The following is a 63164-nucleotide window of genomic DNA, read 5'->3' on the forward strand; positions in this document are numbered from 1 at the left end:
TACAAATATTTACACATGTTAAGTTTGCTGAAAATAAACGCAGTTGACAGTGAGAGGACGTTTCTTTTTTTGCTGAGTTTATATCTTTAGTGGACAACATTAAGTTTCCCCCTGCATCTCGATGGGTCATGGCTAGAAGGGTCCAGCCATGTCAATGATCGGCAGCGGAGCAATAGCTACATAAACAAAAATCCTGCACATGCGCAGAAATCTCCGTAACAATAGCCACGGCAAGTCAGGTTCCAGAACATCCGGAACCGCAGCCCTTCTGTTCTAAAGATAGACATGGTTTTAAAAAGTTAGTGGTAATATTTCATTCAGCACAGGAATTTGTAGGCCGCTCAACTTATCCCATACCCGGGGTAAGATGTGCTGAGACCACTTTTTTGGGACGAGCTATGTTTTCAAAACCACGTTTACATAAATTCTGATATTTTCCAAGGATACACGAAATCCTGAAATATATGTAGATCATTTTGTTAGAAATAATACTATATTTCCTTTGATGGAGTGAAGCTCAACTTACCACACTGTCGCCTACAGGATACATATGGTATACACCATCCAACGAAATGCTTACTGGCAGGTTCCTTCTCGAAAATGCAACAATAAGAAATAATAAAAGCTAAGAATAGGAACATAAAGTAAATAGCACAATAGAATAAACAAATTAATTTATAGTCCAATATTAACACGTGTTTTAGGGGGCAACTGTTTATATTGTGCAGCATTTAGCAATCATAATAAGAGCGTATATCAGTATGCGTGAGTGCATGTGTGCTGAGGTGCAGAGAGCCAATGCAGGTGGTCAGTCCAGTTCAAGTGTTCAGCAGTTTGATGGCTTGTAGATAGAAACTGCCTCTGAGCCTGTTGGCATCAGACCTCATACTCCCATACCGTGTGCCCGACGGTACAGGAGTGAACGGCTCGTGGTTGGGGCGTGTTTTGCGCTGTGCCTAAGAACAGCTCTTAGCCCCGGTATATTGGCCATGTACCACACCCCCTCGGGCCTTATTGCTTAATTCGACCATAGGAGTTGAGTATGTATAAAAATCATACTAGATTTTATGAGTGAAATCAGCTGTCTCTTTCAAGCTGTTGTTGAACCATCCCAGACTAGTTAGTTTACATTACTCATCTGGTAACTTCAGGTCACCAACCTAAAGCAAGCCACTGTATTGGTCAACATTTGTGATTACCATTCTCATTCCCTGTGTGTTGACCTAGTCTTTGATAGAAAATTCATCATCTGAAGGTCAAACAGTATGTGGCAGAGAGTAGATATTTACACTCACATATAGTGTAAAACATGCAGCAAGCTGCTTGCTATCCCATCTATCTTTCCATCCCATTATTGAGCAAGTCGAATTGATTCCCCGTGTGTGTTAAAACATCACCACTAGATGGAAGCATTGCCCTAAATGAAAACATTCCAATCCTATTTCTGGGGAGTTTACGTTTGCATTTTTGTCATTTAGCAGACAATTATCCAGAGCGACATACAAGCTAGGTAAAACAACCACATATCACAGTCCTAGTAAGTGAAACCTTTATACAGTTTGTCAGCTGTTCCAGTCAGGATCATGCATTGATACATCATTTGTATGAATAGCTACTGTACCTGTCCTAATAAAAATGAATTGGTAACACTAAAATAATTCAAATCTAATCAAATAAGAAATATTTTAATTACAAACATTCCATATAAATACAAAATATATCTATCTGTCATCTTAACTTCACAAGTTTCAGAGAAATGGATAAATCAATGTCACTTGTATCCGATTGCCATTTTCGAGTAGGATTTTTTAAAGCCTTTGAACCGTTGACATGTCAAATCAAATCCTTGCATTCAAATGTTAAAAGTTGCACCTGAGTGCTGCCATAAGTAGACACCGCTAACTCTTTCTTTCACCAACGTGTGGTCACATGGATACTTGAGGGAGGCTGCACACTTGTATGGCCTACACCTCTTCTCCCTCGCAGCCTCGCTCAATAAGGGGCGGTAACTTTTGTTTATCCTTATCACTCTATAAATACAGTAAGGATCACCAGTCCACTCCAATCCAGAACTGGCAAGCCCACTGACTGAACACTCAAGGGACATATCCTGCTCTGTGAATAACTAATTCAAAAGTTTTTGGAGCCTCTATGATGTCTTTTTACGCAGATCCATTTAAAACGTCTAGTGCCCTTGCAATGGACTTCAAGGAGCTGGGAGGCGAGGACAACTGCGAAGGAGATACAGAGGGAAACGCTGAGGATTTGAACAATGTGAAAGTACTTACCGAAAAACTAAAGTTACAAACCCGCAGACCGTCCTACTTTGAATGGCAGGAGCGCTTGCAGAGCCGACCGTGGAAGGAGAACCCAAATGGTTTAGATAATAGTCAAGAGACTGCAGAGAAATATGTGTTTTTGCCTGAAATTATGCGGGATGAGAACTCAGATCTAACCATCCGCAACATCTGTGGCTTCGATACCATTGATGATGCGTTGGATTTTCTTAGAAAAGAGCTGGTTAGTGCACTTATTTTAATACAGACATTGTCTCTTTTTGTCTCCAACTCTGACTCAGTTATTTTTACTTGGACATGTTAGAAATTAATAAGGCTGCAATATTTCTGCATAACGTGCTAGATATTTAGAATCAGATATACAATGAAAATATTCAAGTCGATTTGAATCGGACACAATGCGACTATTTGGCAAACATAATTACCAGGTAGGTAGTTTCAGTGGTTTGGTTTGGCTGGTTTGTGCGTCCTCATGACGCAGGTGTGCCATAGTGCAGAGTCTATGTGCCAGCCACCAGTGTCATGTGATGGAGACATCTATGGAAAATAAACCTGTTTTCAGGTTGAGCTCTGATTGAATGCCTGTCTGATTACAGCATGACTTTGTGCTATCTTTGCATCCAAAACAATGCAAACACACTAAAACAACCGGGACCTTGTGTTCATTTCGGAGATGAAAAATCCTAAAATAGAAATGCAATTTTTTTACACAGCTCATGTGTTGGTGTCTTTACATATCAATGCTGAAAACCTAGGGATTGAGCGCTTGAATTGATATTGATTGCTAATCTCTTCCCTCTCTCTTTCCCTTCCTCGTCATACTCAGAGGGAGATGCGGTTTCAGGACAACCGTCTGGCCCGGCAGCTGATCCGCCTGCGTGTGGAGATCCACCGGCTGAAGGTGGAGCAGGTGTGTCACCGCCACAAGGAGATGCTGGACGACGCCACCTACGAGCTGGAGGAGTGTGGCGAGGAGTCTGACCTGCTCTGTGACATCCCCATGAAGGCTGCCTTCGCCCTCTCCACCCCCCTCAAACACCTTGGCCTCACCAAGATGAACATCAACTCCCGACGCTTCTCCCTCTGTTAAAACATATACCACCCTGCGAGGCTTGACTTACTGTATTAACGCCTCTGTCTAATCTATGCAGGGTAATCAGGGGTTTTCCACTGCACAGGTTTCTGTTATGACATGAGAGGGAAGAAGAATGGCTGGCAGAGCAGGCAGACTGTAATTAGCCAAGTGGGAGGAAATGGAAATGACTCCTCTGATCCGTGCCCTAGCCCTGACATGAGAGAGACACAGGCCTCCATAGTAGAGCCCTGTAGGCGCACGGCATACACCCATAGCAAAGCTGCACCTTTCCAACGCACCTCAGGGAAGGTGCGGACTGGTAGGTCAGAGTAGATGGACAGGGAAGATAGTGATGAGGTGTGGCTCTGGAATGGATATGGTTTGAGTTTGGATTGTCATGGTGTCCGATCAATTGCACTGTATTCAGATAATTAGTTATGATGACCCACTGACATATAGAATAGGCCTGACTGCCATGGTGGTACCGTAACAGATGTCTCTTGAGCGTTGCACAGGGGAATTGTCTTTCTTCAGACAAATGAGTCACAGCGCTAACACTCATGGTCACAGACAAATGGTCACAGCGCTAACACTCATTAACACGAGTCCCATACTTTAATCACAACCCAGGAGGAAGTATGCATCTCTTCATACAGACACCTTAACATTAGTCACACCACCAGGGACATTTGACAGCCTAGTGGGAAGCATTTCTCTCCCCTCTGCATTGGCAGAGTCCCAGTCCACACTCCTCAGGAAGCTGTAGGTCACATTCCAGCATTCTGTCACCTCTTCTTCTGAGACCAGAAATAGCAAGGACCTCCATGGGGTCATGGCTTCAGTGATAGGACATTATTCCAGGCGATGCCTTATGTAGTACTCCATGCTTTTTATTTTCCTTTAGATGATCCAGATATTGTAGACAGACCACAGCCCAATGTGCTGTCATTGTGTTTTACAATAGATTATAGGCTTGGCCAACTGCAATGTTGTCCAAGTAAAAAACTGTATCAAAGTTTTAGATGTATTTAAAGATATTGTTCTCAGGAAGAAAGAGGAGAAACTGAAAGTATTTGGGGGGGGAAATTTGAGGGAGTGAATGTTGAACAGGATTTGGTGGGTGTTACTCGATGTTACAAAATGTTTGCTGAATATACACAAAGCAAAATGTAGATTTGTAAGTGCTTTTTAATGATTACGTACTGAGTTCTACTCTGCTAATGCAGGAATATCTCAAGGCCATCCATTTAATGTATGAGGGAAATGAATAGAGGCAGACTAGAGCAGTTTTCAAGATGCTTGTTTTTCAATGGATTTGTTTAAATGCACAAAAAATTGCAACAAACTTGAAAATACACTTGAGAAAAGAAAATTGTTGTCTGTCTGTCCATTAAGGTAGGCCGTCGTTGTAAATAAGAATTTGTTCTTAACTGACTTACCTAGTTAAAGGTAAAAAAAAGTTAGAACAGGGTAAATGACCTGAGTCATTACGTGAGACCTCACTGAGTGCTCAGTCAGCTATAACCTTTCACATCCTGAAATACCTTCAGTTTCCTCTTTCAACTACAGCAGGCATTTGTCTCTTAAAAATTATGTGGTGTAAGCTGATCAGAAAACCTCCTAAGGCAGGGTTCCCCAACTGGTTGTTTTGTTTGCGCCCCCAAGTTTTCTGAGCCATAAAAAAAATACCTTTTTTTCCATTGTTGCACATAAACTGTAAAAAAAACAGGAAATCAGCTCCAAGTGATTTTAATTTGGGAAATCTGTTCCCAAGTATTTCCACCTATAATAGAGAGACACGTGATCATATGCAAAGGTTTCAAATTATTACGTTTTAGTCAAATATTATATCTGTTTGTGCTTCTTGCGTTCAATTTGCAGGCTACAAATTATTTGTAATTGTGTTCCGGCCCCCCTACCTTCCTCTCAAGAAAAGATTGGCCCTCGGCTGAATCTAGTTCATGATCCCTGCCCTAAGGGGTACAGCATAAATTAATTAATTCATAAAGATGTCAAGATGTCATCAATTATTCTACAAAATGGGTAGACATGACATACTAGTTTACACTGAGACTACCTCATGAATGACGTGAGAGAGAGATAACTAGGCCAATTGGAAACAATGTAATTAATTATAGGATATACAGTGCATTTGCAAAGTATTCAGACCCCTTCCCTTTTTACACATTTTTGTTACATTACAGCCTTATTCTAAAATGGATTAAATAAAAAAAAATCCTCATCAATCTACACACAATACCCATAATGACAAAGCAAAAAGAGGTTTTTAGAATGTTTGCAAATGTATTAAAAATAAAAAACAGATACCTAATTTACACAAGTATTCAGGTGCATCCTGTTTCCATTGATCATCATTGAGGTGTTTTGAGAACTTGATTGGAGTCCACCTGGGATAAATTCAATTTATTGGACATGATTTGGAAAGGCACAAACCTGTCTATAGAATGTCACACAGTTGAAGGTGCTTGTCAGGGCAAAAACCAAGCCATGAGGTCGAAGAAATTGTCCGTAGAGCTCCGAGACTGGATTGTGTCGAGGCACAGATCTGGGGAAGTTTAGCAAAACATTTCTGAAGTATTGAAGGTCCCCAAGAACACAGTGGCCTCCATCATTCTTAAATGGAAGAAGTTTGGAACCACCAAGACTCTTCCCAGAGCTGGCTGCCAGCAAAACTGAGCAATCGGGGGAGAAGGGCCTTGATCATGGAGGTGACCAAGAACCCGATGGTCACTCTGACAGAGCTCCAGAGTTCCTCTGTGGAGATGGGAGAACCTTCCAGTAAGACAACCACCTTTGCAGCACTCCACCAATCAGGCCTTTATGGTAGAGTGGCCAGAAGGAAGCCACTCCTCAGTAAAAGGCACTTGACAGCCCGCTTGGAGTTAGCCAAAAGGCACCTAAAGGACTCTCAGACCATGAGAAACAAGATTCTCTGGTCTGATGAAATGAAGATGGAACTCTTTGGCCTGAATACCAAGCGTAACATCTGGAGAAAACCTGGCTATATGATCACACCGGTAATAGATCCGTTGTTGTATTACTTGTGAAGCACAGCTGAGTAAGCATACAAATAATTCCCTTTTTATTTTTATTTAGCACTGAGTGGAAATAGGAAGAACGCGCATTTCATGGCTTATTAAAATGTTGAATACAAAGTGTTGTGTCACGTCCTGACCAGTACAGGGGTCATTTGTCATTGTAGTATGGTCAGGGCGTGGCAGGGGGTGTTGTTTTTGTGTGTTTTTGGGTTGGTTTATTTAGAGGGGATTTGTTCTAGTTTTAATTTTCTATGTTTGTTTTCTATGTGTGGCCGAGTATGGTTTCCAATCAGAGGCAGGTGTCTTTCGTTGTCTCTGATTGGAAGCCATACTTAGGCAGCCCTTTTTTCCTTTGGGTTTGTGGGTGGTTGTTTTCTGTATAGCCGTGTGCCTTACGGCACTGTTTGGTTGTTTGTTTATTTTGTTTGAGTGTTCACTCTAAATAAAGAAAGAAGATGAGCACTATACCCGCTGCGCCTTGGTCTGTCCCTTACGACGTGTATGACATGTTGACAGTACTGAGTAAGAACTTTAAACATTAACTCACTCATAAAAACAGCATCTCTTTGTAGTATTTGTTGACAGTCTCTCTTGTCATGGTTTTAAACTAGGGCTGTCAAAGTTAATGCATTAATAACGCGTTTAATGCTTACATTTTTAATGCTGTAAAAAAAATCACGCCATTAACACATTTTCGTAGCTTGACCCCCTGAACCATCCATACAGTGGCGATTTTAGCATGCAAATCTTGGTGGGGCAAACTGCAAAAATGGTTTTAGATGCCTTCCAGCAAAGCCACTACACAACACAACATTAAACGATACATTAATTGCACTATAACGGTGACAAACGGTGCTCACAAACTGTAAGGGCCTTCTTTTTAGCCACTGCTACACCTGGTTATCATCAAAACAGTTCATTCAGCCTCATTTACTGCCTTTAAAAAAAACATAGCTGATATGGCTGACTTGCTTAAACAAATGTGGTTTCTACTGACAATTGAGATGTACAAACTATGGCATAAGGAGACGACGAGCGGATAAGAGGCAATCAGTCAGTTTGATAAAGACATTAATGAGCATGCTAGGACGGACGCAGTCAATTTAACTATTTGTTCAGCACTTTTGAAATGTACAGCGACAGAATTCAGAACATGGGCCATTCTTACAGTAATCTCCCTGTACACCAAGTCAGAACCGTCGGATAAATAAAGGGGGAATATAAGCAGACAATGAAAGCTCTTACAATATTTGATGACATTTCTCTTAAACAGGCTATAGGCTACATGTGCACCACCAAGTCAGAACATTAGGCTAAGTTAGGAGTGGGAAAGGCACCATATTATTAGGGTGAGGCACATGGGCTACTAACAGCTTACTACACAACATACACTTAGTATTACTTTCTTAGCTACAGTATACATATCTCCCTGGCATAATACATCATTTATGCAGAAGCATACAATAAATTTTTGGACTCAACTTGTTGTGCTGTGCTTACTTGAACAGGAAGGTGGTGCGGCTGTCCTTCGTGGGCAAATCTTGTCATCAAACTTTGTCATTAAAGTCTGGCATTCTCTGGATTTATGGTGCTTTCAAGACAACTGGGAACTCTGGGGAAAAAAACGGGGTTGAATCATGATGACAGTGATCTTCAGGATCAGACTCGACTTGGAATTCCGAGTTGGATGACCATTCAAAACGTATTTTCCCAGTTGTAGCTCGTTTTTTTTCAGAGTTCCCTAGTTGTCTTGAGCTCACTGAAGTCTAATATTTCCCAGTTCCGAGTTTCCAGTTGTTTTGAACACGCCAGAATGGCAAATGTCATCAACCTTTTCTGGCCCATTATGCTGAATGTTTATCCTTTAAGTCTGGAAAAGAGACCCTTAAACCCAGACTTTAGGATGGAAAAGGATTTGCCAGTAGATTGTCGTCTTGATTCATGATGAAGACCTTAAGATTTTGAAAGTATGACGTTAACATGATCAGTTCAATCAAAGCTACAGTAGATATAACGTGACTTGACGTCATTTTATCTGTGGCCAATGACCTTGAGCCTTCTTGGATGGGCACTTCTAATGTAACTCTATGGCAGCACCCAATGGACTACCTGTAGATTTTGCGTTGACGTAGTGTTCCCATGACAGAACACTGAGCCAATCATGGTGCAACTAGAGAACATTACCAACCCCTATTTTCCGCTGGCTGACCCACCACCACGGAAAGCACTGAGCTAGGCCGAAACACCTGCATTTTGGAGCTGCTTTACTTAAGAAAGCAAAAAAGAGACCATGTTTGTATTTGGCTTTATTAACTCAATTATATATTTTTTTACATTGTTTGCAAACTGATATGTGCAGGGTTGGGTATGTTACTTTCTAAATGTAATCCGTTATAGTTACTAGTTACCTGTCCAAATTTGTAATAAGTAACATAACTTTTGGATTACCCAAACTCAGTAACATAATCTGATTACACTAAGTTACTTTTAGATTACTTTCCCCTTATTAAGAGGCATTAGAAGACAACAATGTATGTTACCAATTGAACAACATCTATTACAGGATAAATCAATGTTAAAGTTGACTTCGCTGGCCATATATGGATGTTCAATTTTACTTTATGTGTTGGTTATGTCGGCTTCTTCTAACACATTGCTTTTTTAATTTTCTTTTTTATTTCACCTTTATTTAACCAGGTAGGCCAGTTGAGAACATTTACAACTGCGACCTGACCAAGATAAAGCAAAGCAGTGCAATAAAAACAACAACACAGAGTTACACATGGGATAAACAAACATACAGTCAATAACACAATAGAAAAATCTATATACCGTGTGTGCAAATGCTTTCTACTATATATAATACGATTAAATGATATCTTTACATTAAAAACCGAAGTCTATCAGAATTCCAGTCATTCCAATAAATGTTATACCCTTGATCTTCAAGAATAGGACTTTAAAATATGGAAGTATAGATTAGCCACAACCCCAAAACTAAGGACTTTGATGTCTTGATAATATGCAGCTGTTTAAATGGCAAATCCACAGATGAAACAATAACAAAACGGTCGCCCCGCCTCTGTTTTGGTAAAAAGCTGTGGGATGGTGTCACGTTCCTCGTATTCTCCCTCATCGGAAGATATGTCGAAATCACTCGATGACCAATACGCAGCGGGTTGACTGTTCCACATCATATTTATTATAGATGGAAACGACAAAACAAAATAAACACGCAAAGGAGAAAGGTGACAGTTTCACAGGTGAAACGAAAACACAGTGCAAAATACAATTACCCACAAACACACAGACAAACACACCCTACTAATATAGGACTCCCAATCAAAGGCAACGCAACACACCTGCCTTCAATTGAGAGTCCAGCACCCAACCTACACATAGAAAACCTAACCTAGAACCTAAACCAACACTCACAACCCCACTATACCATAACCAAACATAACTCTGCCACGTCCTGACCAAATATAATACAAAAATACCTAAGTATATGGTCAGGATGTGACATTATCCCCCCCTAAAGGTGCATACACTGAATGCACCAAACCAACAGAAAAAAAACAAAAAAACAACACACAATTAACCCCCTAACTAAAGGGAGGGAAGGGAGGGTGGCTGCCGTCAACGACGGCACAGTGCTACACCCCCCCTCCCCAACCCACCTATATTGGAGGTGGCTCCAGTTCTGGCCTACTGTCCTCCAGACCGTAGACAGACCTGTTGGGCTTAGGACAGTAGGCAGACTTCTTTGGTTCTGGGCCGTGGGCCGACTCCTTCGGTCCCAGGCTGTAAGCAGACTCCTTCGGTTCTGGGTTGTAGGCAGAATCATCACAGTCATAGTTAATCAACTTTACTTTAGAATTGTGACCAGACTCACCCGGTTCTGGGTCACAGGCAGCTCCCCTCAGTCCCAGGTCGCAAGCTGTTGTCGGATACTCTGGTCCGCAAACCGGTGTCGGATCCTCTGGGCCGCACCCCGGTGTCGGATCCTCTGGGCCGCACCCCGGTGTCGGATCCTCTGGGCCGCACCCCGGTGTCGGATCCTCTGGGCCGCACCCCGGTGTCGGATCCTCTGGGCCGCACCCCGGTGTCGGATCCTCTGGGTCGCACCCCGGTGTCGGATCCTCTGGGTCGCACCCCGGTGTCGGATCCTCTGGGCCGTACACCGGTGTCGGATCCTCTGGGCCGTACACCGGTGTCCCTGGCGGTTCCGGTGAGGCGGGCCACTCTGGCGGGTCCGGCGAGGCGGGCCACTCTGGCGGGTCCGGCGAAGCGGGCCACTCTGGCGGGTCCGGCGAAGCGGGCCACTCTGGCGGGTCCAGCGAGGCGGGCCACTCTGGCGGGTCCGGCGAGGCGGGCCACTCAGGCGTCGGATCCTCTGGGCTGTACACTGGTGTGGGATACTCTGGACGGGGCCCAGTCTCCGTACTCTCGAGGCTGGACTGACGCGCTGGAAGCTTGGTGCGTGTAGCTGGTACAGGTCGTGCCAGACTGGAGGCACGCACTTCCGGGTCAGCACGAGAGGCGGGAACTGGCAAGACTGGGCCATGGAGACGCACAGGTGGTCTTGATCGCACCGCCTGCACAACCCGTCCTGGCTGGATGGAACTAGTAGCCCTGTACGAGCGGGGTGCTGGTACAGGGCGAACTGGGCTGCGCAGGGGCTCGACAGTTACCGTGCGTAGAGCGGGCGTAGGGTAGCCTGGTCCTAGGAGGCGTACTGGCGGCCAGACACGCTGCGCAGGCATCCTCCTACCAGGCTGGATGCACAACCTAGCACGGCATCTGCGCGGGGCTGGAATAGCTCGCACGGGACTGTGCAAGCGTATGGGCGAGATCGTGCGAGCTATTCCAGCCCCGCGCAGAGGTAGTCACCTGGAATGCATTTCAATTAGCAGGTGTGCCTTGTTAAAAGTTCATTTGTGGAATTTCTTGCCTTAATGCTTTTGAGCCAATCAGTTGTATTGTGACATGGTAGGGGTGGTATACAGAAGATGGCCCTATTTGGTAAAAGACCAAGTTCATACTAAGCAAACGACAGTCCATCATTACTTTAAGACACAAAGGTCAGTCAATCTGGAACATTTCAAGAACTTTGAACGTTTCTTCAAGTGCCGTCGCAAAAAACATCAAGTGCTATGATGAAACTGGCTCTCGTGAGGACTGCCACAGGAAAGGAAGACCCAGAGTTACCTCTGCTACAGAGGATGAGTTCATTAGAGTTTCTAGCCTCAGAAATTGCAGTCCAAATAAATGCTTCACAGAGTTCAAGTAACAGACACATCTCAACATCAACTGTTCAGAGGAGACTGCATGAATCAGGCTTTAATGGTTGACCTACTGCAAAGAAACCACTACTTTGAGAGACGCAGAATTGGTGAACGGATGATCTTTGCATGTGTGGTTCCCACCATGAAGCATGAAGGAGGAGGTGTGATGGTGTGGGGCTGCTTTGTTGGTGACAATGTCAGTGATTTATTTAGAATTCAAGGCACACTTAACCAGCATGGTTACCACAGCATTCTGCAGCGATACGCCATCCCATCTGGTTTGCGCTTAGTGGGACTAACATTTGTTTTCAACAGGACAATGACCCAACACACCTCCAGGCTGTGTAAGGGCTATTTGACCAAGAAGGAGAGTGTTGGAGTGCTGCATCAGATGACCTGGCCTCCCCAATCACCCGACCTCAACCCAACTGAGATGGTTTGGGATGAGTTGGACCACAGAGTGAAGGAAAAACAGCCAACAAGTGCTCAGCATGTGGGAACTCCTTCAAGACTGTTGGAAAAGCATTGCAGGTGAAGCTGGTTGAGAGAATGCCAAGAGTGTGCAAAGCTGTCATCAAGGCAGAGTGGCTACTTTGAAGAATCTAAAATAGATTTTTATTTGTTTAATACTTTTTTGGTTACTACATTTTTCCTTATGTGTTATTTCATAGTTTTGATGTCTTCACTATTATTCTACAATGTAGAAAATAGTAAAAATAAAGAAAAATCTTTGAATGAGTAGGTGTGTCCAAACTTTTGACTGGTACTGAGTATATGATTTCGAAGTTCAAAAATGGATGTAGCAACTACAGAGTTCCCCTTTAAGTCTATCAAAAGTGTGCAAGTTTGAGCATGTGTCCATTAGGCCTATGGATTTTTCTTGTATCAGCATGAATAGATTGAGCAATAAAAGCCCCACTTTTATTCCATAGGCTTGGAACCGCACTGTGCAGCTTTTGCAAGAGCACATTTTTCACTGGCTGTCCACTGGTTTCAAAAACATTGATTGATAGGCAGCTTAAACTTCTTGAATTCAACCATTATTGGGATCAAATACACATTTAGATTTGTGAACAGCCATCCAGAACAACCACAATCCGTAAGGCGCAAAGCCACATCACTCGCACAAAAAGAATTCCACGGAAACCAACAACCAGAGATGCTCTGGCCCAACAGAATACTAACATCACCATGCCAACCACAGCTGATTTGGAGTAACTGTAGAAGTTGAAGGCACTACTTTACTTTACCTCTCTTAGTGTTATAATACGATTTGTTGTGTGAAAAAGTGTGTGTGTGTGTGAGAGAGGGAGCGAGCGAGAGAGTCTGTGTATAACAAGTTTCTCACAATTAACTGAAGTGATTTTGAATGATCTTTCACTGCAGGTACTTGCCTGAACTTCTGGGAGGAGAGAAGTACATTTCCTGCTCTGTGGTGTTGCCTGCTGTCTGCCATCTCCTTCAGGTGATGGAGAGCTCCGATGATGACCCTGTCTAAATGGTAAGATTCAAGCTGACATTCACAACAGACCTGGAGAAACGCAAGTGGAGGAAACACCAACCTCACATGGCTGAAGATCAACACAGCACTCGACCCAAGGTTTAAGGACCTGAAGTGCCTTCCCAGACCTGAGAGGGGTGAGGTGTGGGCTTTGGTCAGCAACTTGCTGAAGGAAGAGAGGCCTGCACAGCAACCTGATTAACATTTACATTTTAGTCATTTAGCAGACGCTCTTATCCAGAGCGACTTACAGTAGTGAATGCATACATTTCAATTCATTTGATACATTTTTTTTCTTTTTTTTTTTCATACTGGCCCCCCGTGGGAATCAAACCCACAACCCTGGTGTTGCAAACACCATGCTCTACCAACTGAGCCACAGGGAGCAACAGAGTCAGAGCAACCAAAGAAGAAAGCTGCCGAAAGCTACAGAATATTTTTTGTGTTTCAGTCCTTACATTCCTATAACTCAATAAACTGCTTTTTTTATGGAAATATCATTATTTAGCACCAAATTTGAGCAAATAAAAACTACAGAATTTAATGCGATTAATTATTTGAATCATTTGACAGCCCTATATTAAATGTTTTGAAATCTCACAGTATCAACTTTGCTGAAGCTTTCTTTTATGCCTGCTATAGTACATTCCTGCAGACACGGTCATTTGAGCCACCCAGTTGGCCAGCGGTAGGCCTATAGCCAACAGTGCACTTGATTTGCTCTCTGGACCGTCCGGGAAGGCGATCGACTAGGAATGCCTTGGAGATCGACCAGTCAATCACGATCAACTAGGAATGCCTTGGAGATCGACCAGTCAATCACGATCAACCGGTTGGTGAACACTGCTCTTGAAAGTTGAGTGAAGTTCAATCTCTGTTGGCTGATATTTCTGCGTCTCGGGGCTACTGTACGCATGTTACTTGTCTCCACATAAACCTGATTAAACATGTTTACACTGAATCAATGACTCCTACTCTTTTGAAAACTGCTACTCTTAACTGAAAATGGACATGATGTGTCTGTATGAGGGTCTTTCTATAAACGAGGGTACCAGTGAGGATTTCCTACACTGGACAACTTGTTCCAGCTGAGGATAAGTCATTGATAATAATCTGGCCATTTTTTTCATGTCATTACATGAAAATATTGGGGGTGATCATAGCTATATTCAATCAAGTTCACGAGTTGATTTAAAACCTGTTTAACCCTTTATCATGTCTTGAAGGATTTGTCCAAAAATCGTGTGACATACAACATTACTTGTCTGTTGTCACGGCTGTCGGGAGAGAGAGTAGACCAAGGCGCAGCGGAGTTAGTGTTCATCATGATTTTAATTTAATAAAGAACACTACACAAAACAAAACGAGAAAACTGACAGCCAAACAGTCCTGTCAGGTGCAAAACACTCAACAGAAACAATTACCCACAAAACCCAAAGGAAAAACATGCTCCTTATGTGTGACTCCCAATCAGCAACAACGAACTTCAGCTGTGCCTGATTGGGAGCCACACACGGCCCAAAACAAAGAAATACAAAAAACCTAGAAAACGAACATAGAACGCCCACCCAATGTAACACCCTGGCCTAACCAAAATAAAGAACAAAAAAAAACCTCTCTATGGCCAGGGCGTTACATCTGTCCTTGCAATTATGGCAGTGTAAGTTGTCGTTTATATTATATTTTAAGCAGTCAATCAGTTAAATTACATTGAACTTGAACCTTGTAAGAATCCTGGATCTAGCTGTTGAACTGTTTTTTTGTATAGAGATCTCAGAAATGTTTTCCCCTGGCTACAGGTGGCTATATCTCTCCTGCTTACACAGGACTAGTAAAGGCCCAGTGCACTACTTTTGTGATTATTTTATTAGATATAGATTTTTAAATATTCTCATTTTTTCAGGGGGTGCTGCAGCACCCTCAGCACCCCTACTTCCCGTGGCTAAGTATGCATAATACTTTTTGAATGCACATTTGGTATCCATCTGATTACTTAAGGTGTGATATTTTCACACATCATCTGATTGAGGAATGAATTTTCCAAATGACTGTGAAGTGATGAACAGCTGTTGTGACAGCCAAAGTGCTGTAAAAAAGATGCTCACGAGGAAATGTCAAGAATATTTTGGTGTCTCATTCATTACACTGGTGAAGACAGTTGTGCCTGGATCCAGGTTAGATCTAATATCCCTAGCAAATTGATGTTGATCATATGTTGTTGTCTGCTTGATTTAGAACAGGGCCTCGTTAGATTTAACAGAGAAAGCATTATTAAGGAAATCAGTTCATGTTTCTGTGCCTAGGACTGGACACCGAGTCTAGTGTGCACAATCGTGTAGGATAGACTGTTGCGCAACACCAAATTCTATTCCTATTAATTATTCTAGATATGACGACAACACATTAGGCTACTGGATTAGGCGTATCTTGAAAATCAAATCCTCAGTTTGGTGCTTGAGAAGTCCTTGTAATTATTGTAGACAATTTATAAGTCTCCTACTCCCTTATAATAACCGTGATTTAATTTGTGATATGTTTTTGTGAGAGATGCTTCAGTTGAAGGGTATTGCGCTACTCTGTTGCGGTAAAATCATGTGCGGCTATTATGAGGAAGAAGACAACATCTGTTGGCTTCAACATGGCTTTACATACAAATACTTCCATAAAAAAATGACCTGTTTTTTGATCACTTTCTCATTATAAAAACAGCGATGGTGAGATGATTGCTAGTGTGTCACTGCGTCTGCCACATAGGCAACAGAAAAATCGCCATGTATGCATCCAATATATTTAGTCAGGCAGTGTCCACATTATTCTCACATATATTAGAATGTACTAATAATTTTAATATCAATGCATTGACAAGGCCTACATTTTTTTTAATTATTCTTAATGTGTTAATGGCCTACTTTCTTGAAACTTTTTGCATGCTTTCTTTGGGGGGGAGGGTTCTATATTAGGCCCTATGTGTACAATTATATAAATAATACAATTGTATTACATTGAGATCCTTGAACATTACAATGAAGTGCTTTATGAAGCCCCTATCCTTGAATTTGACTTGCCAATGTCTTTAAGAACCCTGTTTAAAGGATGTATAGTCCTATGCCTGTTGTTGTTAAGGTGTTCCAATTTGCATACATTCCCTTTTATTCCTCTGAGCACAAATGTGGAGCTGCATGAAAATCGTTTTTATTTTTGTTTCAAAACCATTTTGAAATGTTGATCCCAATGTCACACATCTTTATAGAAAGACCCATGAGCAGAAATCTGCTTCTCTCTTTGATAAACCGGCACACAAAGAAGACGCCAGCCACATAGGTCACCTTAGAACTTAAAAGTAAAACTACAAAACGCTGTTTCCTTAATTTGAGTGGTTTAATGTGTGTATTAATCTCTCCTGTAGCAGTCACACTTGCACCTATTTCAGTGCACTTCCTGTACATGTTTGGGCTGACTTCCTGGCAGTACATGCTATAGTGTCTAGAGCTGCAGCCTGCCACCGCAACAAAGATCTATGTGGTCCGCAACACTCCCTGCAAGAGAGGGGGATGTGACTGGAGCTTCATATTCATCACATGCTTCTACACCTTTGTCATTTGACAGTGGAACAGGGCCGTGCTGTGGTCTTCTATGGCCCACAGTCGTGCACATCACAGAGATGGTGTGTAAATAATTATTTATGGGAGATCATCTGAGGGTTTGTGTAGGTGTGTGGATGTTTGTAAGCATATCAACCAAGAAATGAATGGTGAAAATCAAAGCCGTTTTCAAATTGTTTTGTGACCAAGTAAACCAATCAACAACTGACTGTGGGTCAGTGATAAACCACACCATTGACCAAAATAACATGAAATAACATCTGTCATCCCAGACCAGAGCACAGAAAATATGATGTGACTATAAAATAAACAAAATGGCCTCGAGTGTCATTGTTGATGTCCTGAGACTAAACAAACCAAACGATTGATGGGTTTAATAGATTTTGTGCTCTCAGAGGACATTTAGAATCAAGTAAAATGTATTCTAACTCCCAGGGAATCACTCTCCATTTGAAAATTAACATGACAGCACTTTTCTGCATAGTCAATTGTGGGGGGCAATGACTCATTTGGCAATTACAACTTAATGTCGATGACACAGGTTTCCCCGTAATCAGTCTCATTGCGATACACAGATACAAAGACCTGATTCAAAATGGAGTCTATCAGCTGCCTGAGACACTACTTCACCAATCCTACCCAATTGTGACTGATGGAACATTCACACGTATTCACAAACTAGGAGAGAGGTACTGTCCTGACCCATTTACAGAGGAGCCCAACGTTCCCTGTGAAACACACAGCTGCATGGGTAGCACCTGTCAGAGCCACTGCAGAACAACCCTCAACCTTTCAACGACAGGAAGCCCTTTGGGTGGCTTTCTCTCCACTGAGGTGTGTGTACGTGCGTGCATGCGTATGTGTGTGTGTGTGTGGTGTGCGTGTTTTGAAGGTACTGCATGAGTAAGTGATGAGATCTTCACATACAAAACTCCCGGCCCGAAAACCTCACTCAACATCCTATTGTTTCTTATTTTCTCTCCAAAAGTAACGTTATATTTGTAGTTGCTGTTTTTGATAAGATTCATATTTGATGAAGACTAGGTCTCTTAGTCATGGATAAAGCTGCTCTGGCTGCAGACCAGTGACATCGCTGACACCCTGTTGAAGAGCATTATATTGGGCTGAAAGTTTAATGAGGTAGGTCTTAAACTTTCTATATAATGCATCTATATTGACGTGGTCTCCCTTTGAGAGCGTAATTTGAATCAGGATGTACAACAATGTATACAATTGTGTTTTACAGTAAATGAGCAGTCACAAATGTTTAGGCTATAGTCAATATTGAGAAGATGTTTAATGTACTGCAAAAATTACATTTAGCTTAAAAGGCAATGCAAAATACAAGGGGGTAACAGGTAATTTAGGTATAAATTGATGAAAATTAACATCTGGTTTGGTAATTGTAATTCTTGTGGTTATTATGCTTTTATTACAGTTTGACGGACAATTGTTTAAGGTTTTTGTTTGTCAGGAAGGGATCTGGTGACCAAGAAGGTCCTTGTGATTTAGTATCCACCTGTATAGCACATAATTTAGTATGCATAATATGCATTTGGAAAATGTGATGATTTCATGAGAGCAGCAACGCTCAAGAGTGCTACTATTTTCAGAGCAGTTTGACAGATGGAAGGTCATCTTGTTGATGTATAGCATTAATACAAGTTAGTCAAACCACTAAAAGGTAGCCTAAAGAGCAGTGTTTAGTGTCTACCTCTGTGTAACCCTTCTTTAACCTTCATTATAATGACCTTCAGGGTGGATCACACCACACATAGCATTTCATGTGAAAGAAACATCAATGCCTCAACAAATGCAGCACAACATAATGATAATAAAGCCAACCAACCAAAGCCTACACACTGGGCCTTGAGAGGAGGGTAGCCCCTCAGCAGCTGAATATGATTAAGAGATTAAATCAAGAGGGCATCCATTCAATGGAAAATATTGACTTTGTTTAGATGACTTTCTCTGAGAGCCTGTCAGACAAAGGCAGGAGAGATGTCACCCAAAAGCGACCCCTCTCGTCCCCCTCCATTCCGTCCCAGTGCAGGGGTGGACTGTTGCTAACGGGGTCAGGCTTTTCCGGACCCGTCAGATTTTCTCACGGATTTGTGCCCTCGGGACATGCGGCGACTCCAACTAGCCCACTGACCCTGTTACGTGAGCCAACCAATGGGATTGGAGCAGGCCTGAGAACACAGGGTCTTACTGTACTGCTGAGAGGTAGAGCGCTCCATCCGCACTGAGAGCATGGTTTAACACTGGATTAGTTTTAGTTGAAATATAATCACATTTTCTAAAAAAAAATCTGGACTATGATTCATTCCCAAATGAAAACAAATAATTATAACATGAAATGTAGGTAACTTTGTGAAATGTCTAGCAATTTGGTTTCTCAACAAAAAAGGTCACATTGAACTATATCAAAAGCAATTCTCTTCACTGTATCTGTCACCGATTTAAGTCTGTCATATCCCAGCAAGCTGCACAGCCTATGGATCAGTCCTTAGTCCCATGCAGATCCTCATCCCACTACTATGAGACGAGGCGTACATGCCAATGTGTTGGAGTATTTTAATTTGCGGTGGGGGATGTTTGAAATCCTGCTAAACTCCGCTGGTTGTTGTGTATTGATGTGAAGCTACACAGAAACAATAATGTAGGTTTACATCCTGACACAATTTCATATTTTTGTCTGGCTAAGATTATTACTTTATTTTCTCACTTCAAAGATTTAGTCATATCAGGACATCCTGAGTTGTTTTTCCAGGGCTGGGGATTTAAGGGATATTAGATGTTTACAGGATGTTAACATAAAATACATGTTCTGGGCAAAAAGTTCTGCTTATTAATGTTAATTCATTTGTTTATGTACACTCTTAATTCGATTGAATTGAGTTTACATTTCCAAGTGATTTGAGGTTGAACAGCTTTTCACTTTTTTAAGAAGGTAATATAATAAGCTACAGCTATCTAGTTCACCAACTCTCTTGGGAGCCAAGTCTAAGTGTGGGGCACTACGCAACTATTTTGTTCCAACCAAGCACAATTCTTTTTAAATCATACTTTGTCAATCAATCTCTTCTATTATGTAGTGATGTAAACTGACGTAAACTCTTGCCTATGTTTCAGGTAAAATGGGATGCAACTGTAGTTCAGATTATGATGACGACTGGGTAGAGAACCTAGACGAAGTGTGTGACAACTGCAACTGCCCGATTCCCACCCAGTCGGCTAACCCGGTGAGTGTGTGTGTGTTTGTGTGTGTAGACAGCGGCATAGCGTCTGGACGTGGCTGGGGAAGTAGTGTGGAATGCGAGGAAGAGGGTGTGATATTTTAACGTGGTCTCACAAAAAAAAAAAAACACACACACAAACATCTCCGATATGCATTTAATTGACATATCAATGAATATAACCTAAGCAACCACGGTCTACCTAAAAGGGTGTTGTGCAAGTCAATGCTTGGGAATTGTTGCCTGATGACTCACACTGAATTATTTCACTGCTCAATCGTTCGTTACATACTTCAGTCTGAATCTGCCATCATTGAAAGTTGTTTGTGGTAACATCTTTGCGATGAAAACAAAGTAATCAGCAATTAGATTGTCTCTAACCAATCAGAGTATCAAAGCCAATTGCGTACTTCGAAAACACTGCTGGCTCTGGCCCAACCGTTTGTATTCTGGGACCAATCAGACAGACATTTCAGCTTTTCCTTTTTAATTCATTTGTACAAATTTCTAAAAACATAATTCACTTTGACATTGTGAGGTGTCGTGTGTAGATCAGTGACACAAAATCTCAATTTAATCAATTTGAAATGCAGGCTGTAACACAACAAAATGTAGAAAAAGTCAAGGGGTGTGAATAATTTCTGAAGGCACTGTAGTGAGCAATATGTTTGGAACATGAAAATCGCAATAAAATCGCAGTATCGGCACCTAAGTATCATGTTAATATCGTATTCTGAGGTCCCTGGAAAATTCCCAGCCCTACTGGAACCAAGCTGCCTCTATGGCGTGAGCTAGGTGCCCCGTTTTGGCTGACGGCGAAGTCGGCTTAAAACAAAAGTCATGTAGGTTAAGCATGTGGAGTAACAAGTAGGATTCTGTGTTTTCACATACAGAAGTGATTGATTTTGATAAAAAGGCTTTATCTGTCGACCCAATGAAAACTAGTTTGAGAATTTGAACATATATTTTATGGAAACGAGATGTTGTATGTTTCTGAACGATGCTGCCTTGTTGACAACATGACCGAGCGGTGCAGATTACTGTTCGATTTGAGAAGGGCACTCCTCCCTCACCGCTTTTGCCCGTTCACATCACAGGCCATAGCCCGCTGTACTTAATCAAACTCTCTCAATGATTCTGGGTAGCTAGCAATGGGAATTGGCAATTTACATAATTTGGGCGGAAGTTGGCTTTTGTGTGTGCAATTAATTGGGACTGTAACCATTCACTAAACGTTCTGTTTCACTTCCTCCCTCTGAATTACAGGAGATATACTAGTAGATTTGAAGTAGAGTATAGCACATGTGAATGCTATGTTGTTGTTGACCAGTATGTCAGCACAAAGTAAACATGAAGTAAAACCTAGGGTGTCTTTAAAAATCTTCTCTTAATATCGTTCCTCACTTTAAGGAATTTATGGTTTTTACCTTAAGTCAAATTTCTCATCACGATAGTGTAAACCCCCAGACTTTTATCTTTACTGTTTTCATGCAAGTCACAACTTGAACTTCCATAGTTTGTACTCGGAATGAGAATCTTTGAATTCAGAAGTGGAAACCCAGGTTATTTTACTGACCCATACCCTGCTTTGGTCTCATCAGTACACAGATCAACTGATCACCTACCCCTCTCATCTCACGCCTCCCTCTTCCCCTCTACCAGGTATGTTCTTATACATGAATATGTGGGTAATTATGTGCCTTCTTCTGGTAGATCAAATCTAATCATTATTGTTGATGTTTTCCTCACCCATGCTGGTTATGGTTGTACAGATAGCCTGGTGATTGCCATATACAGCTATGAACCCAACCACAGTGATGACCTGGGCTTTGAGAAGGGAGACAAGCTGAAAATCCTCAATAAGTAAGAATAGGGATAGGAGGGTTGTGTGATGCAATTTACTTTTTAGAGGATCTGATATATTTGTGTAGTTGTGCAAAAGTGTGTAGTTGTTTGATGGAGCATGACACATTGCCAGTGCTTGAAAAGTATGAGATAGTGAGTAAGTGTTGCTGTTGTCTGCTGTCCAGGGATGACCCGGAGTGGTTCATGGCAGAGTCTCTCATCACAGGCCAGAAGGGCTTCATCCCATACAACTTTGTTGCCCCCCTGAACTCAATGGAGATGGAGACGTAAGTCAATTCAGTTGAATTCAATTCAAACTCAAATAACTGTATTTAATTTCACTTTAAGTCATGCAGGAAGCACACACATACATTACCCAACATCGTCTCACTCAACCAACACCATCTCCCCATACTCAACAACCTTCAAGAGAAAGGGATGTGGTTATGTTTGAAGCTCTATGCCTGTTTTTTGTGCTTCAGATGGTTTTTCAAGAACCTCTCCAGAAACGATGCCATGAGGCTCCTGCTAGCTCCGGGGAATACACAGGGCTCCTTCATGGTCAGAGAGAGTGAGACAACTCAAGGCTCCTTCTCCTTATCTGTCAGGGACTTGGATCCCGACACTGGAGACACGGTCAAGCACTACAGAATCCGGAACTTGGATACTGGTGGTTTCTACATCACCGCAAAGATATCCTTCAACTCCCTGAAAGAGCTGGTCCAGCATCACTCACGTACGTGCTATGACTCACATCCTGTCTGAACTCCTGGAGCGATGCCTCCAGTCAGAACACAATACATCAGCCAAACAATACAGAAAGCATTGGTACCAAATACCATTATCCTACCATCCATAGTGCACATTCACCTTAGCACATCTTAGCACAGTCTTTCTCAAAATGTGAACTGTATTACTTGACGTTATTCAACCTTTGACCCTGCCTGTGTTGTGTGTGTCTGCAGGTGAGGCGGACGGTCTGTGCACCCGGCTGATGAAGCCGTGCCAGTCCCGCGTGCCCCAGAAACCCTGGTGGCAGGACGAATGGGAGATCCCCCGAGAGTCCCTCAAAATGGAGCGCAGGCTCGGGGCTGGGCAGTTTGGAGAAGTCTGGATGGGTGAGCGCCTTCAGAAAGTTTTCATACCCCTTGACTTATTCAACATTTTGTTGTGTTACAGCCTGAATTCCAAATTGATTAAATAGATTTGTTTTCTCACCCATCTACACACAATACCCCATAATGAAAAAAGTGAAAACATGTTTTTAGAAATGTTTGCTAATTTTATTGAAAATTTAATACAGCAATACATAAGTATTCACACACCTGAGTCAATACTTTGTAGAAGCACTTTTAGCGATTACAGCTGTGCACACCTGGATTGTACAACATTTTCCCTCTATTCTTTAAAAAAAATCTTCAAGGGCTGTCAACTTGATTGTTGATCATGGCTAGGCAGCCATTTTTTAAGTCTTGCCATAGATGTTCAAGCCGATTTAAATCCAAAAATGTAACTAGCCCATTCAGGAACATTCAATGTCGTCTTGGTAAGCAACTCCAGTGTAGATTTGGCCTTGTGTTTTAGGTTATTGTCTTGCTGACAATTTCAATAAATGGGCAAAAATGTCTAAAAACATGTTTTCACTTTGTCATTATGGGGTATTGTGTGTAGATGGGTGAGAGGACAAAAATAAATTTAAAGTCAGGCTGTAACACAACAAAATGTGTGAATACATTCTGAAGGCAGTGTACAACCACAGTGGTTGATATTTTCAGATTACCAACGCGTGTGTTGGTTTGCATTGATCCACTAGATATAAAGCAACCAGTTGCTCAATTGGTCCTGTCTCTCTCTGTCTGCCAGAACAGCTTTAGTTTAGGCTTTAGTTCTGCATTGTGTGTAATTTCCTAAATACTGCCATCACTGCAGTGCTTGTTTGAGCTGGTAGGGCCTGTTAGAGATTGATGTCAGGTATTAGCTGCATTACGCAAGAGAGCCAGTGAGCATGCTGGGCTGAGGTTCTAGCCACACCAGATGCTCTCTCTATATTAGTTAATATTACAATATTTGCTATCACCTCCCGCTGTGACCTTAAAATCAACCATTAAAAAATAAACTCCAGTGTTTTGATGGTGAGAATATCTGCTGATGTAATCTGATCCCTTCACACTAGTTTTCCAGTGGAGGGGGAGATTTCCCTATTGTCCAGCTCCATGTGTGTGAACACAAAGCGACATTCAAAACTATCCTGTATTTTCCAAATTCCTCCTTCATGCGATCTTGGCAACGTACAGTATTTGTTTCTCTCAGCGAATGAATACACCAACAACATAGGGGTGATTGTTGTTTGACAACAACAAAAAGTATCCATGCATGTCAGATTGGAAAAAACAAACCACCATTCCTTTTCCCGAAATGATTTCAGTTATAGATAAAAGTAGGGAAGAATGCATTCAATAACAAATATGGTGAGAATTGTGAGAAAGTTAATTGTAATGGTGAGAAAGTTCATTCTCACCATTACAGCATATGCTATAACTCGGCAAATTGTGACCTATTGCAAACTTGAGTGTCCTCAAATCACTCCATCTTACACATTGTATACTACACTACTGAGTAATATCACTGTGATATTACTGCAGTAAACTGTATATTTACTGTATCACCAATGGCTTTCCTCCATGCTGCAGGTCTGTACAACAACCACAGACGGGTTGCCATTAAGAACCTGAAAGTGGGCACCATGTCCGTGGCTGCCTTCCTGGCCGAGGCCAACCTGATGAAGGAGCTGCAGCACCCGCGCCTGGTCCGCCTCTTCGCCGTAGTTACCCAGGAGCCCATCTACATCATCACAGAGTTCATGGAGAACGGTGGGTGTCACTGTCTAGGATTACATTGTCATTAGGCTAATGGTCAATGCTCGTCTTTCAGGGTAAGACCAACTCCCTATACAAAAGGTCAATAACCCTGATCCTATTCTATTCAGTTGTTCTTCTATTCTACTGTACTCTATCCCATGACAGCTGCTCAGCAAGCCTATGTCTGTGCCTGTCAACGTAGATGACTCTCAATCCCGGCGCTGAAAGAGCGAACAGCTAAGACAGAGTCATCACGGGAGATTCTAGAGAAACACCTGGAGCAGACAAAAGAGTGTTTTCAGCCAGGATATCGTCATCGGCTTTCGTGATCAAACATGTTAAACTGTTATTGGGTTTGCATGTTGATAAGAGTGAGAGTAACAAAAGAGCGGCTTGGGTGTTTACCCGAATGCGTTTCATGAGTCAGAGTCTTTTCCCAGGCATACTGCAGTCCACTGACAATGTTAAATGATCCAAAAAAGCATTTTATTATAGATGCAAGATTAAAATGTAATGTTTTCTTATTCAATCATAAGATGAATACTCCTAGTTAGGGCTTAACGGTTATTTACTGAAACGCTCATTCTAAATGGAACATGTGATCTTCAGAAACAAATTTAACCTTGTTTTTCCATACATCTCTTTCTTTAGAGTGGATAATCTTCTTAGAGGCTATTTTCAGCCTACTTTGGTGACCCTGCTGCACTTTCCTCATCTTAAACAATCAAATCAGCAAACGTGAACTTTAACTCTCTTTTCCCGTACTGGCTGGTGCCTCTAATGTCAACACACCAAAGGGAAGTCCGTTCTGACTGGAAAGAAGAGACGTCAAATAGGGGAGTGGTGATTCACTGTCTCATTGTTCAGTGATGGGACCTGTGTCCACCCCCATGGGCACGTGGCTCCATTCCAGTGTCAGCACAGACAGACCGCAACACAGCCCCCCCCTTCAGCCCCCCTAGACTGCAACACAGCCCCCCCCCTTCAGCCCCCCTATTCCCCCAGTCAGACTAGGCTATTCAGCCACTGTCCAGTGACTACTCTCTTTCTCTCTTCACACAAGAAAGAGAGAGGCTGTCTATAAAAGGGTAGCAAAGCAAAGCCAGACCAATAAAAATGGCACCATGGTTACAGGTGCACTGCCCTGTACACAGACTAGCTGACATTGAAAACACAAATCTTAATACCAGTGGCGTAGCCAGAAATGTGTTGGTGGGTGGGCCTGTAAACATTTTGGTGGGCAACTAACTTCCTGCAATTCTACACATTTTGCCTTGGGGCAGAGAGGAAAATGTGCAGTTTTATAGCTCATCTAATTCTATTCTACACATTTTGCCATGAGGCTGAGAGACAATTGTACATTTTCTAAGCTAATTAAAGATAACATATAGGTGTGTTTACTGACAAAGGCAATGGATTGTGACCTGTCTTGTTTGCTAAATGAAGAAATTAAATAAGCAGTGGCATGGTGCATATTTTGTATTTAACCTTTATTTACCTAGCATATAGCTATAGAAGCACAGTGACATATCCTCAATGCGGTCACATTTGTGGCTTATTGGGGGTGTGGCTTTAAGTTAGTTATTTTTGGCAACCCATCCCATGATAGTGAATGTCATTACAGGTCATCGGTTCTGTTCAATAATTTATATAAAGATGAGATGACTGATATAGGGCACTGTGTTGAAGCCACCGTGCCTCCATCTTGGCACTCGCCCACTATTGTAAAATATATTTTGGAAGCTATAGAAATGCATTTATTAATGTCTACATTCGTTTGCCACATTTATTCTATTACAGACACGTTAATGCACTTCTTCGGGATCAGTGTCCCGTCCACGCGACGGTTGAGCTAATGTAGGCTAATGCGACTAGCATGAGGTTGTAAGTAACAAGAACATTTCCCAGGACGTAGACATATCTGATATTGGCAGAAAGCTTAAATTCTTGTTACTCTAACTGCACTGTCTAATTTACAGTAGCTATTACAGTGAAAGAATATCATGCTATTATTTGAGGAGAGTGCACAATTTTGAACATGAAAAGTTATTAATAAACAAATTAGGCACATTTGGGCAGTCTTGATACAACATTTTGAACAGAAATACAAAGGTTCACTGGATCAGTCTAAAACTTTTCACATACACTGCTGTCATCTAATGGTCAAAATCTAAATTGGACCTGGGCTGGAATAATACATTATGGACTTTCTCTTGCATTTCAAAGATGATGGTAGAAAATAAATACAAAAGAATGGTTAGTTTTTTCTTTGTATTATCTTTTACCAGATCTATTGTGTTATATTCTCCTACATTCCTTTCACATTTCCACAAACTTCAAAGTGTTTCCTTCAAATGGTACCAAGAATATGCATATCCTTGCTTCAGGACCTGAGCTACAGGCAGTTAGATTTGGGTATGTCATTTTAGGCAAAAATGGGGGGAAAAAGGGGTGTAAACATGTGAGGTAAACATAAAACAACTTTTTTTTTAAAGATATAAAACCTTTTCCTTAAAGTATAATTTGTAGAGATTACTGATGTTATTGTCCCAACTACAACAACAACAAATCATTAAAAACATGTAATTTTGACCATAAAACATTTAATTGAACTACTATAGAATTCCATTCATTCCTATGGAGGACTGCTCCTACTGGGGAGTGCCAATATGGCCGGTGGCTTCAAAGCCTCTCAATGGCCAATACATAGCATCAGCAATCCACATTGTCTTCCATCAGATAGCGTGTCGATTCTGCACGCAATGTTCTGTACCTTGCAAAGGCTAATGGGATAGATCAAAAGTATTCCAGCTACAATACGCTTCCATAACATTAGAAATATTACCTAGGTGACATCGTCTGCTGAACCCCATTCTGCCTCAAAATGGTCTGAATTAATCTAAGCTAAAACAATAAATATGTCAATAATGTTTATGTTTTGTTGGTAAGGAAGTCTTAGTCACCCCATTTTAAATCTAGCTAAGGATCATTGTGCTTCAATGAGCAGTATTTCTGAAGTTTGACTACGGGCACGAAAGCTATCATAAATGTGTCCAACATTAACGTTAGTTTGCTAGCTAGCTGAACCAGTCACTGAAATCATCTTTGACTGAAACGATGCTGCTAACCTACCAGCTACCTACTTCGTGCTCCACATACAATGTTTTTCTTCCAACAAAAGCTAGCTTGCAAGCTACTGTAGCTAGTAGTGCTAATGCTTACATTATTATGAGTTTTCATGAAGCAACTGTTCTTGCCACGAGTCATTGCAGTAGCCTCCCAAGTAAGCTGCTGTGTTCAGCAGACCCAACGATAAGATCGTGGAGAAACATGCTGATCTATCTACGGACTGACTTCTGATAACATTCAGTTCCTCTTAATTGTGGGGCTGCATTTCTACAACTTCAGGGCATTTTAAACAGGCTAAGCAAGCTTTGAATGTGAGTGAAGGAAGTAAGCTAGCTAGCTACAACAGTTAGCTACACAACTGATCAAGTCACTGCACAGACGACCAACGTCCTTGCACAGAATTTGTGCAGGCGAAAGCCACCGGTTTGTTTTTTATTTTATCACAATTGCAAATGATTAAATCACTGTCACAACATTTGTAATAATTTAACTAGCTAGTTATTATTCCTATTCGATGGCGAGTCATACGAGAGCGCAGTTAGGAATTAGGAACTATGTTTTCATTTTTAGAATGTTCAATATTCAAATTAGAAAATGAGTTCCACGTCCAACAATAAAGATCGGTTGAGGGACGAGCGTTGTGGATGAGTGACGCCATCTGACGTGAAACAATGCAGCAATCCAGGGTTTATATACATCATTGGTTCTGTTATAATTAATCAAATCTGACTAAACCAGTGCACTGCTTGCTATGAATTATATCTGATGGTGTTTGCATGCTTAGGCAAAAAGACAAATAATGTCCCGTTTGGAACATTTTTTTAATATATATATCGTTTTTTTTCGTGGCTCAATCTGAGTGTTTGGGCTTAGCTCCCCAGTGGGTGGGCCTGGTCCCACCCGTGCCTACGCCCCTGCTTAATACAACAACTTATTTTGATACCAGTATGCTCTCTCCAAAAGCCTTGGTCATAATCTCTGACTACAGTTACTATGTCACCTGCATGTTTTTTAATGTGATCCCACATTCCCTTCAAAGGTTGTTGTTGCCTTTTTGAAGACCTGACATTAAGAGGGACAGTAACAAAGCACATTGAAAAAGCTCTGTCACTGGTGCAACAACAGCTTCAGTATGTAAGTGCTCTGAGCCAGTGAATGGAGGGCCTTTGTATTGTCCTCTATGAGAGGCCTGTAGAGCACCAACAGTGCCTTAACGTGAACTGTTTCTTTGTTTGTGATTCACATGCACAGACACAATTGTTGCCTCTGTTGTCACTAGAAAGGAAGGTTTGATGTTCCCATCCTCTCAATTTGTCCCTCGTTTTTATCATTGAAGACAATACAACTGGAAAATAACAGGTGTGGCATGCTTAACTTTCCTCCCCACCTTGGCTTATACCGTTCCTTTGACGCACAGACATCAAAGGAGTCCTTCTTTACTAAAGCACAGGAGCCTGTTGCCCTTCTTTCCTGGAAGAGTCAAGCCTCTTTTCTTAAGGCATTTCCTGCCTCTTGCCTTGGCTGGCTGAGGTCCTGTGGTATTGTTCAGTTTTAATCAAACACAATGTAGAGACGGAGGAGCCATGGCCTGTCGAATAGAGGCCATGCATCCCATTGACTGACGGTGAACGTACTTCCTGAGAATGTTATTTTCCTCATTTAAACATCTATTCTGGGTCTAAGGCCAGCTATTTATGTCTGAGACATATCTAAATGTAGTTTTAACGGCAGTGTCATTAATCTTTCTCACAAAGCCTTTCACTGAACATAGAATTTTCTGACTTAAAAGTATTTGTATCTTAAAATAATTCCACCTCCATCAATATTGCATTAAGCACTGGTGACTGGTAACATCTGTTTATAATTAAACAAAAGAGATCTGATGTAACGGCGCTCAAAACATATGTCATTTGAATAACTTGATCACATTTTGTTACAGGCGCTCTGGTAGATTTTCTCAAGTCGTCTGAGGGATCCAACATACCCATCAACACCCTCATAGATATGGCCTCTCAGGCAAGTTCCCTGCTCTTTACGTCAATCCCAATAGCTCTCTACACTTTTAACGAGTGTCTGTCTCCAACATTCTCTCTCACTCTTTCCCCTCCATTCGCTCTTTCAGTTTCTATTCTCTGTATGTCCCTCCTCTACAGGAAACAGCTCTTGCTATTATGAGGCTAACTATAATCTCCCGGTGACAATGGAGACCACTGTGTGAGGTTTACTAACAACCATAAGTCTATACACCTTGTCACAAATCTAGCTGTGTCGACACCACTGAGGTGCTCACCCCTATCACAGTGCAATGCTATAGGTGTAACACAAATCGAAGTGATAGATATCCTGATACCTGAGAGACATAATGCATATTTCATAATAAAACAAACCTACAGCCTACTCTAAATCACACTTGCACCAAGCTTCATAAGATCAAGAAAGCAGTTGTATTGCTGTTTGAGCCTCTCGTCCTAGAAGAACAACTGACTTAGAAGTAGTTTACGGCCAAAGATGGGAGAACATCTAATTACACCAACATCTTATTTAATTGGGCTCCACTAACGTAATGTCATGGTTAAATGATATTACTCTCATTTACAGTAATGGACTTTGAGCCACATGGATGTGTAATGGGGTTACAGGGATTTCAACTAACAAAGCTGTCAAAGGCGCATGTGGCAAACGAACAGCCTACTCTATGGATGAACTGTGAACGTATTACGGCAAACGAATGTTCCTGAGTAATGGCTAGAACACTGAATGGCATTCAGCACCATACACTGCTGTAAGCATGTAGTTAGTAAGAACACTGAAACAACATGACCCCAGAGTGATGCGTAATGATGATATGAAGTTCATATCACATACCCTTCTCTTGGTTTTCTGCCAAGGGATTCGGGGCCACATGGCACGTATCTGTGAGATTCTTACATCTGAAATATGCACTAATGTCTGCCTAAACACACACACACACACGCACACACACACACACACACGCGCACACACACACACACACACACACATTGACACACACAAAAGAGATATAGATAGCACAGCTGGGGCATTAGGGTGGGCCGGAAAGAGAGCTGGTTGTTAGGGGTTCATAACCTGCCTGTGAAAACTGGGTGGAGCCCTGAGGTGAGAAGCAGAGATCTGACCTGGGGAAGTGGGAACCTCCTTGTCACAGGAATCTACCGCTGCCCTGTCTGTCTCTTATACACACACAAACACACACAGTATGTATCCTTCATAAATTGTGCCTTCCTGTATTATACTTATGCCAAAATGTGTATTCTATTCTACTGAGCCAGTTACTTTATGTTCCTATTCTTATCTTGTATTATTTCTTATTGTTGTTACATTGTCGAGAAGGAAGTAAGCATTTCATTGGACAGTGTATACCATGTGTACCCTATACGACTAATACAGCTGTACACAGCCCATCTGTAAATAGCCCATCCAATCTACCTACCTCATCCCCATATTGCTTTTATTTACTTTTTTGCTCTTTTGCACACCAGTATTTCTACTTGCACATCATCATCTGCACATCTATCACTCCAGTGTTCATTTGCTAAATTGTAATTACTTCGCTACTATAGCCTATTTATTGCCTTACCTCCTCACGCCATTTGCACACACTGTATATAGACTTTTTCTATTGTGTTATTAACTGTACGTTTGTTTATTCCATGTGTAACTCTGTGTTGTTGTTTGTGTCGCACTGCTTGGCTTTATCTTGGCCAGGTCGCAGTTGTAAATGAGAACTTGTTCTCAACTGGCCTACCTTGTTAAATAAAGGTGAAATAAAAAAATTAAAAAAATTGAAACAAGTATGATTAATTCTTTATGATGTACTGCCTCCTGCAGGTGGCTGAGGGAATGGCCTACATTGAAGAGAATAACTACATCCATCGGGACCTGCGAGCAGCAAACATCCTGGTGTCTGATGAGCTCATCTGTAAGATCGCTGACTTTGGACTCGCAAGACTCATTGAGGACAACGAGTACACAGCCAGAGAGGGTAGCACGACTTTCCTTTACACTAGAAAAAAATGCATGTGCTTGAATGTTCTAAGTGCTTTCTGCAAAGCCATGCACTCTATATACTATAGCTCCACCAAATGTTCATGTAGAATCCAATGGGTGCTTTTGAAATGAACATGAACCCAAAATTAAACCCATTTCACTTTTCCTTATCAGGTGCCAAATTCCCCATAAAATGGACAGCACCTGAAGCTATAAACTATGGAACCTTTTCCATCAAGTCAGATGTGTGGTCGTTTGGGATCCTCTTGACAGAGATAGTGACGTATGGCCGTATCCCATATCCAGGTATTTCACTGATGCACCTCCACAATAATCCAATATTATACATGTCTATTTCATATGCAATGCGTGTAGACTTCACATACACACATTCTCCACATAGCACCTGTATAATCCACAAACATCACATACTCTCTACAAGGGTGTTGCCCACAAAACCCCAACACATTGGCCACATTATTAACAAGTCTGCATCCCCATCTCTTGTCTCGTCCCACTGTCAGGAATGAGTAACCCAGAGGTGATCCAAAACCTGGAAAAAGGCTACCGGATGCCCCGACCTGAGAACTGCCCTGAGGACCTGTACAACATCATGAACCTGTGCTGGAAGGAGAGCCCAGAGAACCGGCCAACCTTTGAGTACCTGAGAAGCGTTCTGGAGGACTTCTTCACAGCCACAGAGGGGCAGTACCAGGAACAGCCATAAGACAGACAGACATGGTGAAAGGAGAGGTCATTAAGGACATTAGCTCCAACTGTTAAGACACAGAGAGATATGGTCCCAGCTTATATGCTTTTGATACTGTCTGTCTGAGAACCATACCTGATCTACTTTCAATACACACCTACACATTTGTAGGATGTAATTAAAGCATTTATAGTGTGACATTTTTTTAAGCTCAAGGAAGATACCACTGTACTTTTCTATACTTTGCATTCCTTTGTCATTTCATGTTTTTTGTTCGATTTGTACTGTTTAGATTTTTCTATATTCTATTTGTATATTTTTTCTATGCGTTTGAAGACTATAAATCCATGGATGATGATGCCCTTACAAAAAACACAAACGTTAGACCTACTCTGTTCATGTATCCGTTGATGCCATTGATACTTCTTCCTACCCGAAATGCATATGAGATGTCGATGATGATCATGCAATAAAAAGTGATGTAAAACATAGAAAAGACTGTAAACAAATAAGTGGTAAAAGTTTTAAAAAATCCCAACCTGGAATCCAAAACAGTGCTTATTGTGGCGGGATCCGTTTGCAACGCCCCTCGACATTGTAAACTACTTCTTGATTGGTTCAAGTGACGTTCTACAAATTATCCGATTGTATCCATCCGTTTTCCGAAATACAGCTGCCGCTTTTCGCTAATTGTAGTCGGTGCTGTAAAATAAGGTAAAATGGCGCTGAGTTCTCAAGGAACAAAGAAAAAAGTTTGCTACTATTATGATGGTAAGTACTGATTTGCCTATACATTGATTAATTGTACAATGTGCTTTGTTAGAGTGGTGCAAATGGTTCAATTTGTGGTCAGATTAGCCAGCTAACGTTAGCAAACGTCTTCTAGCTCCGCTGTGCAAACGTGCAGATTCCCTTTGTGCAAGAGCGAGGCATTTTCAAATTCTGTAAGTTAAATTGATTGTTCAGAAAATGTTCAACAATGCTACATTATCATCCAATGTGTAGTAACGTCAGGTTACTTGTCCACGTCGTCGATTAGCTTGCTACCTAGTTAGCTTGGACAAAGGGAGAACGCATTGGCAGGACCCATTAGCTAGCTATGCAAGCATTGGAATCCACAAACCACTACGATAGCTAGCAACGTTAGCTACTATAAGCTAACGTTAACCTATTTCACTTCCTGGACGTATTAAACTTGCTACCATCATAGCGAGTCTCTATAAAAAAATGCACCCAGTTCCGTTGTATTGGCCAGATTGTTTGCACGTTAGTGGCCGTCCATTCTCTGCGGCTGTGCATATGTTGTGGTCGGAATTGTTACTATTAATCAACGCAAAAGTTTTATTGCAATGTTGCCTTAAAAGGGTTGCAATCTAACGTTAGCCAGACGAACAACAAGCTAGGATGATGCATTCATTGGATGTCTGCTGATGTTCACTATTTTCCCCTCTCTTCATTCAAAGGTGATGTTGGGAATTACTACTATGGCCAGGGCCACCCCATGAAGCCACACCGTATACGCATGACACACAACCTCTTGCTGAACTACGGTCTCTACAGAAAGATGGAGATATACGTATGTTGAAAACCTTGAAATGATTTGTAAGCGCAGCAGAAAGCCTGCAAGCTCAATAGTTCCCAATTGGAAATGTAGTGCCTGGTTTTTAATGTGTCAGTAATTGGTCTTCTCCATGTCTCTGTACAGCGACCTCACAAAGCCAATGGAGAGGAGATGACCAAGTACCACAGTGATGACTACATCAAGTTCCTGCGTTCCATTCGTCCAGACAACATGTCAGAGTACAGCAAACAGATGCAGAGATGTGAGTTTGGGGCAGAGATGTCATGTCTCAATATACCTATACGTTTTAGATGTAGCCCATGAAAAGTCACACATTATTTGGGAAAGGCGTCTAGTAAAGCTTTGTTGTTTTTGCTGCTGTCGTGGATTGTAATTAACACATTTTCTGCAATTCCCACACAGTTAACGTTGGAGAGGATTGCCCTGTGTTTGATGGCCTGTTTGAGTTCTGCCAGCTCTCAACAGGAGGCTCTGTTGGTAAGTTAATCTGTCATATTCACGTGTAGCGGGGTTTCTGTTAGCCGCAAGTACCGGCTTTTGGCCAACAAAAGAAATGAAATGCCGATTTTTAAATAATACTGCCTGCCAAAAAATATCCCATTGCAAAATAATGCTTTTAATCATTGATGGAAATGCATATGACCATTTGCTTATCGTTCTATAGGTTAATATGCGTACTTAAGTGCAATTAAATTGGCGGGTGTATTTTTGTTAGTCATCATGTGTCTTTTATTTCTCTATCACAGGTGCACAGCATTCAGAGCCTTTCTGCTGCAGCTCCTCAGCCACTTACTGCTGGACTTAAACATGCTTTTTATAAACTCATTCATTGCGCAACAATTATAAATGCAATCGCATGTTAACAGTTTGTGCATGATTTAAAAGGGCTATTTATTTTATTTCTCACCTGGTAATTGAAGCAGGCCTCCCATTCAAGTGCAGGCAACAGGATATCACCAGGTCACCCACCACTTTACAATGTGAGCTGGAGGCAGTATGCGTTTTAAAAACATACTTAATTGTTTGAAACCTAAATGTTTTATTTCATATTATGAGGCATGTCATACCTTGTTTCAAAGTAGCCAGAATCTGACCATGACAACACGGAGGCAATTATTTTCTAAACGCGTCATAGATGGTGTGGGTTTCAAGTCAGGGGAAGCTTCCAGTTTATCCTACGAACCCGTACCGATCTGTGTCTGTGCCTGTTATGATTTTCATATGCACATTTTCGTGGAACTCATTTCAATAACGAATTTTGTTTCTCAAAAGCATTGTCACGTGGTTAATCAGGAAAGTCAGAATTAAAATGCTAAAATTTGACAAGTATCAATTAAACTAATGCGAGATCACCAGCATCTGCCATATGGACACATTGATACACTGTGATCCATTGGTGGCTAAAGAAAGGAGCGTGTTGAACTAGTGATGCACCGATATGACATTTTCCTTGCCAAAAAACCTGATACTGATAACCAGTATTTACAATTTTAGAGGCCTTTTAAGCATTCTAGTACAGTTAAATAGTTAACACACACGGGCGCAGCGGTTTACGGTACTGCATCTCAGTGCAAGAGCCGTCACTACAGTCCCTGGTTCGAATCCAGGCAGTATCACATCCGGCCGTGATTGGGAGTCGCATAGGGCAGCACACAATTGGCCCAGCGTCGTCCGGGGTAGGCCGTCATTGTAAATAAGAATTTGTTCTTAACTGACTTGCCAAGTTAAAGGTTACACATGCACCACACTGACCAAAAATATATTTTGTTGGCATTTACGTGTGTCCCCATTACCTGTAAAACATAATCAAAACCTATTTCTTTCACTTACTTGCTGTGTTTCTTTCTCAACCAGGATTTCTATGGAACACAGCTTGGGTCTTTGCGTGTCAAAAAAGATAGCATTTGGCCAATCAGGACCTGAATAGGACGTCACATTTTACGCATTCAATTTTTTTTTACGTAGCTATTACACATTGATTACTATCACTTGTATTACATATGTCACAACGATTCATCGATACGTATGCTATGATGTTGGTTAAGTTGTCTCGCGCACCTACAGTGCTGGTCATAAAAGCTAGCTAGCTCATGGACGCAAACACTGTTTCACTAGCTATAGTCAGCTAGCTAACATTATAGCTAGGTGTCATCTAAAATAACCCTAATTTATAAGACAGTTCTTATTTGATTGATGGTGGTCTGACCCATCTATGTGAAGCTAGCCACAATAGTGGACTTTGCGGTTAGCCTTCAAAATAAAAGTATGGCCTAATTCTATTTGTATTCATTTGCATCACTGTCAATGACACTTTTTTTTTAAGGCAAACCGCAAATTCCGCTATTGTGGCTATTTTCACAACACAACCTGGTCCGGTCGAGCCTCACTAGCCAGATGAACCTAGCTGGCTGCTTATAACGTTAGCTTTGGGCAACAGGGTTAAGTAGCTGGCTAGCTATTTATTTTCATGAACTGAAGTTCAATTTCAATAGGCCAACAACAATACTTACTCACAAGGATTCATAAGTCATTGCTAAGAATAATGAAAATGACTGCAGTTTCTACTGGTCATTGTTTTCAGGCTGGTTGTATTGGTGCTAGCTAGGTCAGAAGTTGAGGTCGAACAAAATATGCTTTATTACGTATGCGGTTTTGTAAACGCATCGTTCGTGGCCGGTGTTTGCAGACTTGCACAGCTTTGACAGTGCTACTGTATCTTTTTTTGACACGCAAAGATCCAAATGGCATTCCATAGTATGTACAGTGGGGAGAACAAGTATTTGATACACTGCTGATTTTGAAGGTTTTCCTACTTACAAAGCATGTAGAGGTCTGTCATTTTTACCATAGGTACACTTCAACTGTGAGACGGAATCTAAAACAAAAATCCAGAAAATCACATTTGTATGATTTTTAAGCAATTAATTTGCATTTTATTGCGTGACATAAGTATTTGATCACCTACCAACCAGTAAGAATTCCGGCTCTCACAGACCTGTTAGTTTTTCTATAAGAAGCCCTCCTGTTCTCCACACCTGTATTAACGGCACCTGTTTGAACTCGTTACCTGTATAAAAGACCTGTCCACACACTCAATCAAACAGACTCCAACCTCTCCACAATGACCAAGACCATAGAGCTGTGTAAGGACATCAGGGATAAAATTGTAGACCTGCCCAAGGCTGGGATGGGCTACAGGACAATAGGCAAGCAGCTTGGTGAGAAGGCAACAACTGTTGGCGCAATTATTAGAAAATGGAAGAAGTTCAAGATGACGGTCAATCACCCTCGGTCTGGGGCTCCATGCAAGATCTCACCTCGTGGGGCATCAATGATCATGAGGGATCAGAACTTCACGGCAGGACCTGGTCAATGACCTGAAGAGAGCTGGGACCACAGTCTCAAAGAAAACCATTAGTAACACACTACGCCGTCATGGATTAAAATTCTGCAGCGCACGCAAGGTCCCCCTGCTCAAGCCAGCGCATGTCCAGGCCCGTCTGAAGTTTGCCAATGACCATCTGGATGATCCAGAGGAGAAATGGGAGAAGGTCATGTGGTCTGATGAGACGACAAATAGAGCTTTTTGGTCTAAACTCCACTCGCCGTGTTTGGAGGAAGAAGGATGAGTACAACCCCAAGCACACCATCCCAACCGTGAAGCATGGAGGTGGAAACATCATTCTTTGGGGATGCTTTTCTGCAAAGGGGACAGGACGACTGCACCGTATTGAGGGGAGGATGGATGGGGCCATGTATCGCGAGATCTTGGCCAACAACCTCCTTCCCTCAGTAAGAGCATTGAAGATGGGTCGTGGCTGGGTCTTCCAGCATGACAACGACCCGAAACACACAGCCAGGGAAACTAAGGAGTGGCTCCGTAAGAAGCGTGGCCTAGCCAGTCTCCAGACCTGAACCCAATAGAATATATTTGGCGGGAACTGAAAGTCCGTATTGCCCAGCGACAGCCCCGAAACCTGAAGGATCTGGAGGTCTCTATGGAGAAATCCCTGCTGCAGTGTGTGCAAACCTGGTCAAGAACTACAGGAAACGTATGATCTCTGTAATTGCAAACAAAGGTTTCTGTACCAAATATTAAGTTCTGCTTTTCTGATGTATCAATTACTTATGTCATGCAATAAAATGCAAATTATTTACTTAAAAATCATACAATGTGATTTTCTGGATTTTTGTTTTAGATTGTCTCTCACACCTATGATAAAAAAAATTACAGACCTCTACATGCTTTGTAAGTAGGACAACCTGCAAAATCGGCAGTGTATCAAATACTTGTTCTCCCCACTGTATGTCGTGAAGCTCATAGCAGTGACGCTATTACTGTATAACTCCAGTAGGGCAACATCGGAAAAATAGCTCACTTGGTAGTGTTAACCAGTGCTCGACCAGTCGGCGAAAGCCAACATCGCCCACGACAGAGAACGGTTGATTGTCAAGGGCAATGAATTCCTTTATCTTGGCTTTAATTGATTTTGCCTTTGAATTGTCTCGCTGATATTTTGTTACTGTCAAATGACTGCTTGACTTGTTGACTGCTCGATCCACACAGCAGACGGCCGATACCAATGTTTTTAGCAAATATCGGCCAATTCCTATGTTCACCGATATATCGTGCATCCCTACGTTGAACTCCTAGCCTATAGGCCATTGAGGCGGTAGGCCTGTAACTTCCATTGCTTTTTCACCCTGAGGCTTAGTGATTATTGAGGGGGAGGTTGTTGGAAAGATTAAGTAACCTACTGTGAGGAACTTTTATTTAAAGAAAAAAAATGTCCTCACTGTCAACTGCGTTTTATTTTCAGCAAACTTAACGTGTAAATGTTTGTATGAACATAAGATTCAACAACTGAGACACAAACTGAACAAGTTTTACAGAAGTGGAATGTGTCGCTGAACAGAGGGGGGGGGGGTCAAAAGTAACAGTCAGCATCTGGTGTGGCCATCAGCTGCATTAAGTACTGCATTGCATCTCTTCCTCATGGACTGCACCAGATTTGGCTGTTCTTGCTGTGGGATATTACCCTACTTTTCCACCAAGACACCTGCAAGTTCCCAGACATTTCTGGGGGGAATGGCCCTAGCCCTCACCCTCCAATCCAACAGGTCCCAGACGGGCTCAATGGGATTGAGATCCGGGCTCTTCGCTGGCCATGGTAGAACACTGACATTCCTGTCTTGCAGGAAATCACGCACAGAACGAGCAGTATGGCTGGAGGGTCATGTCAGGATGAGCCTGCAGGAAGGGTACCACATGAGGGAGGAGGATGTCTTCCCTGTAACGCACAGCGTTGATTGCCTGCAATGACAACAAGCTCAGTCTGATGGTGCTGTGACACACTGCACCAGACCATGACGGACCCTCAACCTCCAAATCGATCCTGCTCCAGTACAGGCCTCGGTGTAACGCTTATTCTTTAGATGATAAACTTGAATCTGACCATCACCCCTGGTGAGACAAAACCACGACTCGTCAGTGAAGAACACTTTTTTTCCAGTCCTGACTGGTCCAGCGACGGTGGGTTTGCCTTACAACAGGCCTACAAGCCCTCAGTCCAGCCTCTCTCAGCCTATTGCGGACAGTCTGAGCACTGATGGAGGCATTGTGCGTTCCTGGTGTAACTTGGGCAGGTGTTGTTGCCATCCTGTACCTGTCCCACAGGTGTGATGTACCAATCCTGTGCAGGTGTTACACGTGGTCTACCACTGCGTGGATGATCAGCTATCCGTCCTGTCTCCCTGTAATGCTGTCTTAGGCGTCTCACAGTACGGACATTGCAATTTATTGCCCTGGCCACATCTGCAGTCCTCATTTCTCCTTGCAGCATGCCTATGGTATGTTCACGCAGATGAGCGGGGACCCTGGGCATCTTTCTTTTGGTGTTTTTCAGAGTCAGTAGAAAGGCCTCTTTAGTGTCCTAAAGCTTTCATAACTGCGACCTTAATTACCGTCTGTAAGCGGTTGGTGTCTTATTGACAGTTCCTGAAATGCATGTTCATTAATTGTTTATGGTTCATTGAACAAGCATGGGAAACAGTGTTTAAGCCCTTTACAATGAAGATCTGTGAAGTTATTAGAATTTTTACAAATTATCTTTGAAAGACAGGGTTCTGAAAGTTTTTTTCATATATATATCACACACACATTGTGAGGAAGAAAATGACTTAGAAGCTTCACTTATTAGTGGTGGATGTAGTAGTGAGTTAAAATAGACATCCCCAAATGGGCACTTTCCTACATTTCTGCGCAGCAGGCCAGGTACTTCTATGCGTACTCAACATTATCAAGACAGAAACCAGACACATACTCACTGCGCACATGGAGCACTCTAAACAAAAGACAATGAAAACATTGTCTTGTATAGATGATGGTTATGAAATGAACCAAAACTTGTTTCTCACTAGTTTTAATACAATGCAGTAACATAAATTAATGTCTCAACTTACTCAAGACACATTATCTTCACACATATTGTAGATGCTTTTCACCGACAGCCGCAACTCAAGAATCAGCTTGGCCTATTGCCACACTTGCCTATTCCTTCCTGATGCTGTCTGGTGAAGTATTTTAAATGATTTTATTTCTGTGTAGACAGGAGTAATTATGATTTTGCTAAGTTTATTTCAATGAACTTCCCTATTGGACCCACCGCTATGCCATTTCTCTCCTGTTCTATTGGTTTTCGTATCAACTGTCTTTCGTTGTCCAAATACCAAAGGCAGGGTTCTAGTCATTAGCAACCCATCCTAGCTGACGCATCTTTAGATTCACCCTCTTTCTAATTTTACGTATGGAGCTGCTCTCAGGTGAGGTGTTTTCCTGCCAATTGTATTTTGGCAAATGATTCAAAATGACATTTTTCTTGGCTGCTTCATTACAGGAGTTGCATCTTCTGTTAAGATGAATTACCATAATCTAATATGATTTGTCATTTTGAGCGCTGTGAGTGGACACCCTAATTGGTTACATATGGGTCTGATTTAAATTTCTCAAATGGCCGATTTAAAAAAAATATATATATTTTCCGGACACATTTTCCCAGTGGAAACCCTGATGTCTAGGCTACCCTGTTGGATGACACATTTTGCCTGGATAGTTGGAATATTTTTCTGGCTTACTTGTCCTCTTCCTGTAATTTACAATACACAGAATATAGCTGTAGTTTCATGTGCTCTAATTCTCCGATTGGCTTCTCTTCCCTGTGTTTTTAGCTGGAGCTGTGAAGCTAAACAAACAGCAGACAGACATTGCCATTAACTGGGCCGGAGGCCTCCATCACGCCAAGAAGTCTGAGGCGTCAGGTTTCTGCTATGTGAATGACATTGTGCTCGCCATTCTGGAGTTACTGAAGTGAGTCAAACAGGCCCACAGAACTTAATTAAGTTTACGTAGGAAATATTGTAGCCTACTGAATTAAATAGTAACTTGGGACCCCACAGGTACACCACATTTAGAAGTATCATTCATTCTGTTGACGCTGAATCTTCTCTCCCCCAGATACCACCAGAGAGTCCTGTACATAGACATTGATATCCACCATGGAGATGGAGTGGAGGAGGCGTTTTACACCACAGACAGGGTCATGACCGTGTCCTTCCACAAGTATGGAGAGTACTTCCCTGGCACCGGAGACCTGAGGGTGAGTTTGATATTTGATTTTTATTTTAATTTTTTTTAGTCCCCATTTGGCCTAATCTTCCAAGAGTCCTTAAACATTAAAATAAAATGTATAATACGAACACATTTTCACATATAACACACTATTAAACATGCATAATATACTAACATAATGACCCAATACTCAATATAATTTTTTTTTATTATAGTCCCACAACATTTATTTGTATTATATTTAAATGGCTTGTTTAGATTTATATATTGAAAGTTTTCTGGTTTGCTCAGTTAATTTATTCAATTTCTTTATTGCTCTATATTGAAATGTTATTTTGCCTTTTTCTCTTTTCTGTCTGGATAACGCATAATGGTGGACAATCTATTCCTAGTATTTACGGAATGTCTGTCTCTTAACTGAATACCGTTGTGAATAGAACTTGGCCGTTTTTAAATGATGTATTTTATGAAATAAAATAAGCATGTTTTTTCCTATTATTTTGTCGATTGATGACCAACCAAGAACATTGCATGACCGCAACAGAAGAACCATATCTCCACCTTAAAACAATCCTTGCTGCTTTGTTCTGTGCAATCTGCAGCCTCCTAACTTCACATGATGCTTTTCCCCAGACCACAGAACAGTAGTTTACCTGACTCTCAATTAATGCTTGTGTTATTTGTTTAAGAATTTTTCCAGGTAAATGTTTAGCTATCCTTCTGATTATGCATGCTGTCTTAATACATTTTTTACATAGATTAGTTATTTGAGACGACAATGATAAGCAGTTGTCAAGCTGCACTCCCAATAGTTTGGTTTCTGCCACTTCTTCAATTTGTACTCCTCCCATACTTAATGCTGTTTTGGCCTTTTCCTAGTGGAACAGAGCAACACAACTTTGGTTCTTTTGGTGTTTAAAACAAGTTTGTTCTGGCAAACCCACTCCCTGATATTCTCCTTGTAAAGCTTGCTGTACCTGTTGAACCGATTGTCTTTCTACATAAATAGTAGTATTATCTGCAAATATAGTTGCTTGAGTTTCAGCTAAGGCATAGGGAAGGTCGTTGGTATATATTAAATAAAGTGTCCCAAGGCAGCTGCCCTGCGGTATTCCACAGTTTAACACATGAGGGGTAGAAAATGAGCCATTGATATTGGTGGGCTGTTTCCTGTCAGTTAGATATGACTGTACCCAATTCAATGCTACCTCCTTAAAACCATAATGCATTCATTTTGTCAATTATTTCATGATCCACTAAATCAAATGCTGCACTGAAGTCTAAAAATAGTACACCCACAGACTTGCCATTATCCATAGCATTGAGCCACTGGTCAGTCATTTCAACCAATGCAGTGGTAGTGGAATGGTTTTTGCGATAAGCATGCTGATTGGCTGTAATCGGATCATTCTTTTCCATTTACTCCCATATTTGTCTACTCACAATACCCTCCAATATCTTACTGAGTGTAGGGAGTAGAATAATTGGTTGACTATTGGCAGGAGTAATGGGTTCTTTGCTGTCTTTCGGAATAGAACACAGTTCGCATACTTCCATACATTTGCAAACACCCTTTTCCAGTGACCAATTATATATGTATCTCAGTGGAACTGCAATCTGGGGAGCAGTATAGCGAAGGAAAAAAATTGTCCGTAAGACCATAACCTGTAGATTTACCATTGGGTAATGACTTCAATAGGTTTAACACATCCCCCACTGACACTGTTTGCAGACTAAAAGAGCAGATCTTGTTGCTGATATGATCATCAATCCATTGGACAATGGCTTGTTTGGAAGAATGTGTATGTTTACTTAGTTGCTCAGTAAATTAATTTTCTTTTGTAAAAAAAAATAATAATAATAATAAAAAAAATCTGCAAAATGATTGGCAATATCAACTGGTTTTATTATTATTCTCCCATCAACCTCCATACTAGATGGGTATGAGAGATGTACCAAGTAAGCCCTTAACTGTGTTCCGTACCTCTTTTTAGAGTAATTTTTACAATCAATATAAGCGTTGTTGTAAAGTTTTTTTTTTTTTCGATTCAACTGCATAATTACATAATGTAAATCAATTTCAAATTTTGACTTGGCTGCTAAGACTTTTGCCATATTTCTTTGAGAAAAAGCCTCACCCAGTTCATCAATCCATGGCGATGGACGAGCACCAACTGTACTCTTTCTTATAGGGGCATGATGGTCCATTACCTTAGTGAGCAAATCAGTAAAACATTCTGTAGCGTGATTTAGTTCATCCTCTAGATAAATCAGCTCCCAGGGTACAGCAGCCAAATCATTTAGAAATAGCTCATGATTAAATGTTTTAACATTTCTCTTTACCACAATCCTAGGGGGTTTCTTTGGAACCTTGGTGTTCATGATTATGGTCACACTATTATGGTCTGTCCAGCCCACTGGCATTGATCTGGCTTTTAAGCATTGCAATAGTATATTACAGATATTGGCAGGCATTGTTTATTAAATGACATCCAAAGGTTAAGTTGAATTCCAACTTCATGGCCTGTTGCTTGTAGTTTCCTATTTGCTTTATTGGTCGACTTTGGTCTCCTCCCCCCTGTAACCGCAGGTTGTTGCTGTAAAATATGATCTCATTCATCTGGGTCAATTAACAACTGTCCACATTTGTAGTTGACTGTTATTTCTCCTCAAGGATATTGGTGCCGGGAAGGGAAAGTACTATGCTGTGAATTACCCTCTGAGAGATGGTATAGACGACGAGTCTTACGAAGCCATATTCAAACCTGTAAGTCTTACATTTTTTTTTTGTCTTTAATGTTTCATCTTTCCTCCCTGTAACTCAAATAGACCGATGTGTAGATAGACCCTGTTTCCATTTAGCCAACCATATCTTGTAATTTTATATCTGTGTGTAGATCATGGCTAAGGTGATGGAGATGTACCAGCCTAGTGCAGTGGTTCTACAGTGTGGAGCCGACTCCCTCTCAGGAGACAGGCTTGGCTGCTTTAACCTCACCATCAAAGGCCATGCTAAGTGTGTGGAGTACATGAAGAGCTTCAACCTGCCCCTGCTGATGCTGGGTGGTGGAGGCTACACCATCCGCAACGTGGCCCGCTGCTGGACCTACGAGACAGCCGTGGCCCTGGACAGCTCCATACCCAATGGTTAGCTCTCCTGCTGCACCATTTTATTTGTGTACTTTTACTTTCTAGTGTTACTATCTCTTAGTTGTTTATGATGGGTCAGAGGGGCATGAGTGTTTTAGGGATAGGTTCCACTAACGCAGACATGTCACTGCCCACCGTGTTGATAACACATTCGTGTTTCTCCACAGAGCTTCCATACAATGATTACTTTGAGTACTTTGGGCCGGACTTCAAACTGCACATCAGCCCCTCTAACATGACCAACCAGAACACCAACGACTACCTGGAGAAGATCAAGTGAGTCCTTGACCAGACCATTTACTGTCCTCTTTAGTCCTACTGTACATAATTAGATTTTTTTTCCCTGTCATACTGTATTAGTCATGATGAAGTAATGTCTCTAGATTTGGTTCATAGTATAGATAGATATAAGCTACACTACATGGCCAATCTCGACAAACCATTTCTTTGTAGACCTCGCTTTGTGCACAGGGGCATTGTCGTGCTGAAACGGGAAAGGGCCTTCCTCAAACTGTTGCCACAAAGTTGGAAGCATAGAATCGTCTAGAATGTCATTGTATGCTTTAGTGTTAAGATTTCCCTTCACTGGAACTAAGGGGCCTAGCCCAAACCATGAAAAACAGTCCCAGACCATTATTCCTCCTCCACCAAACTTTACAGTTGGCACTATGAATTGGGGCAGGTAGTGTTCTCCTGGCATCTGCCAAACACAGATTCGTCCTTCGGATTGCCAGATGAAGCGGGATTCATCACTCCAGAGAACGTGTTTCCACTGCTCCAGAGTCCAATGGCAGTGAGCTTTACACCACTCCAGATGACGCTTGGCATTGTGCATGGTGATCTTAAGTTTGGGTGTAGCTGCTCGGCCATGGAAACCCATTTCATGAAGCTCGCAACGAACTGTTCTTGTGCTGATGATGCTTCCAGAGACAGTTTGGACCTCGGTAGTGAGTGTTGCATTTGAGGACAGATTTTTACACGCTTCAGGACTCTGGTCCGGTTCTGTGAGCTTGTGTGGCCTACCACTTCGACTGAGCCGTTGTTGTTCCAAGACATTTCCACTTCACAATAACGACACTTACAGTTGCCCCGGGCAGCACTAGCGGGGCAGAAATTTAACAAACTGACTCGTTGGGGACGTGGCATCCTATGATGGTGCCACGTTGAATGTCACTGAGCTTTTCAGGAAGGCCATTCTACTGTCAATGTTTGTCTATGAAGATTGCATGGCTGTGTTCTTGATTTTATACACCTGTCAGCAAGGGGTGTGGCTGAAATAGCCGAATCCACTAATTTGAAGAGATGTCCACATACTTTTGGTCGTGTAGTTATTTATGTTAATCAGGTAATTTCGCTTAACAAAGGTCATATTACTGCACATGTTATACATGTGATCCTTGATGTGTCATATGAGTGCATTTTTGGCACTATTATAATTGTTGTCAGTTTAGTTTAATGTCACCTGTATGTGTGTCCCTTCAGGCAGCGTCTGTTTGAGAACCTGCGCATGCTGCCCCATGCCCCGGGCGTTCAGATGCAGGCCATCCCAGAAGACGCTGTGCAGGAGGACAGTGGAGACGAGGAGGAGGAAGACCCTAACAAACGCATCTCCAGTAAGTTATTTGTATTGAGATATGATTCATAGCTAACACATCTTGACTAAGTACTTTGCCCAGTTTGCAAATACACCAAACAAAAATGTAAACGCAAGTAACAATTTCAAAGATTTTACTGAGTTACAGTTGAAAGAAGGAAATCCATCAATTGAAATAAATGCATTAGGCTCTAATTTATGGATTTCACATGACTGGGAATATGGATTTGCATCTGGTCACAGATATCCTGTTTCTTAAAAAGGTAGAGGCGTGGATCAGAGAACCAGTCAGTATCTGGTGTGCACTTTCTTCTATGGTTAGATGTGCAATATAAGATTTTACAAATGTGCAATATAGTTATTTGTCATGTATCATTCCGGTGCTAACCTGCCGAAGGTGTTATTTTCTTTTTAAAACCAATATGATTGAGTTATCACCAAGCATGGTTGTCATGTGCAAAGGGTTGTTTTCCCAACACTCTGCATTAGCTATAATTTAATTGCACTATAGACAGGTTAAGCAAAGCTTCTATTTAATTGAGATATTTCAAGTGTCTTCAAGCATTTCTAAATCAAGCCTGTGTTTTATGAACTGATTCTGGAGTTTCAGGGATGTGAACATTGTTTACTGATTCTGGAGTTTCAGGGATGTGAATGCGGTGTGAAAAATCTCCTTCACATAGAGTTGATCAGGCTGTTGATTGTGGCCTATGGAATGTTGTCCCATGCCAGTGAAATAGCAGGGCGCCAAATTCAAAACAACATATCATTCAAATTTCTCAAACATACAACTATTATATCCCATTTTTAAAGATAAGATTCTCGTTAATCCAACAACATTGTTCGATTTCAAAAAGGCTTTACGGGAAAGCATAGCATTAGATTATGTTAGGACATCACCTTGACAAGAAAAACCACACAGCCATTTTCCAAGCAAGGAGAGGCGTCACAAAAACCAGAAATACAGCTAAAATTAATCACTAACCTTTGATCTTCATCAGATGGCACTCATAGGACTTCATGTTACACAACACGTATGTTTTGCTCGATAAAGTTCATATTTATATCCAAAAAACCCATTTTACATTGGCGTGTAATGTTCAGAAATGTTTTGCCTCCCAAAACTTCCGGTGAATGAGCACATCAATTTACAGAAATACTCATCATAAACGTTGATAAAATATGAAACTGTTATTCAAAGAATTTTAGATACACCTCTCCTTAATGCAACCGCTGTGTCAGATTTTTAACAAACTTTACAGTGAAAGCACACTTTGCAATCTGAGTAAAGCGTTCAGACACGAAACCAAACCCGCCATTTTGTGGAGTCAATAAAACTCAGAAATAATATTATAAATATTCACTTACCTTTGATCATCAGAATGCACTCCCAGGAATTCCCAGGTCCACAAATGTTTGTTTTGTTCGATAACCTCTTGAGCGTCTCGTCCCGTAAGCGGGATCAACATCCAGCGAAAAACTCCTAGCGACATTAGCATAACGAAATTTAATATATATATTTTTTCAAATATAGGACTGTCTCATATCGTTATATAGATACACCTCTCCTGAATCGACCCACGTCGTCCGATTTCAAAAAGGTTTTACAGGAAAAGCAAAACATTAGATTATGTTAGAGGAGTACATGGTAAAAGTAGCAACAGCCATTTTTCGACCAACCACATGATTCACAAATAACCAAAAAACAGCTAAATGCAGCACTAACCTTTTACAAACTTCATCAGATGACACACCTAGGACATCATGTTACACAATGCATGCATTCTTTTGTTCAATAAAGTTCATATTTATATATAAAAACAGCATTTTACATCGGCACCTGACGTTGACTATTTTCCCTCAAATGCATCCCGGGAAACAGTGCTACAATTTACTCAATTACTATTCGAAAACATTTTTAAAATGTAATATTGTCATTCTAAGATTTATAGATGAATATCTCTTGAAAGCACCTGTCATACCAGATTTAAAAATAACTTTACTGGGTAATCACACTTTGCGATAAAAGGGGATGCGATACTCAGAAAATTAGCTAGTAAACCCAGCTCGGCGCCATCTTGGAACAATCGCATATCACATCTAATCTTGTATACTATTGTCAACAATCCCTTACCTTTAGTTGTCTTCATCAGAAAGCACTTCCAGTAATCCCAGGTCCACAACAAATGTATTTTCGGTCGAAAAGTCCATCCTTTATGTTCCATTAGCTTGCTGTTGTTAGCGCGTCTGAAGGCTGTATCCAAATGCTCCGTCGGGCGCGGGACAGCGGTTTCGAAAAATAACATTTTTTTTTCCCCCATTTAGGTTCGTTGAAACATGTCAAACGTTGTATAACAAATCTTCAGGGCCTGTTTCAACAAGAGAGCCAATAAGATTCGAGGGGGACGATTGTATTGTGTTTCAAAAGGTTTCGAAAGGAGGGGGTAGACGGGGCCGCCGACGTCATAATGGTGTTGGCCCTCCTGTGACCAATTTCCACAGCGTCTCATTCATTCAGTTTCGACAGTAGAAGGCTCAAAACACTTTGTAAAGACTGGGGACATCTAGTGGAAGCAATAGAAAGTGCTCAATGAACAATAGCTCACGGTGTGATTAATAGGCAAAGATGTGAAGTTGAGTCCACAATTCAGAATTCCACTTCCTGTTTCAATCGGTCTCGGGGTTTTGACTGCCATATGAGTTCTGTTATACTCAGACACCATTCAAAAAGTTTTAGAAACTTTAGGGTGTTTTCTATCCACAGGTATTAATTATATGCATATCCTAGCTTCTGAGTTTGATTAGTAGGCCGTTGAAAATGGGCACAATTGTTTTTCAAAATGCGCTGTGGCGCCCCCTATCCTTAGGTAACGTCAAGAGGATAAAGTCCATCATTTATGTCCAAATACCACCTCTTTGTTCGCGCGTTCAGTCCACTACTCCAAATGCAGGAAGCGTGCAAAAATGTCACGATGAAAAGTCAAAGTTCTATTTACGTTTGTAGAAATGCCAAATGATGTATAGCGTCAATCTTTAGGATGTTTTTAACAAATCTTCAGTAATATTCCAACCGGACAATTCCAATGTCTTCAGAAAGGGAACACAGCTCACACTCACGTGAGCACGCACCTCTGAGCTCGTGTCATTTCCTCACTCATCTGACTCCAGGCCCCCTCGTTCGCTCAATATTCACAGTAAAAGCCTGAAACAATGTTCTAAAGACTGTTGACATCTAGTGGAAGCCTTAGGAAGTGCAAAATGAACCCTAAGTCACTGTATAGGCAATCACTTGAAAAAACTACAACCCTCAGATTTCCCACTTCCTGGTTGGATTTTTCTCAGGTTTTTGCCTGCCATATGAGTTCTGTTATACTCAGACATCATTCAAACAGTTTTAGAAACTTCTGAGTTTTCTATCCAAATCTACATGCCGACATCGGCAAACCGCTCGCCCACATGACACCATACCGCTCACCCACACGTCTGGGGGGGGGGGGGGGGTCCTGGGCTGACATGATTACATGTGGTGAGGCCAGTTGGACGTACTACCAAATTCTCTAAAAACGACGTTAGAGGCGGCTTAGTAGAGAAATGAACATTCCATTCTCTGGCAAAGTCTTGTGGACATTCCTGCCATCAGCATGCCTGTTGCATGCACCCTCAACTTGACATCTGTGTCATTGTTGACTCAATTGCTCGTTTTAGTGGGGCCTTGTCCCCAGCACAAGGTGCACCTGTGTGAGGATCATGCTGTTTAATCAGCTTGACATGCCACATGTGTCAGGTGGAGGCATTATCTTGGCAAAGGAGAAATGCTCACTAACAGGGAAGGGAGAAATGCATTTGTGCACAATCTATGAGAAATACGCTTTTTGTGCGTATGGAAAATGTGATTATTTTATTTCATCATGAAACATGGGACAAACACATTCCATGTTATGTTTATATTTTTTGGTGAGTATCATATGTGATCTGCCCGGCGTATGCAGGTGGTGTGTGAGTTAATGTCACACACACAGAGATGCTTATACTCCTGTCTTCTGCTCTTGTTCAGTCCGTGCCCACGATAAGAGGATAGCATGCGACGAGGAGTTCTCTGACTCTGAGGACGAGGCTGAGGGTCAAGGGGGCGGACGCAGAAATGCAGCCAGCTTCAAGAAGGCCAAGAGAACCAAGACTGAGGAAGACAAAGAGGGTGAGGAGAAGAAAGCAGGTGATGAAAAGAAAGCTGATGAGAAGAAAGGTATCACAATCATTACTTCGTTCTATATCAGACATACCACGTCCCATTGAACGTGTGAGGATGATTATTTGTTGCGTCTTTGTTATTATAGACGTAAAAGAAGAAAAGGTGCCAGATGAGGAGAAAATGGACACCTCCACAAAGGGGTGAGAAAACATTTTAAACTTGTCGTATCAGATAGTCATCATTAAATAAGTTTGTAAAAAGTCTAAAGTCATTTTCCCTGTTTATCCAACAGGCCAAAAGAGGAGTCCAAGACACCGTGAGGAGCTCCTAGCTCTCTTTAAAGCGATCGTACCGGTTCTGTTTTTCAGAGCAGTTACCTTTACTGGCTGCTACAAAGAATATCCCTGAAGGACTATACATTTTAATGACACATCCTGCTCCTTCAAGTTGGAATGGGCTAAATGTCTTTTCTAGAACATATAAATGTTTCTGGTCAAGGACTGAAATTCAAATGGAGTGATTTTATTTGTAAGTACTGTTTTCTGTATGCTTAGGCCCATTTTGTTTAGAATCTTTTTATCCTATGAAAACGGCTTCTCCTTACTCAAAAATGTCTGTAGTCTATATTAAAGGCCTAGCACGAAGTATTATGCTTTTATATCTTTTGGATTTAATTTATTTAATCCACTCGTGTATTTAGTCCCACTGTCATGTGCCTTCGGAAATGTAGTTGAAACATGACAATTAGGTCCCCTTCTCGAAGATGTATTAATTCTGTATTACCCAGATTAACAATATAGAATACTGCTCCTACAGTGTGTGATAAAACAAAACAATTGTGAAGGACTTCCATCCATGTATTGTAGTTTGGTATTTTCAGAGGTTATTGTTTAGTACCAATGACTGTTTATGACCCATATCATCCCTGCATTTCAATGAAAACAGCGTTCCTAGGTTTTTCACTTGGAACGGGATGTTGAAAGGTATTTTGGTAATGCCACAACACTTTAGTAAAGTTAGCTAGGCAAAAAATGACAAATGAAAATGTGTGGATACGTGATTTTATTCTGCAAAAATGAAATGGATCCCCCCTGCGGCTTGCGAACTTCATACAAATATGAAGGACCACACAATCTTTGACTACTTTTAGAAACCAATAAAAACAATGCTATGAAAATGTACTAGTCTTATTCATCTACAGACATACTTTAATGTCATATTGTTAATTCAAAAACATCTTCAGGTGCAGTTTGCTAGTTATCAGCATGGCTGTTGCTCATTTTACATGGCAGAGAAGTTTAAGTTAGCATACTCTATATGGACAGTGCTTTTGGAAAGTATTCAGGCCCGTTCACTTTTTGATACATTTAAAGCCTTATTCTAAAATAAATTAAATAGTTTTCCTCAAACACAATACCGCATAATGACAACTGATTTTCAGAATTTCATTTAATTATATTTACATAAGTATTCAGACCCTTTGCTATGAGACTTGAAATTGAGCTCAGGTGAGCTCCCTGTTTCCATTGATCATCCTTGAGATGTTTCTACAGCGTGATTGGAGTCCACCTGTGGTAAATTCAATTGATTGGACATGATTTGGAAAGGCACACACCTGTCTATTGTGGATTGTGTCGAGGCACAGATCTGGGGGAAGGGTACCAAAAAATGTCTGCAGCATTTAAGGTCCCCAAGACCAGTGGCCTCCATTCTTAAATGGAAGGTTGGAACCACCAAGACACCTAGAGCTGGCCAAACTGAGCAATCGGGGGAGAAGGGCCTTGGTCAGAGAGATGAACAATTAACCCGGTGGTCATTCTGACAGAGCTCTAGAGTTCCTCTGTGGAGATGGGAGAACCTTCCAGAAGGACAACCACCTCTGCAGCACTCCACCAATTAGGCCTTCATGGTAGAGTGACCAGAAGGAAGGCACTCCTCAATAAAAGGCACATGACAGCCAGCTTGGAGTTTGGCTAAAGGACTCTCGGACCATGAGAGGAAAGATTCTCTGGCCTGATGAAACCAAGGGTGAACTCTTTGGCCTGAATGCCAAGAGTCACATCTGGAGGAAACCAGGCACCGCTCATCACCTGGCCAATACCATCTTTACGGTGAAGCGTGGTGGTGGCAGCATCATGCTGTGGGGATGTTTTTCAGGGACTGGGTGACTAGAAAGGTTTGAGGGGGAAGATGAACGGAGCAAAGTAAAATACCCTTGATGAAAACCTGCTCAGGACCTCCGACTGGGGGCAAAGGTTCACTTTCCAACAGGACAAGGACCCTAAGCACACAGTAAAGACAACACAGGAGTGGCTTCGGGACAAGTCTCTGAATGTCCTTGTGGCCCAGCCAGAGCCCGGACTTGAACCCGATCAAACATCTCTGGAGAGACCTGAAAATAGCTGTGGAGCTACGTTCCCCATCAAACTACAGAGAAGAATGGGAGAAACTCCCCAAATACAGGTGAGCCAAACCTGTAGCGCCATACCCAAGAAGACTCGAAGCTGTAATCACTGCCAAAGATGTTTCAAAAAAGAACTGCGTAAAGGGTCTGAAAATGTGATGTCAGTTTTATTTTTAAATGTGTAAAACTTTTTAACCTGTTTTTGCTTTGTCATTATGGGATATTGTGTGTAGACTGAGGGGGGGGAATAAAAAATAAAACATTTATGATAAGGCTAATGTAACAATGTGGAAAAAGTGAAGGGGTCTGAACACTTTCCGAATGCACTGTGGACACCTTCAAATTAGTGGATTCGTTTATTTCAGCCACACCCGTGAAGAACACAGCCATGCAATGTCCATAGACAAACATTGTCAGTAGAATGGCCTTACTGAAGAGCCCTGACTTTCAACGTGGCACCGTCATAGGATGCCACCTTTCCAACAAGTCAGTTTGTCAAATTTCTGCCCTGCTAGAGCTTCCCTGGTCAACTAAGTGCTGTTAATGTGAAGTGGAAATGTCTAGGACAGTGGTTCCATCCTTTTTTCGGTTACTCTACCACCAACTTAATTTTGCCCTGCCTGGAGTACCCCTAAAGTACCCACTCATTTAACCAGCAGACCTATGGTGTAATGAGTCTTCTCAAGTACCCCCTGTGGAATTACCAAGTACCCCTTGGGGTCGTGGTACCCCTTGTTGGAAACCACTGGTCTAGGACCAACAACGGCTCGGCCGTGAAGTGGTAGGCCATATCAGTTAACAGAACAGGACCGCCGAGTGCTGAAATGCGTAAAAGTCGTCTGTCCCGGTTGCAACACTCACTACCGAGGTCCAAACTGCCCCTGGAAGCAACGTCGGCACCAGAACTGTTCATCTGGAGCTTCATGAAATGGGTTTCCATGGCCGAGCAGTTGCACGCTAGCCTAAGATCACCATGCGCAATGCCAAGCGTTGGCTGAAGTGGCTTAATGTCCAAATACTTTTGGTCATGTAGTGTAACTTGTTTCTTCAACCTAACATTTGTGATCAATATTGGCAGATTGTTCACTTGAAAATGAATAAATGCAGTGACAAGTAGTACTACATTTCATGAGGTCAGTCTGGAAAGTATCCCTTTCAGAAAAGGGAGATCGTGTGATGATGTAACCGACAAGCCACAGGAGACTGCTGAGGGGAGAACAGCTCATAATAATGGCAGGAACGGATGAAATGGAATGGCATCAAACACCTGAAACCATGTATTTGATACGGTTCAGCTCCAGTCATTACCACGAGACCGTTCTCCCCAATTAAAGTGCCACCAACCTCCTGTGGGACAAACCCCACATTTAATTGAAAGCAAGTGATCTACAAGACAACTGACTCCAGCTAAAATTTGACAAGTTATCGGATATCCGATTTAGCATTGTAGAATACACACAACTTCCTCCTTTCAACATATATAAGCCACCTTTCCTGTGGCGTTAGAGTTCAAAGTTCACAATGGGTTGCTAGCAGTCAGTGCAGGTGGTGGATTAGTCCCTATAGTTCAGGCATAGCTGGTTCAGACCCTTTCACTGGAATGTATTTATTAGTCAGATAATGTTGCAAAACGTTTTGCAACAGAAATCGTTTTACTCCAAATGCTGTTGAGTTCCATTTTGTTCTTAAACGGAAGTTGTAGTTAAGTCGTGTGTCTCTTAAAAAAAAGAGACAAGAAGAAGTTGGAAGGAACTATGTGGACTTAACTTCACTTTAGAGCATGGAAGAACCGATCAGTTGTAGATGTATAGCTTGTGCCAAACTATCGGATTGGAATGGCAACACGTGGAAACCATAAAATTAAAATGAATGGAATCCGACTAATGAATACACCCCTGATCAGCAGTGTCAGTGAAACGTTTAGCATTGCAGTTTGTAAGTGAAGGCAGGACTTTGTGACCATGACCGACCTGGATACAAACCAGTCATACACACGCCTCAAGGCTGCATTAGCCCACACCAGAGACTCACACCTAGGCTTCAGCTCTCTAGTTCTGTGAGCTATTACAAGTCTTCAGGTCTCAGGCCAGATAACTCCTCATACATGCGAGGGTAGTTAGTCAATGCCAGGAGGGTTGGCCATCTTCCTGTGTCTCCTGCACGTGTAGAGGCGGAGGAAGGGGGTGCAGATAATGAAACAGCTGGCCTGAGAGAGCCACTTCCACCACAGACATAAGGACGAGAGGCACCTGCAGAATAATAGTAGTTCCCTAGTGAGGAACAAAGGTGTGAGTGTGGGATTTTAGTCGAATAGTGTCAAAACAGTTTGCGCATATATTATGACGTTTTGGTGTTCGCCAGGGTTTTCTTTTGGCTGTTCATGCACACAATTTTTTTATTCAGGCAAGTCAAAGTTCGGTAGCCAAGGACTTTGTGACCATGACCGACCTGGATACAAACCAGTCATACACACGCCATTCATCGGTGATTTGTCAACAGTACTACTCCTAGTAGGAGTGGGAACTATGGACGGGATTCTTCAATTAATTGTCATTCAACGAGAGATGAGTCGTTTTCATGCACATTTTTTTTTCTTGAGAAATACTGCACCAAACATCTTCGTTAGATGTCAAATTGCGCGCACAGCGTATGCGAGCGCAGACGTTCACTTATTTTGCAGAGACAAGTTTTTCTAGGTGCAAACTGAACCTATGTATGCGGACACCTTTTTAGTCTCCTGCGTGTAAACAAATAACCTCACTACTTACAGGATCTTTATCTTGTTCAATCAATTGAACTCTTCCATTTTTGTAACTTCAATGAATTCACACAAGTGTACCTCGTCTACTAGATTTTTATTAAAGTACTTACATATATCCTTGTGGGATCAAAGGGGCACTTGTTGGTAATGCTAGAGTAGCCAATGGCATCAGGGACCTTGTAATGCTTCAGCAGGACCTGACCTCTACTCATAATGGCCTTAACCATGGAAATGGTTAACCCCGCAGTGGAGGTGGTTGCCAAAAGACCTGACACAAAACTGCCCACCAACAGCACCCACATCAGCAAGAGGGCAGGGGTCAATTAACAAAAAAGCTATTGTGACGGGTAGGCAAGCATGTACCAGGTGTACTGTATTTAAGCAATAAGGCCCGAAGGGGTGTGGTATATGGCCAATATACCATGGCAAAGGGCTGTTCTTAGTCACGACGCAATACGGAGTGCCTGGATACAGCCCTTTAGCTGTGGTATATTGGCCATATACCACAAGGTGCCTTATTGCTATTAAACTGGTTACCAATGTAATTAGAGCAGCAAAAAAAATGTTTTTGTCATCCCTGTGGTATATGGTCTGATATACCACGGCTGTCAGCATTCAGGGTTCGAACCACCCAGTTTCTAAATCCTATTTACCAAGATTTTATGTACTGAACAAAAATATAAATGCAACCTGAAACAATTTAAAAGATTTTATTGAGTTACAGTTCATATAAGGATATCAGTCAATAGAAATACATTTATTCGACCCTAATCTATGGATTTCACATGACTGGGAATACGGATCTGCATCTGTTGGTCACCTTTAAAAAATGTAGGAGCGTGGATCAGAATATCAGTCAGTATCTGTTGTGACCACCATTTAGCTCAGATCTCCTTCGCATAGAGTTGATCAGGCTGTTGATTGTGGCCTGTGGAATGTTGTCCCACTCTTCAATGGCTGTGCGAAGTTGCTGGATGTTGGTAGGAACTGGAACACGCTGTCATACACATCGATCCAGAGCATCCCAAACATGCTCAATGGGTGACATGTCTGGTGAGTATGCAGGCCATGGAAGAACTGGGACATTTTCAGTTTCCAGGAATTGTGTACAGATCTTTGCAACATGGGGCTGTGCAGTGGTGGAAAAAGTACCCAAGTTTCATACTTGAGTAAAAGTAGACACCTAAAATACTACTTGAGTAAAAGTCTAAAATTATTTGGTTTTAAATGTACTTAAGCATCAAAGGTAAAAGTATGAATCATTTTAAAATGTCTTTAATTTAGCAAACCAGACGACACAATTTTCTTGTTTTTTTTAAATTTATGGATAGCCAGGGTCACCGTTCAACACTCCGACATAATTTACAAACGAAGCACTTATATTCAGTGAGTCTGCCAGATCGGAGGCAGTAGGGATGACCAGGGATGTTCTGTTGATAAGTGCATGAATTAGACAATTTTCCTGTCCTGCTAAGCATTCAAAATGTAACAAGTACTTTTGGGTGTCAAGGAAAATGTAAGGAGTAAAAAGTACATCATTTTCTTTAAGAATGTAGTGGAGTAAAAGTTGTCAAAATGTAAATAGTAAAGTACAGATACCCCCAAAAAACTACTTTAGTAGTACTTTATTTTTACTTAAGTACTTGACACCACTGGGGCTGTACATTATCATGCTAAATCATGAGGTGATGGCGGCAGATAAAAAGCACGACAATGGGCTTCAGGATCTCGTTGCAGTATCTCTTTGCATTCAAATTGCCAATGATAAAATGCAATTATTTTCGTTGTCCGTAGCTTATGCCTGCCCATACCATAACCCCAACGCCACCATGGAGCACTCTGTTCACAATGTTGACAAGAGCAAACCACTCGCCCACACTACGCCAAACATGAAGTCTGTGGTTGTGGGCCTGTTGGACTTACTGCCGAACTCTCTAAAATGACGTTGGAGACAGCTTATGATAGAGAAATGAACATTAAATTCTCTGGCAACAGCTCTGGTGGACATGCGTTTATTTTTTTGTTCAGTGTAGGTAGCTACACGTGCAGTTTAGCACAATTTTTATTTAAAAAAATATATATATATATACACTGCTCAAAAAAATAAAGGGAACACTTAAACAACACAATGTAACTCCAAGTCAATCACACTTCTGTGAAATCAAACTGTCCACTTAGGAAGCAACACTGATTGACAATAAATATCACATGCTGTTGTGCAAATGGAATAGACAACAGGTGGAAATTATAGGCAATTAGCAAGACACCCCCAATAAAGGAGTGGTTCTGCAGGTGGGGACCACAGACCACTTCTCAGTTCCTATGCTTCCTGGCTGGTGTTTTGGTCACTTTTGAATGCTGGCGGTGCTTTCACTCTAGTGGTAGCATGAGACGGAGTCTACAATCCACACAAGTGGCTCAGGTAGTGCAGCTCATCCAGGATGGCACATCAATGCGAGCTGTGGCAAGAAGGTTTGCTGTGTCTGTCAGCGTAGTGTCCAGAGCATGGAGGCGCTACCAGGAGACAGGCCAGTACATCAGGAGACGTGGAGGAGGCCGTAGGAGGGCAACAACCCAGCAGCAGGACCGCTACCTCCGCCTTTGTGCAAGGAGGAGCAGGAGAAGCACTGCCAGAGCCCTGCAAAATGACCTCCAGCAGGCCACAAATGTGCATATGTCTGCTCAAACGGTCAGAAACAGACTCCATGAGGGTGGTATGAGGGCCCGACGTCCACAGGTGGGGGTTGTGCTTACAGCCCAACACCGTGCAGGACGTTTGGCATTTGCCAGAGAACACCAAGATTGGCAAATTCGCCACTGGCGCCTTGTGCTCTTCACAGATGAAAGCAGGTTCACACTGAGCACGTGACAGACGTGACAGAGTCTGGAGACGCCGTGGAGAACGTTCTGCTGCCTGCAACATCCTCCAGCATGACCGGTTTGGCGTTGGGTCAGTCATGGTGTGGGGTGGCATTTCTTTGGGGGGCCGCACAGCCCTCCATGTGCTCGCCAGAGGTAGCCTGACTGCCATTAGGTACCGAGATGAGATCCTCAGACCCCTTGTGAGACCATATGCTGGTGCGGTTGGCCCTGGGTTCCTCCTAATGCAAGACAATGCTAGACCTCATGTGGCTGGAGTGTGTCAGCAGTTCCTGCAAGAGGAAGGCATTGATGCTATGGACTGGCCCGCCCGTTCCCCAGACCTGAATCCAATTGAGCACATCTGGGACATCATGTCTCGCTCCATCCACCAACGCCACGTTGCACCACAGACTGTCCAGGAGTTGGCGGATGCTTTAGTCCAGGTCTGGGAGGAGATCCCTCAGGAGACCATCCGCCACCTCATCAGGAGCATGCCCAGGCGTTGTAGGGAGGTCATACAGGCACGTGGAGGCCACACACACTACTGAGCCTCATTTTGACTTGTTTTAAGGACATTACATCAAAGTTGGATCAGCCTGTAGTGTGGTTTTCCACTTTCATTTTGAGTGTGACTCCAAATCCAGACCTCCATGGGTTGATAAATTGGATTTCCATTGATTATTTTTGTGTGATTTTGTTGTCAGCACATTCAACTATGTAAAGAAAAAAGTATTAAATAAGATTATTTCTTTCATTCAGATCTAGGATGTGTTGTTTAGGTGTTCCCTTAATTTTTTTGAGCAGTGTATATATACATACATACACACACACACACACACATAGTACCAGTCAAAAGTTTGGACACACCTACTCATTCAAGGATTTTAATTTATTTTTACTATTTTCAACATTGTAGAATAATCGTGAAGACAACACAACTATGAAATAACACATATGGAATCATGTAGTAACCAAAAAAGTGTTCAACAAATCAAAATATATTTGAGATTCTTCAAAGTAGCCACCCTTTGCTTTGATGACAGCTTTGCACACTCTTGGCATTCTCTCAACCAGCTTCATGAGGTAGTTGCCTGGAATGCATTCAATTAACAGGTGTGCCTTGTTAAACGTTAATTTAATACATTTGAGCCAATCAGTTGTGTTGTGACAAGGTAGAGGTGATATGCAGAAGATGGCCCTATTTGGTAAAAGTCCATGTCCATACTATGTCATTTAACAGCTCAAATAAGCAAAGAGAAACGACAGCCCATCATTACTTTAAGACATGAAGGTCAGTCAGTCAAGGAAAATGTAGAGAACTTTAAACGTTTCTTCAAGTGCAGTCGCAAAAACCATCAAGCACTATGATGAAACTGGCTCTCATGAGGACCGCCATAGGAAAGGAAAACCCAGTGTTACTTCTGCTGCAGAGGATAAGTTCATTAGTTACCAGCCTCAGAAATTGCAGCCTAAATAAATACTTCACAGAGTTCAAGTGACAGACATATCTCAACATCAACTGTTCAGAGGAGACTGTGTGAATCAGGCCTTCATGGGCGAATTGCTGCAAAGAAACCACTACTAAAGGACACCAATAATAAGAAGAGACTTGCTTGGGCCAAGAAACATGAGCAATGGACATTAGACCTGGGGAAATCTGTCCTTTGGTCTGATGAGTCCAAATGTGAGATATTTGGTTGCAACCACAGTGTCTTTGTGAGACGCAGAGTAGGTGAACGGATGATATCTGCTTGCGTGGTTCTCACCGTGAAGCATGGAGGAGGAGGTGTGATGGTGCTTTGTTGCTGACACGGTCTGTGATTTATTTAGAATTCTAGGCACAATTAACCAGCCTGGCTACCACAGCATTCTGTAGCGATACGCCATCCCATCTGGTTTTGGCTTAGTGGGACTATCATCTGTTTTTCAACAGGACAATGACCTAACAAACCTCCAGGCTATGTAAGGGTTATTTGACCAAGAAGGAGAGTGATGGAGTGATGCATCAGATGAACTAGCCTCCACAATCACCCGACCTCACCCCAATTGAGATGGTTTGTGATGAATTGGACTGCAGAAGGAAGGAAAAGCAGCCAAAAAATGCTCAGCATATGTGGGAACTCCTTCAAGACTGCTGGAAAAGCATTCCAGGTGAAGCTGGTTGAGAGAATGCCAATAGTGTGCAAAGCTGTCAGGCAAAGGGTGGCTACTTTTGAAGGAGGCCGAAAACCGATGTGTTTTTTTGGTTTGGTTTTTTAAAAACGTATTTTGTACATAATGTTGTCGCTACCGTCTCTTATGACCAAAAATAACTTCTGGACATCAGGACTGTGATTACTCACCACGGACTGGCAGAATACTTTTTTCCTTTAACGAGTTTGACGAGCCCGACGCGAACGATATACTGCTTTCTCGGGAACAGGCCCAGGTCCCCGTGATTTGCATGAAGAAGAGGTGGAGAAAAATGGGCCAAAGGGCAGGCTGTCTTCTGAGAATTCGTAGGCGATCGAATAAACCCCCACTTCCTTCCATTCTGGTAGCAAACGTGCAATCTTTGGAGAACAAAATAGATGACCTACACGCAAGATTAAACTACCAACGGGACATTCAAAACTGTAATATATTTTGCTTCACGGAGTCGTGGCTGAACGACGACACTATCAACATACAGCTGGCTGGTTATACGCTGTACCGGTAGGATAGAACCGCAGCGTTTGGTAAGACAAGGGGCGGCGGGCTATGTATTTTTGTAAATAACAGCTGGTGCATGATATCTAAGGAAATCTCGAGCTATTGCTCGCCTGAGGTAGAGTATCTCATGATAAGCTGTAGACCACACTATGTACAGTTGAAGTCAGAAGTTTACATACACCTTAGCCAAATACTTTTAAACCCAGTTTTTCACAATTCCTGACATTTAATCCTAGTAAGAATTCCCTGTCTTAGGTCAGTTAGGATCACCACTTTATTTTAAGAATGTGAAATGTCAGAACAATAGTACAGAGAATGATTTATTTCAGCTTTTATTTTTTCATCACATTCCCAGTGGGTCAGAAGTTTACATACACTCAATTAGTATTTGGTAGCATTGCCTTTTAAATTGTTTAACTTGGGTCAAACGTTTCAGGTAGCCTTCCACAAGCTTCCCACAATAAGTTGGGTGAATTTTGGCCCATTCCTCCCCCGTTTTCCTCCAAACATAACGATGATCATTATGGCCAAGCAGTTCTATTTTTGTTTCATCAGACCAGAGGACATTTCTCCAAAAAGTACGATCTTTGTCCCCATGTGCAGTTGCAAACTGTAGTCTGGCTTTTTTTATAGCAGTTTTGAAGCAGTGGCTTCTTCCTTGCTGAGCGGCCTTTCAGGTTATGTCGATATAGGATTCGTTTTACTGTGGATATAGATACTTTTGTACCTGTTTCCTCCAGCATCTTCATAAGGTCCTTTGCTGTTGTTCTGTTATTGATTTGCACCAAAGTACGTTCATCTCTAGGAGACAGAACGCTTCTCCTTCCTGAGCGATATGACGGCTGCGTGGTCCCATGGTGTTTATACTTGCGTACTATTGTTTGTACAGATGAACGTGGTACCTTCAGGTGTTTGGAAATTGCTCCCAAGGATGAACCAGACTTGTGGAGGTCTAAAAAAAAAATCTGAGGTCTTTGATGATTTCTTTTGATTTTACCCATGATGTTAAGCAAAGAGGCACTGAGTTTGAAGGTAGGCCTTGAAATACATCCACAGGTACACCTCCAATTGACTCAAATGATGTCAATTAGCCTATCAGAAGCTTCTAAAGCCATGACATCATTTTCTGAAATTTTCCACGCTGTTTAAAGGCATAGTCAACATAGTGTATGTAAACTTCTGACCCACTGGAATTGTGATACAGTGAATTATAAGTGAAATAATCTGTCTGTAAACAATTTTTGGAAAAATTCCTTGTGTCATGCACAAGGTAGATGTCCTAACCGACTTGCCAAAACTATAGTTTGTTAACAAGGAATTTGTGGAGTGGTTGAAAAACGAGTTTGAATGACTCCAACTTAAGTGTATGTAAACATCCGACTTCAACTGTCCCTAGAGTTTTCATCTGTATTTTTTGTCGCTGTTTAAATACCACCACAGTCAGAGAATGGCACTAAGACAGCATTGAATGAGCTGTATTCCGCCATAAGCTCCTAGTAGCCGGGGACATTAATGCAAGGAAACTGTAATCCGTTTGACCAAATTTCTATCAGCATGTTAAATGTGCGACCAGAAGAAAAAAAACTCTGGATCACCTTTACTCCACACACAGAGACGCATACAAAACTCTCCCTTGCCCTCCATTTGGGAAATCTGACCATAATTCTATCCTCCTG

General features: G+C 41.8%; 3 protein-coding genes across 3 annotated transcripts; all 3 read left to right on the forward strand.

The window, feature by feature from the left end:
• Positions 1-2034: 2034 nt before the first annotated feature.
• Positions 2035-5049, forward strand: LOC115162435 (protein FAM167A). The gene is made up of 2 exons (XM_029713735.1): positions 2035-2520; positions 3124-5049. Exons 1-2 carry the CDS (start codon positions 2152-2154, stop codon positions 3385-3387), a joined length of 633 nt encoding a protein of 210 aa, XP_029569595.1. The 5' UTR covers positions 2035-2151; the 3' UTR covers positions 3388-5049.
• Positions 5050-17706: 12657 nt separating this feature from the next.
• Positions 17707-33119, forward strand: LOC115162436 (proto-oncogene tyrosine-protein kinase LCK). The gene is made up of 12 exons (XM_029713736.1): positions 17707-17962; positions 19958-20067; positions 21663-21723; positions 21834-21924; positions 22092-22193; positions 22389-22642; positions 22872-23024; positions 24597-24776; positions 29833-29909; positions 31761-31914; positions 32094-32225; positions 32444-33119. The coding sequence occupies exons 2-12, from the start codon at positions 19963-19965 to the stop codon at positions 32644-32646; spliced, it is 1512 nt and encodes a 503-aa protein (XP_029569596.1). The 5' UTR covers positions 17707-17962; positions 19958-19962; the 3' UTR covers positions 32647-33119.
• Positions 33120-33244: 125 nt separating this feature from the next.
• LOC115162437 (probable histone deacetylase 1-B) lies at positions 33245-51947 on the forward strand. The gene is made up of 13 exons (XM_029713737.1): positions 33245-33399; positions 34092-34204; positions 34334-34451; positions 34613-34687; positions 41438-41576; positions 41724-41865; positions 44512-44604; positions 44735-44984; positions 45155-45263; positions 46470-46600; positions 50636-50824; positions 50916-50970; positions 51063-51947. Exons 1-13 carry the CDS (start codon positions 33348-33350, stop codon positions 51088-51090), a joined length of 1494 nt encoding a protein of 497 aa, XP_029569597.1. The 5' UTR covers positions 33245-33347; the 3' UTR covers positions 51091-51947.
• The last annotated feature ends 11217 nt before the right edge of the window (positions 51948-63164 follow it).

The sequence above is a fragment of the Salmo trutta genome, chromosome 25, assembly GCF_901001165.1.
Source record: "Salmo trutta chromosome 25, fSalTru1.1, whole genome shotgun sequence".
Classification (NCBI taxonomy): Eukaryota; Metazoa; Chordata; class Actinopteri; order Salmoniformes; family Salmonidae; genus Salmo; species Salmo trutta.

Excerpts from the sequence above, each read along its gene's own strand:
- LOC115162437 (XM_029713737.1), top strand. The coding sequence starts at position 33,348 with ATGGCGCTGAGTTCTCAAGGAACAAAGAAAAAAGTTTGCTACTATTAT. Across the intron at positions 44,985-45,154 it reads GGACAGCTCCATACCCAATG|AGCTTCCATACAATGATTAC; the intron begins GTTAGCTCTCCT and ends GTTTCTCCACAG. Across the intron at positions 46,601-50,635 it reads CCCTAACAAACGCATCTCCA|TCCGTGCCCACGATAAGAGG; the intron begins GTAAGTTATTTG and ends GCTCTTGTTCAG.
- LOC115162436 (XM_029713736.1), top strand. The coding sequence starts at position 19,963 with ATGGGATGCAACTGTAGTTCAGATTATGATGACGACTGGGTAGAGAAC. Across the intron at positions 21,925-22,091 it reads AAGCTGAAAATCCTCAATAA|GGATGACCCGGAGTGGTTCA; the intron begins GTAAGAATAGGG and ends TCTGCTGTCCAG. Across the intron at positions 31,915-32,093 it reads CGAGTACACAGCCAGAGAGG|GTGCCAAATTCCCCATAAAA; the intron begins GTAGCACGACTT and ends TTTCCTTATCAG.
- LOC115162435 (XM_029713735.1), top strand. The coding sequence starts at position 2,152 with ATGATGTCTTTTTACGCAGATCCATTTAAAACGTCTAGTGCCCTTGCA. Across the intron at positions 2,521-3,123 it reads ATTTTCTTAGAAAAGAGCTG|AGGGAGATGCGGTTTCAGGA; the intron begins GTTAGTGCACTT and ends CGTCATACTCAG.